A 70,996-nucleotide genomic window follows, 5' to 3' on the forward strand; every position below is an offset into this window, starting at 1 on the left:
AAATTAAGAATCATGCCAAATACAATTACTTCATATTTTTTTTATAATTAAGGTCTTGAAATGCTACAAGTCGTTGGAATCTTTGTAAACACACAAGGGGAATGCTTGTACAATTTAGCTTCTCGCTCTGTTGCTCGATGTTTAGCATCCCAAAACATAAAACATATTTTAGATATAATGCATAGTTAATTAGTGGGTCAATGCAAACCTAGACATATAGGTACCTAGCTAGGTACTTAACTTTCAATTTCCCAGGATTATAATAAAACAGATTGATAAAATACTTAAGAAATGATAATTGGTCCCAGCTAATCAAGTGAGAATGTCCTGCCGCTTTCAGATATATAGCTATATCTAGTAGGTTTAAGGATGTTGCATGGAATGTGCTACCTTACAGTACTTATCTTCCTATATTTGACACAGACGATGTTAAGTCAAGAATTAAAATAGTATTAGAAAAAAAAATATATATATATATATATATATATATATATATATTTGTTGATCACTTGATCACATCTAGCACTCAATATATAAGAAGATGCAGAATATAAAAGGCAAATGGTACGTCTATTATACTATTGTTGAAGAGAATTCAATTTCTTAATCTATATTTATATCCCAAAAACAAAAACTCATGACAAGGATAAGTATAACTATGACTGATGAAAACAGATCAAGAAATTGATTAACATTAATTAACAAGCTCTTACGCTAGCTTTGAGGGCCTAGTCCAATAAAAAGTTAAAAACTGAATTTTAGAGTTTGATAATCTACGTTCTTGGCTTGTAAATCTTAAGTTATAATTCAAATTATTAATCAAAATTTAGAGATTTTCCTATATTCTCCGGTGTTCTTGGCCGGTAAATTTCGGTTGGTCATCGTCTAGGGTTAGAGTTGTAACATGTCTATGTTCTACATCTATAAGCGCAACTAGTTGAGCACCTATTTCATCGCTACAAACAAAACCACTTGACAAGGTTTTTATTTTGGATTGGCGCCAGTACTTAAACATAGATCGAACACCAATAATAAATCTTCCACATCAACATTCGAATTCAACGGCATTTTCATTCTCACTCACTCTTTTACCTCCAGATTTTCTGTGCCAAATAAATATTTTAAACCATGTTTTGGTCTTCCAAATAGAAACAGATTTCTATTCTATATATTGGGGGTGCATGTGCATACCAACTGAAAGCATTTAATCTTATGCATGTTGTGTATTTACTTCATGCACGTTAGCATTTAGTGATAGCTGTTGGCGCAATTTTTGCTAAGATCGACACACATATTAGATTTATTGTAGTCATGTGCTGCTTCCACACTTAAAATATTGTACTTACTCGGATCCTTGCCCAGCTTCAAAGTTTGTTGCCAGAGATCACTGAATAATGGCATGTTTCACGGAAGTTTTACCAGTATTAAAGACTTTTTTTGTAACATTTAACTAAAATAGATAAGTGTTTTATAAGTTATAGATCAAGTATATATTTTAAAATGATGATGAGAGCACCGGGAGGAAATCTGTCGTCCCCATTTTATGTGTCCCTATTCTGTCTCTCTGTTAACTGAAAACCAACTCTGTCAATTTATTTATTTTTAGATAACTTTATATTGTTTTGCTTTTTAACAAAATAGAATTGTACCAAAAAAACAAATAGCAAGAGGAAAACCAGAGACCTGCAACTATTAAAGAAAAAGCTTCAAGCTTCAACCATGGATATCCAACGAGAAGCAGAAAAAGGTTAAGCCTCTCTTTGCTTTCCTCTTCGTAAGGCATCTTTCCTGTTCTTTAGTCCCCATCAATGTCTCTTTCGCATCGATCTTTCTAGTATTGTTTATCTCTGCAATCTCTTCAACACCCCAGAAACCCAAATCCTCTTTGATCGGGTTTTGATTGGCTTGGGTCTTCTTCTGAAATAGAGTGTGAGCATATGGATTTAAACCAATTTCGTCCCTGACTCTTATTTGTATTTGAATGGTAATTGATCGGGTAGATCTGGTGGCCGGATACCCATGGAAGATCAGCAGAGGAGAAATTGAAGTGGCTCCAATAAAACTCAAATTAATTAAGGACTGATATATTTCTGAGTACTGAAGGGAAGAGGATCCATATAGTTACAGCGATAGTTTATCATCCAGAAGAAACAAAGGGACCGACCCAGAAGAAACAAAGGATATCTACAAAATTAGCCGTCTTAAGACAGAAACAAATTATAGTTGAAAAATCTGTCAAGGCTTTGTCTGCGATCGGATCAAAATAAGTTTTGTGATTTAAGAAAATATTTTTTTTTATTTTTTATTTTGGTCTGAAGAAGAAAATAATATTTGATAAAAAATAAAATGACTAAAAAATAAAACTTAACGGTGTTAAGTCCCTGTTAGTAAAAAAAACAGGTGGCGATATATCATTCGCGTATATATTGGGATCTTGGGGACAGCAGTAATATAATTAATTTTATAGTTAATTTGATTAAAGTCCACTATATTGATTGTAGTCCGCATCAATTTTCTTGTTAATTGCGGTCCAATGACTCAGCTGCCACATCAGATTTATTTCCTTCTTCATCTTGCTGACTTGACTCTCATTAATTTTTCTTTTTTACATGACTAATATGCCATCATTGAATGTCTTTGTACATAAAAGTCAAGAATTAATTGGACTAAAATTAGCAATCTGATTAATAATTTAAAATCATATTTGATGTATATCTTTCTTAAATTATTCTTATTGATCCAGCATAAAATTATGGAATTGATATGACGTTGAATACCATATTTAATGTAAATTATTTCTAAAATTATTCTAATTTAAAACATGTCTTCTAGAAGTTAAGAATATTTCTAAAGCATTTTTTTTTATAATGTTTTTCTTCTTTAACACCAAAGCTTCTATGGTTATGGCTCTTATATGTAATGTCATGTTTTTTATGAACGTGGTTCTCCTTCTTTAATTAACATTAAGTTTTCTTAGGTCAATGTATTTTCTTGTTAGCCTTATACGATTGTGATCCTTTTGGTGTTCGATTTTCTTTTTCTTCCATCCATGGATGGTAGCTTTTCTTCTTCTTCTTCTTCTTTCTTCACAATAGCTTTCCTAGAAATGAACATATATATATATATATATATATATATATATATATATATTTTGTAGGTTGACAAAACATTATGCAATTTTTGTGGTAGATGTATTAAGAGCTCAAAAATATAGGTAGTTTTTCTCACTATATGTATCTCGACTATATATACCTACAATAGAAGAAAACTAATCCGTAAATTTATATCTCTTACTTAGGTACATATCTCAATTACAGTAATCGAAGAACATTAATCGTAAACATATATCTCTTACTTAGGTACGTATCACTTACTTATGATATACCTACAAGAGAAGAAAGTTAATCCATATATCTCTTACTTTGTATATATCTCGATTATTTATACCTACAATAGAAGAAATCTAATCCGTAAATTTATATCTCTTACTTAGGTACATATCTCGATTATAGTAATCAAAGAAAGTTAATCCGTAATCGTATATCTCTTACTTAGGTACGCATCTCTTACTTATGGTATACCTACACTAGAAGAAATCCTTAAATTTATATCTCTTACTTAGCTTTTATGTATCTTTTAGCTAGAATGTTTTGATGAACTTTTTTTTAATACCTTCCAGTTAGGTTGATTTCCCATCTTTATTTAAAAGCAATTAATTTGTTTCTATATTTAACTCAAAGGGTAAAATGGGCATGAAAATATAATGACAAAAGTCAATGGACCTAAATTGATAATAAAATTACCTATGGACTGCATCCATTATAACGGAATGAAATTGGACTTATATTCAAAACAAGTTGGAAGCTCAATTTTAACTTTCTGGCACTCAAGCAAAAATCCAAAATAAATGAAGGTACATTATCACCCGGTAGTAAGGCAGCCCAATTAAAGAGCTCCACATTATGTATAGACCGAGTAGATAACCTTTGCAATGTCCCCCTTACCTAATGCGGACTCATGAGCGGATCCAACATACGAATATAAGGAAATGAGGAGATAAGCATACATCAATGTTTAATATTTAACCTATAACATAGATCTTAACAAATCTAAAAGAGATCGAAGGTTTGCGGGATGAGGCGAGGTTACTGTCAGCTCCATGTTAGCTCCACGTGGTACGACTACTCCATTGAAGACTAAATTCTCATGCATGCCTTGATTGAGAGCAATATTGCAAACTTAATGTGCATATTTCTTTATACTAATTAAGTTTCTATTTGGATCGGAGCTGCTCACTTTATCCGCTTTAACATGACCCTAATGTTGAGAATATATGTTATCCCACATGGGAAAAATGGGACATTGTTTATGAGTTTATAAGGGTTTGAGCCACTCCATCCATTGTCAATTGGTTTTGGATGTGAACCCCAGATTACTTTATCATGGTATCAAAGCAGGTTACCCACGTGTGCATGCCTAACGGCCACACAGGCTCCACGTCACCCAAAGTTGTCCACGTGTATGACTTGAAAATTCGCCACACGTGTGAGGGCGTGTTGAGAATATATGTCATCCCACATGGAAAAAATGGGACATTACCTATGGGTTTATAAGGGTTTGGGCCACTCCATCCATTGCCAATTAGTTTTGGATGTGAATCCCAGATTACTTTATCACCTAATTAGGATTACGCATTATGATTTTGAGGCAACATGTTGATTAATAGTTAATGTGGTTTAGGCCGGGTACACGACTATATGTGTTATATATGATCAAACCCTATGGAACTTGTAGCGATACTAATTCCATGTAATGGACATAGGTATCAAACTTTGGTGCAGACAAATTGGTGGGAAGAGAGAAGAAGCAATGTGATTGAAAAAGGAAAAAGACACCGAACTAGCAAAAGATTCAATTAATACCAATTAAAGACGTACCTTGCAGCAGATCGAAGACTTAATGAGAGGAATGGGGGTATGGTATACTAAGGATTCGCTACAAAAAATGCAGAGACGCACGTTTGCATCAGACTGATCAAATTAAACCTAAGCAAGCAAGCCAAAGTGATCGATTCTCTTCTTTAAGTGGTAGTACCTGTGGGTCGACTTCAGTTGCTATAAATATGTGATGGCTTCTCTTTTCGAAGTTTCTGCAGAATTTTCTGTCTGTCTGCTCCCAAACTCTCATATGCAGTCGTCACACACGATCACATAGGCCGTGGTCCCTTTCCGATCGATCGATAATTGTGTGATGATCAGAGCGATGAAATAAATACGTCATGGAGCATTTGGTATGGATTGAGCTAGTGGGTTGATTTGTACGTATTGTTAGGTACAGAATAGGCATGGTATGTGTTTCTTATATAGGTACGTACAAGATTTGAACACATTCTTGCACCAAAGCTTGGTTTAGATGATGGCCTTCAAATATTTGAACACTCTTGCCCTTAATTGTGGTCAAAGAGGTTTTTGTTGAAAATGTATGTACCTAGATATATATTACTTTGTAAATGCTTCGGCTTGATCAGTTTGAACATAATAACGATAGAACAATTTTCTCACGACCATTTGCTGATTGAGAACTTCATTATCACTTATTACCAAATTAAATCTCAAAAGTTAAGATTAATACACTTAAATTGATCTTATTTAGCCTCAATTCTAAATAATAAATTTAAAGGTGAGTGACATTTTATTTTTTATCACACAACAAATTGTTTCACAATTCACCACTAAACTATTATCTCATAGTAGCGTTCATATTTCATTATTTAATGTAGAGCATTTAAATTAAAAATAGTTGACTTCATTTCTATACAAAATTAGAAACATTAGTATCATGTTCACCTACATATGTATTGGCAAGAGAAAGAAAGAATGAAGCAATTTGATTCTTGAAAAATCTAAAATTAATGTCTAAACTTTCACACTAGCTAGCAAGCATTCTAAGAAGAGATGTTAAATGTCAACGGCTCATTGGTGATGAAAAGGGGGAGTTGTTACATAGCCGTTATATGTAAGGTATGAGAATCTATCTCTCATGCAGTGTGAATTTGAGACTCATGAAAAGAGAAAACAAAAACATGGAGATGATCAAAAAATGATAGCTAGTTAGGTTACACTCGCACGTTCTTTATTAACTAATACAATTCCAAGACCATAAATTCTACGAGAAGTAGAAAGCAATGAGATCGAAGAGATCGAGTTCCAGCTAGAGCTAGCTGCAGATATATATAGATAGGTTAATTGGGGTCCGGGTGGAGATTATTGGAAAAGGAGGGATTTGAATAATCCACTATGTTTTGATCTTGATGAGTTGGGAGTCATGAGCTAGCTTTGCATGTCGGAATCGAACCGACATCACTTAGACCAAACCTTTATACCCCTTCTCTGCATAGCAAATTCTTTTTCTTAGGTCAAATCTCTACATCGGAAGTTGGAGACTCTACCATGCATATCATAGTCCACACACAATAACGCATAGATCTGCTGCTTTCATCATCTCCCCTCAAATCCCATGTGAAACTTTGCTGCATGTAAGTGTATTATGTATATGTCTGTTTTAGAACACCAAATTAATACTCCCATCTATCCTATCTATAGCGGTCATCTTCACCAATCTCTGTGTATATATATTCTTTTCATATCTCTTTCACATGCATTATATTATGAAAGAAGCTCAAAAATAATAATTTTATATATATTTCCAATAAATACCTTTCAAAAATTAATTGATCCAATAGATTAATATTATTATTCTCAATGAATGAGATCTCCAAATTCAAATTCTCACTTTATTGATATTTTAAAACTAAAAATACTGTTTTGGTTAGAAATTGTTCAACAACTAGAAAAATTGCTTTCAACTTTTTAATAATTTAGGTGAAATTTTGAATTCTGTTTCAAGACTATTAATATAGTACTAATAAACTTTTCCTTTGGCTTGTTTGGTGGAGACCTTTTCTAAAATGATCGTGTTCTATAATGTGATAGCATATAATGAGGTGAACAAGTGAATATTAAGCACCCAACTTCATTGTAAAAATATCAAGATCGAGGAGACTTTCACAGTTACGAAAATTATTCCTCAACCTCTAGGGAGTGCATCACACTAAAAATAAAAATTCCTCATTATGCATTGATGAAACATAACTGCCTTCTTGATTTTCAAAGTTTCTAAACAGACATAAATGATAAAGTTTCTAAATCCATAGGCAAGGTTCTATTTTTCCCATGTAGGATGTATATATTCTTAACACGCCCTCGCACGTGAGGAGAATTTTCAAGCCATACACGTGGACAATTTTGGGTGAAGTGGAGCCCGTGTGGCCGTGAAGCATGCACACGTGGGATAACCCGCTCTGATACCATGATAAAGTAATATGAGATTCACATCCAAAATCAATTGGCAATGGATGAGTGACCCAAATCCTTATAAATCCATAGGCAATGTCCAATTTTTCCCATGTAAGATGTATAAATTCTCAACAAGAAATAAAATAGCTCAATCCAATTCGATGCAACGAGTTTGGATCGATTAAGTTTATCGGTGAAGAAATAACATTTCTCTTTTTGCCTTTTTGCATGAAGTATGGAGAAAGAAACAAACGGCAGAGACGATCACAATGCATTTAATCGATCGTGTAGACCCAAGAGTGTGATCCCGCTAGGGCTAATAGGCTCTCACCCTCATGATCGATTTCTCTAGGAATTTCAAACTGAAATAAAGTAGTACTGTGTATTATTTCTTCTACCCTCTACATTTTCAACACCTGAGCCAAGAACTAGATCCAGAGGCAATTATCCATTGGTTCCTAAGTTACGGTCAACAAGCACTTAACTATTACGAAAGAGAAGATTAACTAAGATTAATTGCGTTGAAAAATGGGTCAACAAGCACTTACCTATTCAAGGAAATTATAGATAATTAAGAATTGGTCTATGACCGTAAGTTTGACATTGCAAACATGCATGCCACTCTTCAATAAATTAGTGATAATATTGTTCGAGATAAACTTATCTCGTGAATTACGTACATATGATCACCACCAGTTAAGAAGCATTTTCACACACGCACACGTACACATATACATACACAAATACACACACATACATATATATACAAACATGGCTATTTTAGTGAGGGATCTCATTTTTTTTGGCCATTTTAAGATATTACTCATTAGATACACTTTTCGATCACATGTTCACATCTTAACTGTTCAGTTTTTAGGTAGATATGAGTATATTACCTCTGTAAATTTTTAGTCAAATTGATAATCTTTAGGACATTCATAACTGCTATTTACAATTATAAACATGTACGATTTAGGTTGGACAGATTCGGTTATCCATTGATTTAATCTAGTTCGATATCTTAACGATCATTAATTTGGTTGAAAATTTGCAGAAGTGATATACACATTAGGACCTAAAAATTAAACAGTCGAGATGCCGAAATGCGATCGAAAAGTGGATCTAATATATATATATATATATCTCAATTACAATTGTATTTTGTGGTGAGTTTCATGCTAGGCTTATCGATCAACTAGTCATTGATTTAGTGAGTTGTTTCGTAGTGTGGAATTTCATGAAACTGATAAAGAGTACTAGTACTCTGATTAATTTAAACCACAAATTTATAATTTTAAGTACATTACTGATAAATGGGTCTGAGTTATGATTTAGTAATCTCTAAATCCATGAGTTCTCTTTCTCGCAGAGGTATGTTACACTTACATATGTACATGTAGCCAGTGTTAAAGATGAAGTATCCAAGTTAAAAGGCAGAAAGAAAGTTAGAAAACCAAAAATTATCTTTATACAGCTAATGACAAATAAGACGTGTTAATGTAAGTGTAACTAATTAAGGTTATAAATTTTCTGTACATGTATTCGAATGCTCTAATTAATGGAGTACAACTTGACATACAGAAAGACAATACTATTATACTTCATGCATACTGCCTTTTATCTTTTTCTAGGCATGTAAACCAGATAGACCAGCAAAACGATTGTTGAGGAAGTTCTCTGTACTACTGATCACTGATCGATCAGTCTACTGACCCATCAAGCTAGCTAGCTACATATCTAGGGCTAGCTACTAGCTATACATAAATATAAAACCAGGAAGAAGCTGCTTAATTAGCAGGATGAGAGCTAGCACAACAGTCATGTCAAAGCACTAGTATAACCCCCCACATCCTCCAGCTTTTTTCTTTAACTATCTGCCACTGCCATACTACTGTGTGAGTTGCGTGCAAACTTTTCAACCAAGCGTCATGTCGTTCATTTCACCTAAAGATATATGAGATTATCAAACTTCAGTTCGTTCTTAATTGACCTAGACGATCGGAGAAGATTCTTGATTTCGAAAAACAAGTAAATGCCCTCGAGTCAATCCAAAATTGCAATTACTATGCCCCTTCCTCTCTGCAACATATATTGACTTTGAAACACCACCACCGCCTCTCTCCCTACATTGCCCCTATTTATTCCTACGCAACAACCTCTTCCATCTTTCATTAGAATAATCCCAAACACAAACCCCTTCCTCACCACTTCATTAATACTCTCTGCAAATGAAATAGAGAAAGAAGGAGACAAACTGTTCAGAACAATCCTAACTTTGCTCTCTCTTTATCTCTCTACACCCACACCACACCCGGCCTTTGAGTTCTGGCTTTACATTTAGGGCTTGCTCTGCCAACTCTGATGAAGATTCTAATTAAGCACCCAACAGGTACCCTTTTCTTTGTTCCCTTTGCTTCTCCTCCGGGGGCTCTCTTAGCTCTGTTAGAGTACTTTTAAATTTTTGAGTATACAACAAGCATTAAAGCAAAAGTCTAAGAGGAAGGGATGGGCCGGAGAGTACTATTATACAGTACTAGTACTACTAACCTAGCTCTCGCTCTCCTTTTCCCTTTTATTTATTTTCATCTCCTTTCTTGTATATCTTTCTCACAGGCGATTCCTGTTGCGGGTTCTATCCTTTTTATTCATAGATATAATTAAATTAGCTAGTTTATACTAATATTAATTTCTCTCCAGTCTCTTCCTATTTTTATATTTTATCGGGGAGATGGGAAGGAGTAAGTACAATAAATTTATGAAATTTAAAATGAACTATACAGGAGTAGGTGATGAGACTTCCTATATAAGAAGTGATGTTAGATTGGCCTAGAAGATCCAGAGCCAGAAACAAAGCTAGTTGCAGCAAAAGGGTTTTAGTTTTGAGTTCTGCTCATCATCATCAATCATGGCTTCATCAAACAGACACTGGCCTAGCATGTTCAAATCCAAACCCACCCACCACCAATGGCAGCATGACGTCATCAATCCCTCTATCGTGCCAAACGGTTCATGCCACAGACCCCCATACACAACCACAACGGCTACAACATCATCAGGTTAACTCAATTTGCTTCTCAATTTAACCGTCGTCATTGACCACTCACAGTTTATTTTAGTATTTAATGAATGAATGAGTGCAACGGTGTACGCAGGGATCGAAGATCAAAGGACTCCGGAGCCAAAGCCGCGGTGGAACCCTCGGCCGGAGCAGATTCGGATTCTGGAAGCTATTTTCAACTCCGGGATGGTTAATCCTCCGAGGGACGAGATAAGGAAGATCAGAGCTCAGCTCCAAGAGTACGGTCAAGTCGGTGACGCCAATGTCTTCTACTGGTTCCAGAACAGAAAATCAAGGTCCAAACACAAGCTTCGCCTGCAGCACATTAACTCAAAGCAACAGCAACAATCCCATAAACAATCACTGACTGCTGCCCCTTCATCTTCTTCTTCATCTTCGGAAAGATCCTCTCCCAACAAACAGCAGCAGCAGTCAAACAAGGCCTTCTCTATGGGGTTCTCCTCACCACCACATGTTGTTACTACTCATGATGTTTCCAACATGAACTCACCGACCGCTTCGGTCAATCAGACATCCTTTTTCCATGCTCTTCCCAACCCTGAGGTCTTGCCTGAATCAGCCTACTTCTTTCCAGTGAACAACCCTTCTTCTACCAACGGGCCGGTAGCTAGTGCTAGTTTTAGTACCACGCAAGGGTTTTGCTTTTCCGAGCTCGCGAATGTGGTTCATGTGAATAATAGTCCCGATCTTCATGGGCCTTGTACTAGTCTTTTGCTTAGTGAGATTATGAACAACAATGGGATGGCCTCAAGGAAGAATGGTCAAGATCAAGAGATGAAGGGCATCAAGATGGACCAACTGCAACAACAGCTCAATTACAATGGCGCTGTCACCACTTCTCCAACAACTACTGGTGCCGTTAACGTTGCTGTTCCATCACCCATGACTCACATTCAAGGTAATTTGAGAAATTAGCTTACTTTCAAATTTCACTTTCTTCAATATACACTGATAATTAACACCTAGACTACATGATGAACTAAGTTCTAAATTTATAAATTAGTTGAATTTTGATTACTTTTTTAGTTTAGATCTGCACTCATATAAGCAACCTTTAAGCCTATATTACATCTGATGAAATAAGTTCTATTGAATGATTTGAATCTGATTATATCACCAACCAAGTTTGCACAATTAAAAAATCAAACGGGTCATTGCATCTGCGAAAAACATATAACAAAGGGGTCTATAATTGTACAATGAAGGATAAGAACCATGATCTTATGGATGTGAGTAATGATTTCAAATATGTCAAAGAGAGTTTCATTCATGAGGAATCCCCCAATAATTTTCAATCACTGTTATGAAATTAGTGAGGGACAGGTTGGTCATATTAGTAAGTATGATTTGATCATTATCATCATTGATCTGTTTGTTTATTTTTTTTTCTGAAAGGGTTTGGAACCCAGCCTATCATCATTGATCTGTTTAATTAGATGGACGTGTGCATGGGTTCGATTGATTGGTCAGACACTTCAGAGTTCAGACCTATAAGAAATTGATGATGATGAGAAGTGACTGTGTACTACTGTATGGATTATATATGCAGGTGTTGGTGAAGCTGGTGCTGCAATAATGGGAGCGGGAGGTGCGGCGAAATCCATGGTGTTCATAAACGACGTCGCATTCGAGGTGGCTGCGGGACCCTTCAACGTGCGTGAGGCTTTCGGAGACGACGCCGTCCTCATTCACTCTTCTGGTCACCCTGTTCTCACCAATGAGTGGGGAGTTACCGTTCACTCTCTTCACCACGGCGCATTTTATTACCTCGTGCGCATCTTCATTTAACCCTTCTTTTTTCTTTTTAGCTTTTCCTGGTGTGAACTGCATTGCTTTTGTTTACTTAATTATGCAGTCGTCTATTTATATGTTCTCATTGGACGTTGTTGTTTTTGCAGATTTAGGAGATGGATCTGTGGAAGCTGGCTAGCTAGGGTTTCTGAGTCGCATGTCTTGTTTCTGTCTTTGAATTTCTCAACAGCTTGCTAGGGTTCAACAATATTAATAGGGCATCAAGTGTATGGGTCAATCTTAGGCTAATTAGTTTCAAAAGTTTGTACTACTGGCATGGACTTCTTATTATATGCACTATTTGATGATCTTTTTCTTTTTGAAAGTGTTACGTATAGCTTTGGGATGTTCATGCATTAATAGATAGATATGAAACTAAATCGGAGCGATCCAGATAAGCTGATATCATCAACCTCATAGTTTCCTGCCGATTCTCGATTAACTTGCTTAGGCTTGAAGGTTCTGGCCATTCTAAAGGATTTCTTTTAACATCTTCAATTCCACCCAACGCATAGATCGAGCTGCCACGTTTATGCCACAAACAACTCTTCATTCGTAAGCTATACTCCCCTATAAGGTTGAAATATTTATGACCGTAGAGTACTAGATAAACAAACAATATATTGGCTGAAAATAAAACTGTGATCAGCTATATATCTATATATCCGCTGCATAAAATACTATCCTAGTTTGAACGACCATTCCTATGTGGTAGTAGAAGTTCCACCTCCAAGGATTGCATGTTAGGCAAGCCTCTATCTGCATAAACCAAGGCAAAACTGATAAAATGGACGGCAGCCTCATCACTCCTGGCGGTGAGATATATGGTTTAACACACTGGTATATTGTGGCAAAGTAAGCGAGTCCGACCAACCACTGTACACACTCACACAGCCTACACAGACATCACATATTTACCCCAATAGACACCAAGCTTTCCCAATAGGCACGGCGTTTAACCCAAGGCCAAGGGCTTAGAATTGTGTAATGCTCTATTCCTTACGAATCTCGACATAGGGCTAGAGCTATATCCCCAGCCCTCAAATGTATACTAGAGTGTTTCTCATATTCATGTTGCACCATATACTAAGTGTGATTCTTCTTTAATAGAAAGTGTACTATTGATGCCATTAAAACGTAGAAATAAAAATAAACCTTTGTTGCTCTTGCATGGTTACTGCAATTTGCCAAATGCCAAAGGTGTTATTTGGTTTATAAAAGTTCAGCATGAATTAGGGCTTTTTCAATCGATTGGATTGGACAATGGAGTACTAAACTACTAATGGACCCACACTCTCATATATATGGGATCTGATTTGATAGAGCAGGGTGTGTTTCAGGATTTGTGTATATAGACAGTTCAATTCAACTCGATCCCTAGCTAATATCTGAAACGGAAGGGCATTACACCCAACACTACGTTGCTTTTCACCATTGCAAAATCCATCAGTCACTGTAAATATAGTGCCAGGAGTGGTTAATGTTATATTGAGTGGTGCAGATTTTTTACGTGTAACCTGGTGCGAACAGTTACAGTGTCTATTTGATATGATTGACATCAATCAAACAAGACCTAACTAGCTAGCTATCTATTTGTAATTTTGTATTGTCTCCAATCCGATCGAAAGTCCTTCTGATATTTGCATGTAATATACCACATACAGTTAAGCATGGTCCAGAGATGACAAAGAATTGAGGTGCTTTCTGAATCCCCTTGTATCCAGGGTCGACTACTCTGGATATTGGTCGATGATTTGATTGGGGTACTATAGCTCGACCTGTCTCGTTTGCATTGGTTCATCTCCTTCAATGAATGCCCCCACGAGGGGATTAGGTGAAGAGTTGATCAAAGACTACTCATGGGATTCTTCTCTTTTAGGAATGCTGATTTGAGAGCCTCATGTATATGTTCATTGGATAATTGAGATGAACTAGCTAGGTTTATCCAGTATGTCTTAGAGAACGTAGGAAACGTTTCTTCAGCCAAGTTGAACCACATCTATGTTAAATGACTACGAATCGTTGGAGTAATCTTTATTGGACAGGCATTATAGAGCAGGCTGTGGGCTTTCATCCTTGATCGACTTGCGGTTGGCATCGGTGAATTTGTATGCAAAATCCGACCACAGAACGGTGCAAGGGACAACATGGGCGAGGGACATGTCACTTTGATTTTGGGCTTTTTTTTGGCTCCCCCATGTCTTCACCTATCAAAATTGCATCCTAACACTTTGTTATTATGATTTTATTTCTTGAATTAAAGGCTATGGTCGACGTGATGAATGATCGATGTATAAGCCATCATGGCTTTCCTATTCTTTCATTAATGCCTCAATGAACTTTATAATCTTTTACCTTAAGAAAATATTTTAACTATTTGCTTATATAGAAAGAGATAGCATCAACAGTTTCAAATTATCAAAATTCAAACTTCATTATGATAAATTAGAAAAGATTCAAACTTTCTTCTCAAAAAAAAAAAAAAAACGAATTTCATTTGAAACCGTATAAAAATCAAATCCCTACTAAAAATCAATCACTTAGTCACTGTCACACTAATTTCTAGAAGAATATGGCTGTTATTTATCTAGCAGCTGTTATTTGAATGTTTCTTTATTTGTGATTTAAAAAGGTAAAAAGGGTTAAGAAGTTGTTTGGGACCCGTCTCCTTAATCACAACAACATTTTTTGGCCAACTAAAGGGGGGAAAAAAAAAAAAAAAACCCCCACATTTCCATATCTTGCTTGCTGTCTTCAACCTCCATTTTGCTATTTCTCTCTCAGAATCTAACAAAACCCATTCTCCATTTACACCCCATTTCAAAACCCACATGCCCAAACTAGTTGATTTCAAAACCCATTAACCCAAACACCACCAAAGTTCGAAGTTTGTTGCAGAAAAACAGTGAAAGGCAGAGTCTTTTTGAAAACGCATTATAGGAATTGCCCAAGGAAATGGGAGCGTACAGAGCTGATGATGATTACGATTACTTGTTCAAGGTGGTGTTGATCGGCGACTCTGGGGTTGGCAAATCGAACCTCTTGTCCAGGTTCACCAGGAATGAGTTCAGCCTTGAATCAAAGTCCACCATTGGGGTTGAGTTTGCCACCAGAAGCATTAGGGTCGATGATAAGGTGGTTAAGGCCCAGATTTGGGACACTGCTGGTCAAGAAAGGTTTGGATCCACATTCTTTGATTCTTTGAAAATTTGAGTTCTTTTGGATCTTGGAAAATTGCATTTTGGTTTGTTCTGGGTTCTGTTTACATGGGTATTGTACAGATTTGGTTATGTTTATATGGATCGGAAAAGAATTGAACTTTATGGTATTGCTTGTTTGATTGATATTTGTGACCCTCTGTTAAATTGCAAATGAAATTTTGAATGTTCTAGGAATGAGGATGGTTTTTGAGCTAGCTGAACTGAATAGTTGTAGCATTCATACTCTGATATATAAAACATTTTCAGAATATATCATGGTGTTAGTTATCTTGTTGAACTTCTGAATTACAGACTAGTTGGTGGACTTTGGATATGTATCGTTGTACTGAAATGATATACAGATTCTGATGTTTCTAGATCTTCCTTTTGTTTGTTTAAAGTTAGGTACATTATGGAGCGGACATTGCTCTGCAATGCTGATATTTTGACAAGTATTTTATCTTTCTTGCTGAGCCCTTTTTACTTTGATATATGCATAAGGTAGATTTAGGATGTGGTCCAGTTTAATGACCTTGCAACTACTACATTTGTTTTGTTCTAATTACGTTTTGAAGTTGACATGTCTGTAGTATTGTAGCTAAACCAGGTCGGGCTAATAAGGCCACCAGGTTGTCTGACTCTGACATTTGCAAATTGCAACATAGTGTAACTTTACCCTTTTCTGCAAGTACTGAAACTTCTTAGCTAGGGGAAAAACACAGCACATTTGATTGATAACATCCATCCCCTGTTTCTTCCGGTCTATTTTAGCTCTATTTGTGCATTGCTATAGAGTGATGCATGCTATATGAAGTAGAGACAGGTTCATGAGGATGAGAAAATCTATTCTACAAATCCATTTAAATAAGTTTGTTAACTTCCCATCTTGAACAAATTCTAGCAACAGTTGTAATAAACCAGAGTGCATCTGTCCAAAAAGCCCCGGAAATGTTCAAATGACATGAAATTATGCAAAATTGAATGGAAAGGAGAAGTCTCAAAATAATGTAGCAACATGAACTTGTGGGTGAATATAAATCTCATTTTCCATTTTTTCTTCTTTTGCTGTAGGTATCGTGCAATCACAAGTGCATATTATCGAGGTGCAGTCGGTGCATTACTAGTCTATGATGTTACTCGTCATGTTACATTTGAAAATGTGGAAAGATGGTTGAAGGAGCTTCGGGACCATACAGATGCCAACATTGTGATCATGTTGGTGGGAAACAAGGGAGATCTGCGTCACCTGCGAGCCGTTTCCACTGAGGATGCCCAGGCTTTTGCTGAACGAGAGAATACCTTTTTCATGGAAACATCTGCCCTTGAGTCCATGAATGTTGACAATGCTTTCACAGAAGTGCTGAGCCAAATCTACCGTGTTGTAAGCAGGAAGGCCCTAGACATTGGGGATGATCCAGCAGCCTTGCCCAAGGGACAGACGATCAATGTTGGTGGCAAGGATGATGTATCAGCTGTGAAGAAAGTTGGATGTTGCTCCACTTAATCATGGAGGAAATGGTTCAAAGTACCTCCCAGACTTTCATCCCTGAGGTCATGTCTATACAGAAGTTGACCCGACTCCATGACATTGCTTTGTCAAGAGGATAGATTTTGAGTCTGAACATTATGTTTGGATACTTGAGGTTACTTGAAAACTTGTCTTGTCTATGTTAGCCAACATGTAGGATTTTAAGAATCTGTTCTTGTTCTTTCCTTTGATTCAATTTGAATTGTTTGCTTCCCCTTGTGTATTACAACACTATCATTTCTTAGTTGAGTTTTATAAAATTTGGTTGGTTTGAGCTAAACTTGAGCATTCGAGGAACATGAAAATGAGCTTTCCGCTAGTAACACGAACATGAAAATGAGCTTTCCCTTTTCTCAATCTCTGGGAAAAGGGTGCTAGTCTCATACGCCACTCGCTTCCTTTTATCAATTGTATATACGCTACAATTGTACATTCGTATGAGAGTTTGCATACTTCTAATTAGTTCTAATACAGAGGGAGAAACAGTTTTGCAAAGTATCATAGCATTTGAATCCCAAAGCATCCTACTTTTCTTGAGATGCACTTCTTCCTTTGGTTACTTTTTCACTTTTGAGCAACCATGGTGATTCTCCTTGTTTTCTTGCTGACCTTTCTTTTACATTTGTTGCACCATTTGGTTTTTCCCTCTTCTTCATCAGAGGACTCAAATCTCCTCTCACTCTCACCCACTCAGTATTGCTTCTTTCAACTTGCGCACAATATACAGTGACAGAAAATCGATCATGCCCAACAATTATTTGGCTTAGAAAGAAAGATCATAACTTTGAAGAGAGAAAGTTAAACAGACAACAAGTGTGCCCTTATATATCGCTGGAACTTGTATCAAATGATTCAACCAAAATTATACAATCACAGCCATAAGATCTATGAAAATTTTTCAGGATTCTAAAGTGACATTGATAGATAAACACTGTTGTTTACACTGCAAGGCTCTGTACAAAAAGCTCATTCCTCTTTTCTTTGTGAACAGCAAGATCAGTCTTGACAACCCGTACAGCTTGCCCTCCCTACGGTCTTGGCATCTGGCCTCGTTGGCAGACCATGAATCAGTAACTTAACAAGATGTATATTCAACCTTAAGATGCATTTGTAGCAGAACTCATTCAAGTGTCATGTTTACATGTAGTTTACGAATTCGTTCCGATAATTGCTACTCAGAAACTAAAATTGTGCACACAAATTGACTAGTTCAAAACAATGTCCCCGTTTAACGAGCATAATAGAGTGTTCTTGAGCTTGATTACAAAACTCACCACTAAACACCATCATTTTTACCCATTTTCACAAAAAAACAGCATAATTTACACAAAAACCCAGAAATTATAAAACCTTAATTGAACTTAAAATTGACAGAAGAGCACAACTTACCTAGAACAGTAAAACACTCATGCGCGGCGAGGCTCATCGGTATTTTCGGCCGGAGGCGGCGGAGGAGGAGGATCGTGGTGGGTGCCGAAAGAGGGGAGAGGATTGCCGCCCTTGATGAACCAGCCGAGGGCAAAGAAGGAAGCTCCGGCGAGAATGGCGGTGCCCCAAGCGTGGGAGTACATTCTGCTGTACTGCCGGATGGCGTATTTCCATTGCTCCCGGAGAGTAGCCGGGTCCGGGTTTGTTGGGTCGGGCGGGTTCGGGAAGTGGACCTTTTCGCCCGAGAAGAATTTTTTCGTCTCGGTTCCAGCCTTGGCTGAAGACGGTGGAGGAACGTTTTCCGGCGGGGGATTTGGGTCTGCCATTTTTGGGTTTTTTTTGTTTTGCCGAATAATGGTTGGCGATATATATACGACTCGATTCATTTGCCACATGTTCTAGTCTACTTAAGACATATGGCTCTACCTGAGGGTTTTCCCGTTTGGGTTTTAAATCGAAAAAAATTTCGTCCAAAATTTTTCCAAATTCTGAAACATTACATTCGTGAAAAAGTATAGCTAACAGTTAAAAAAATATGCATGTTTCGAAAAACAATACAAAGAGCAATTTTATGGTGGGAAGAGAGGAATAATCTCATCTTCAATCAGTTTCGTCCTTTCCCAACCGTGATTGTCCACGCTGCAACAGCTTGTGGTGACAGCTACAAAAGCTTCAATCATGTCTTCTAAAAAAGATCTTCCTCCTCTTCTGCCCTCATTCACTGTAGGGGTGGGTTGGGTTGGGTTGGGTTGGGTTCGATACTGGACCTTCAAACCCAATACCACCTGCCATACCGGACATTCTTGGTACACAAAATAAGCTACCATTATCGGCCACAGAAGTCGGTATACCAACTTCTAGGTATACCGAGATAGTCGGTTAGTTGGGCCCCCTACCGAGTTTAAGATTGGACCAGATTTCAGCTACGGCCCAGCTATATAAAATTTTAAAAGCCCAAACCTGTCAGCAAATGAAAAACTGCAATAATCATATGAATTTAAAGGCCCAACCATAAGCAAATGAAAAATAAACAAAAAACTCTCATACATCAACTTCAATTCATCCCATCATCACTTCATAGTTCATACAAATTTTAATTCAATAATTCATAGTACACACTTCACACAAATGATACAATAACTAAGTGCAATAGTTGAAAACAAAGTGTTCAAGGACTCAAAGTTCATCTCATCATCACTTCATATTTGCTTGCTGCCTTGCTGTGCTCCCTCAAAGACTCAGTTTTTGCAAATTCAGTTTAGTTGAAAAAGAATAAGAATGCTGGCAGTTCTGCAACTTCAGTCAATGAACAAGAGAGCTCATGATGTAGGCTGCTAGGCATCAGTTTGTGTAGAGCTGGTATTGGTCATTGTTGCCTCCACTCCTTGATTAAAAGCATTTTTTGCAAAATAACAAAGATGAGGTTAAAAACAATATCATGATTCATAAAATAAATAATCAGAAAATATGAGTAGCTTACCCATCTCAAGTTCCTCCAAAGTGTGGTACATTTCAAGGCCATCTTCAGTGGAATCTTTGTAGAAGTTTGGGGGGTCAGATTTCAACCAATCTGAAGTGCAAACAAGGGCTTCCACCATTTTTGGTGTCAATGAAGCTCTAAAAGGATAAGAGATGACTTAAAATGATAACAAATTGGACCAAAAATTGTAATAAGAGATGACTTAAACCATAAAAAGCTTTACTGTAAACTGCTGCTTCTGAAAGAAAGCTTTTGATAATGCAATAGAATATTTTAACAATACAAGTAACAACAAAACCAAGATTCTGGATTAGAAACTCCAAATAGAGCATGTTAGACCAAACAAGAAAAGCAACATATTAAGGTAGGGATTTGTTTTTAAAATGCTCTGGTACATGTAAATGAGTCTTGTGTGGTTAACTCATTTTCTAATTCATCTGTATTTCCATTTAAAATGCTCTGCAATTCTTACTTAGATAAAAGCTCTTACAAAGGGAACAACACATAGTCATGAAAATTCAAATAGAGAATTATGCATATATCGAATTATACCTTCAATTGAATTGAGTTTGCTTAAAATTCAAACTTTGCCTTCTTCTCCCTCAAACATCAAACTTAGTCCTCGGTCCTCTTGTTCCTCCAAACACAAAAGGAAAATCATGAAAGGAAATTGGTAAATCTCAAGATAATATACATATCCAAGGTCGAATCACTAAAATTGGGCAAATCGAACCTCAACTCAACAATCCAAAGCTTCTAATCACTAAAATTGAAAGCAATCGAAGGTCGTACTCACCAGCAGCACTGCAACAATGGTTCTCTACTTCGATTGATGTGAATCAAATGGATTTGATGTTAAATGAAATCGAATGGGTCGAAAGATTCGATTGATCTTCAAAGAGTTTGAGAGGCTCAGAGCCTCGCTCGGGTTAGAGAGAGAGAGAGAGACTGAGGGAGTGACCGAGAGAGGGACTGAGGGATTAGGGTTTGGAAAGTTTTAATCTAACGGTTGTTAGTTAATATGAAATAAAACTGAAAAAAATCAACGGCTATGATTGATAATATAAGAAATATTTAAAATAAATAAATATTATATTAAATATGTGGTACGGTACGGTATACCGTATTTATGTAAGATTCAAAACCAGTATCGTACTAGTGATGTCATCTCGGTTCTGTTATACCGTACCACAACTTTGGTTACCGACAAACTTGGTTCGGGACGGACTCGGTTGGCTGGTTTGTCTCGGCTGAATTTGCCAGCCCTAATTCACTGGACTCCTTCCCCTGAGTTTTTCTCAAAATTCAACTTTGACGGGTCAATTATAAACAACAAAGAGGCTATTGCTGGATTTGTCTTCAGAGAAAATAATGGTTCCGGAAGATTGGTCATTCCAACATTATTATGGTAGTGCAATTAAAGATGACTTACTGCTTTAAAGAACCGGCCATTACTCTAAATTCTTGTTGAGGGAGAAGCAAAACTAATAACTCCATCAACAAAGTTTGTGACCCCCATGGCGTATTCATGCTCTAATTAAACACATTCAAGCTATTGCAACTTTACGAGGAACTTCAACAACATTTCTTTCAAGCATATCCATTGTAAAGCGAACATCTTGGCTGATGCTATGACGTCTCTTGGCCATGCAAATCACAAATCCCCGTATTTGGAGGACTATGCTTCCCCTTCAGGCCTTATACACCTTCAATCTATCAATATAGTGGTGGAGTAGTCAGATCTCGAAGAAGAAAAAAAATGGAAGAGTGATTTATGAGTTATACAAGTAAATTCTTGGTATTTTCGGAAATCCAAAATGTATTTTCAGGAAGCTTTTCTTATTAAAAACAGCTAAGCAGGCCCCATGCCAGGACTATCAACCACTACTTTTGTAAATGGTAAATTTCTTATGTTATATTCTCCAATATATCAATCTATTTCATACAGAAGTAACTGTTCGAAAATCTTCCAAGAAATGGAAAAGAAAAATCATTCTTTACTCGATCACCAAATGGGATGATGGGAGTGTAATTTTAGTTATAAAGCAGCATAGAGCACATGGTTCTTGTAACAGCAGCACAAACTTGTTCTGCAGGTCACTTTTGAGATGATCATTTGCGGGATTCAGCCTTCTTCTGTTCTTTAGCTGTAATAAATGGAGTTCAACAATTAAGAATTTTGAAAATCCAGAAGAGAAAGGGACCCAAGAAAAGGAAGAACGAAATAAGCTGGTAGTGGTGATATTGGAACATTACCATTTTTTTCTTCTTCTCGCTTTTTAGCAGCTTCCTCCCTTTGTTGTCGTATAAGCGCCAAACGCTCTGCATAACCAAGAGAAGATCAATGAAAAGTGAGTTACATTTAAATCTAGCAAGTTTATGGCATTGTCCAAGGTACTAATCTAACACAACTCTTGTGCAGTGAAAAAGGAAAGAGGTAACAAAAGTCACGAGTGTTATTATTTAAAGAGTTGATAACAAAAACTTGGGGAAAAACAATCCTTAATAAATAGACAATACAATTAGAAACCAATGACAATTACCTAAATCTTTCCTTGCTTGTTCAGTTTTCCCCTGTTCTTGCAACTTCATATATCTCTCACGGGCTCTTTGCTTCTCTAGTTCTTCCCTGCAAGCAAATAGCCAAAAATTGAGGATGTATTGAACTGATTTATAATCCCCAATAGGAATCCCAACTCAAAGGTTTCCCCTTTTCATAAATAACATAAAATCACTTCGCTATGTCATGTGTATGCCCCCTATCAGAAACAAAATGAAAACAGAACCAAGAGACCTTTCACGCCGTGAGAGTTCAGTTGGTTTTCCAATCTGTAGAGAAAAAAGAACACAAAACAAACATTACTCTTTCAAAATTCAGTATCGTATTTAACAAGACTTCTATAAAATTCACCACAGAAACACTGTTAAGAAAAACACGAAAAACTTACATCGATGTCTTTAGCTTTCAAGGTCTTTGGCTTTACCAAATTAGGGTTTTCAATCTCGATTATACCTTGAACGCCTTTCTTCTTCTGCAAACATTATTGGATAACATGAAACTAAAGACTCAAACAATATAAAACAAGAAGAAATTCCTTCTACATAGAAGAAAAATATTATTTTACTAACTTCATCTTGTCCATCAGATTCTTCATCAGACCCGTCTTCGAAGGATACAAAATCCTCTTCCGGTTCTTCCTCATGTTCAGCTTCTCGCTAATAGAACATTAAGTAAAAGATTACTTAAACCTAAAAATTGATATTTGCATCACGGTGACCACAAAAACAGTGTGACAGAGGGTTACCTTTGAAAAAGAACGGGGACGGGTGGAGGTACCGGCAACTGCAAATATATATAAACAACAAATGCAACACAAAAAAGAGTTAGAATGCTTAGTTTGACCGGAGCAGTGGGAATCATCTTACTCTGGAAGTAAGAGATATGTATCATGATTTTCGAAAATAAACTGGAAATTGTAATATAAATATAAGGGCATCTAGTTTCATATTTATTTCCCTTCCCTCTCTCTTTTACACATATGAAAAGGAATCATTAATTTGTTTTGGCAAAGAAACAGAATTAGACCATTTAGTAAGACACAAAGGCAGTGTCATGCCTAGCCTTCGCTCCTATCCATCTCAAGAACAATAGAAATACTGAAATATGGGAATCTTGCAATCACCTCTTTACAACTTTTACTTTTACTTTTCCTTTGTTGCTCATGCCACACGTGATAAGTTAAAATGAAAAGTACAACAGTGCTGTTTAATACTGGCAATTTATCTATACTTTTAAAACTACATCCCCAAATCAATCAAAACTTACAGGGAGTTCATATTAAGAAGCAACACTCATTGGTACAATCTAGAAATCTCATCTAGAGCCGAGTAAATATCCCCAAAACAATGAAAACCAACAATGAAATTCCGGAATGTCGACTAGTGTTTAAGTTTCCATTACATGGGATCATATTGAGAAAGTAAAAATAAAACTATAATTCTTTCCTGGATTATTTAGCCAATACTTAAAAATAAATATGAGCTGTCAGCTGCTTGAACTTGCAATTGACATCAAACATAGCTAAAATCTTAAGACAAGAAAAGGGTGACCTTGCAATGACTTGTTAAATTCTGGTCTTTCATAATCAATAATCATTCCTCAAGTTCCAACCCAAATCCGAATAGTAATACACCATTACTAGAACTGAAATCATTATTCATGTTCTGACAACAAAATAAACACGAATCAAGCTGTTTTCTTTGGAATGAAACAAAGGAGAGAAACGAGGGCTTACGAAGATCTTCGCGACTGGAGAACTGGCGCTGACCAGTGGGCTTGTTCTTGTACTTTCCTCTGCCCATCGTTTCCAAACAAATTTAAGGCAGCGAAATTCCGCTTCAGAGACTATCGATTTCTCTAGGAAAGTCTTTCCTGCAAGAAACGTTTCAGAAGTTTTGCTTGATTATGGCTTTTATGGCGCCTACGGTTTGATTAGGATTTCCCAAACCCTAGTCGTCTTAGGACAAGGAGTGGTAGCAGGCGTGGCGGGGAGGGAAATCTTGGTTTGGTTTGGGCCTATTGATCAATGGACTTTGAAGCCCATATAAGGGAGTGACTAATGGGTCCCCAATTCTTAGCCCACTTATGGTTAACAAGGGACCAATTGTTCAAAATAGAGATCGTTGTTAATTCCTCCTTATAACATATTTTTTTAGAGAAGTTTTGTGTTGATCATGAAGTGGATGACAACTACCGTGACATCATTTAGCCAATATATTGCTTCACTTTTATCCTAACTCGTGAATCATGATTCCATAATGTTCATTTCATTTATCTAATTGTATGTAGATACATTACATGTGTGATATTTCTATATTCTAATGTAAAGAAAAAGAGTGCGTCAATATGTGATGAATATTATTTGTATTATGATACAAGAGAGTGCATATATACAATGTGTTTTAGTACAAAAATAGTTGCTGAAGTAAATTTAACATATAACAAAATTCTCATGGGAGTGATGTTAATTATTACTTTGCAACAAGCTTCATCTTTTTCTAGACTCCCGGTCCATCCGACACCCGAGGAGAGAAAAACAGAGCGTTTTAGGGTTGGGGTTTTCAAAACGTTTGTTACTGCTTGTCCGGCGGTCCTTCTGTGCCAGCGACGGCGCCATGCCTCGTCAGCATGAGATAGGAGCAGCCGGACGGGCCTCTGGTTCTTTTTCTCTCTGCTATGAAAAGCTTGGCTGTTTGGGCATGGTTTTCTTCCATTCTCTGGTGGCGGCGCTGCTGGTATTGCGAGCCGGCCCGCGCAGATCTGGTGTGGGCTAGGGGATGGCTTCGGGGCGACGTGATCTGGTTGGGGCTGTCCTTCGTTGCCGTGGTGGTTCTGTCTGGTGGAGCGTCGGTGATCGACATGATGGTGGTGGGATACATTGGAGATGGTGGAGGTGGATGACTCTTGGCTTATGGAGGATGCGCAGAGGTGAAGGTGGTGTTAGGATGTTGATTGACGAGATCTGTGGCAATCTCATCTGGGTTCATGATGATGTATGGAGCTTGGTTAGTCACCGACGGTGGGTTGGATATCAGGTGGTTAAATCGATTAGGGCAGTGGTTGTGCAGTGGGTGGGGGGCCGTTACTGGGCGGGTGGAAGTGGCGGTGCCTGAGCGGTTGGTCAATCATGATAGTTTCTTTCAGTTTTTTATTAGGGTTTTAGTTTCAGGTTTTTGGTTAGGTCAAATAAAACGTCCCTACTCAATTGAGCTAGGGTTTGGAGGGTTTGGTTATGTTGTGGAGCCATCTATATGGTGTTACTCCTGGGAACAATATGTTACAATTTCGATGCTGTTTGGTTATCAACGGAAAGGTGGATTTCCCTTGCACATGGTCTGGTGGTTTATGGACACGGTGTGGAAGAGGGTGGAGTGGTTCGTCTGGATGTTGGTGACGAGGTCGTATTGTGACACTCGGGATTGGTTATCGTTCTTTGTAGCCTGGGGTGATAGGCGTAAAAATTGGTTAGGGGTTGGACCTTTTCGGTTCATGGATGTTACTATTAGTGACGGACCCATAACTAGGGATCTTGGTAGGAATATGTGTCGTGGTGTTGATACCACAACCGGTTATTCCAATGCTTTGTAATTTTTTTGGTTATTAATGGATTCTATTTCTTCTCAAAAAAAAAAAAAAAAAGCTTCATCTTTTTCTGTTGCTAATAATGCTCTTCAGCCTAAAATGCTTGAACACATTATATGATGAGAGACCCTAAAATTATAATATAGGATTCAAATAATAAAACTTAATTATAGCGCTAAAACAGTTCGGAAAACTAATCATCCTAGCAGTTTATGGAGCTCGTGTACAAAATCATCAATGTATGAGTTCTCAAGCCCTTTGCTGGAGAAGAACTCCCTCCACTTAGCATGGTTGGCCCTCACCTCCTTCCCAACCTCACTGTCCTCATCAATCACAGCTTTCACAGCTTTGCAAACCCCGGCCTTGCTAAACAAGCCATCTTCATCCCCTTTCTCAACCTCAACTCCCACTTTCAGATCGCCACTCATCATTCTCGCATTGATGAACTGATCTCCCACATTTGGCAGAAGGACCAATTGACACTCATTCACTAGCGCCTCGGATAAAGACCCCGAGCCACAATGAGTCACAAAGCAACCCACAGATGGGTGTTTAAGTATCAAAGGCTGCTGAACCCAACCCCCATAAACAACCCCTTTTCCTTTAACCCTCTCCAAAAACCCTTGTGGCAATGCTGATTCAATTGATTCAACTCCGGTTGGTGGCTTCAGCGCAGCGAAGAAAGGCAAACCAGTAAGCTCAAAACCCAACAACAGATCTTGCAATTGTTCTTTTTTCAAAATGCATTCACTTCCAAAAGCACAGAAAATCAGGGTTCTTGGTTCGAACCCTCCAAGCCATTTTGCCCATTTCTCTTCCAACTGCGAACTTGGAGGCTCTGGCACCACTGGACCAGCAAGAATCACCGGCTTCCTCAGTTGGGTTTCAAGATAATCACAAAATGGACCCTCCAATTCTCTACAAGTTTTAAATGCAATGGCATCACAATCACCAAAATTGATCTGTTGGCGTTTGAGAAATGTAATCCCACGGCCATATTCCTGGTTTGCACCATATACTAGTCCTCGAGCTTCGTGGGCTCGTAGCTTGATCGAAGACGAAGGAAATGAAGTTGGAGCCTCCCTGTATTCAAATTCCGTCAGCATTTTATCCGTCAATTTTCTCTCAGGGCTTATCAGGTATCCCACAGTTGCAGGACTAATTGTGCAGTAATGCACAGACTTAATGTTCTTACCTAGTTGACGCAGGAATTCAGGCAACCAGTAACTGAAATCGAAGAACACGAAATTAGGGTTGAGTTCGCATAGGGATTGTTCAATTTGGGGTCGAGTTAGGTCCATGGCGGTGACAAGATGGGGGTGCAAATGGAAAGTAATATCGGCTGTGGTTTCGGTGCCGGGAGGGAGTCCATCAACATGAGGAACATTGATGGGGATGAACGAAATGAGATCTGGATGGAGATTGAATTGCAACATCTTGGGTTGTGTTTTGATGGGAATAAAGAAGGAGATTTTGTGGCCTCTCTCTGCAAGTTTGTTGGAGATGTGGAGAAAAGAGGTCAAATGTCCCATAGCAAACCAGGGATACATAGCAATATGCAAAGTTTGGTCACTCATATTTGCAGTGCTAAATTATTTTAGCTAATGATAAAATTGGCTGTGAACTTCATACTTTTCAAGCTTGTTAACCGTTGCAATAACAATCGCGTCCTTGAAGTTTGCTAGGACGCTAGGTTTGACGGGTTCTAGATATTGCTGAAAGCAAGCTCTCGGCAAAGTTGTTATGTTCTAAATTTTGACACTAGTTTCTTCCATTATTTATCCACAATTTCCAATGGCTATATCTTAACATATTTTTCTTACTTCGATTTTCATGTTCACGTATGGAACATGTTATTTTTGTATTAGTGTCACTCAAAGAATGTGTGTCATTGTGCCATGCCAAGTATATGAGGATTCTGTGTAGTTTATACAAAGTTGGAAATACTACTATAATTACTGCAAAGAACTGTAGACATGATTAGATTGGTAAGACAACTACCATTATTCATAAAATATTTGATAAATCGGTGAGAATTAAAAAATAAAAAAACATTTTTAAGGTAGCAATGTTCATTAGAAAAGTCATTTTTTGTTATAAAATGAGATAACTTGCTTGCTAGAAAGTAAAGTATGAAGAGAGAATAATGGATTGGGAGGGGGGGGGGAAGAGGTGTGTCTTCTCATTCTCATTAGTTCCCTTTAAATAGGGGTAGAGTTACTTGATGATCACACTAACTTGGTGATCACTCATATATATGGTGACTTGATGATCACTCCCAAGGTTACTTGGTGACCACTCTTATGGTTTCTTGGTGGATCAATCTCAAGTTTCCTCAATTTACATAATGGACTCTAACTAATGAGTATTACATGTTGGCCTAAAATAATTACGTGGACAGCCACATAATTGTAGTATTTACAACACTCCCCCTTGGATGTCCACCAATTAATTTTGGTGTTGGACGCGCTTTTTGTTACCTCTTTAAAACCTTACCAGGTAACAAAAACCCAGTGGGAAAAAATAACCCTGGTCGAAGGAAAAAGAGTACAACACGCATATGTCCTATTGAGAATGATTTTGGGTGCTCCCCCTGATTGGAATCTCCCCCTCATGGTTGCAAGTAGGGCTGGGCTCGGTGCGGTTCGGGTCGGTTTGGGCCTGAAACCGCAACCACACCGCATTATTCGGTAGACCCATTTTACGAACCGCAACCGCTTTAAAATTATTTGGACTGCATTTTTGGTTGCACCGTTTTATCGGTCCGGTGCGGTGTGGTTTGCACCCAAACCGCATACTAAAACATGCAACCAAAACCTGGAAATTTGAAAACATGCAGACTTGAAAAAAATAGAAAAATCAACTAAAAGTACTTGAAACTGAAACTTCTACTTTCAGCAGACCAAATTCCCAACAACTAATCAATCAAATCTGAAATAAACATACAGACCAACTAATCAACCAAATCTGGAAAAAAAAAACATAAGCAACCACTAGAAGAAAGTCAAGAAACAATTCAAACATACATACCAAGTACTACCAACTACAGAACTACAAATACAATGATTACAATCGGTCTGAATAGATTCAAATTACACTAATACAAAGCATTTGTTAAAGTTCAAATTAACCAAATGCAGAAAGTCAGAAACTGAGAATGGGAGTTCATAATGGTGCCAAATTACAGACCAAAATAAAATGGTAGTCCAACAAGCAAACAAATGCCAAAGTGCCAAACTCAGCGCTGCCGAGTGCGGAGTGCTGACTTCAAGCTTCCTCCAAGCAATCCAGCTCTTTCACTTCATTCCTCAATGTCACTAACAGCAGATTCCCCTCCATCTGTCCATCAAATTCCCAACAAGTGCAAAACAGAAAAACAAATAAACCCATACAAATCAGAAAGCTATCTTACAAATCCAAAGAAACTATAGATTCATATCCTCACAAATGATCGCAGAATTAACAATGCAAAACACAGCTATTTTACAAAACAGGAAGTTCAAAAAAAAAAAAATTAAAACGGTGAAACCCTTACCAATTTCCATCTTTTCCAACTCCTCATACATCTGCATCTCATCTTTGGTGGTTCCTTATACACATCAAATCCCGCTCTCCTTAGCCAATCACTCAAGCAAACTAATCCCTCAACCATCTTAGGGGTAAGGGAAGCTCTAAAAGGGTCCACCACCCTTTTTCCAAGGCTGAATGCAGCTTCGGACGCCACGGTTGAAGCAGGTACAACGAACACATCTTTGGCGATTTGGGACAGAATGGGATATCTTTGAGCATTCTCCTTCCACCAAGCCAAAATTTCAAACTTGGGGTTCGAAAGGTCTTCTGAAGCTTCCAATAGATAGTTGACCAGCTCATTCTTGATCACCACAACGTCCTTCTCTTGCCGCAAAAGCTTAAATTGAAGCAGATTTGTTGCATGACTATCCTCATCAACTTGCTGTTGCATATCCTCATCAACTAGAGTCTATGAAGTGAGCGGTCAACACCATGTAGTTAATGTTTTGGATACTTGTCCAAGTATCCGTTGTGAGTGAAACCATTTGCTGACTAGAAGCTAAAAACCCCCTAATTCTCTCCCTCTCAGCCTCGTAAAGCTTCCAAATGTCTCTAGCTATTGTTCTCCTAGAAGGTGGCTTAAATTGAGGCTGAGTCACCTTCATGAATTCTCTAAACCCTTCATTCTCAACAAAAGAAAATGGCAGTTCATCACGAACCATCATTTTCGCACAAGCTAGCTTAGAAGTTGTCTTATCATAAGCAACAACAATTAATTTACCTCCAGATTCTTCCGAATCAAATGTCAAGTACTTCTGCCTCTTATTCGGGGCATAAATTGGCGATTTCCTGCACTGGAACATCACGTGATGACTCATTGCTGTTGTGCCATTTCTTCTGGAGTCGCTTACATAGGTTTGGGGGCAGTACTTACACTTTGAACGCCCTGGCTTCATGAAACTCCCATCTGGATTCTTGCATTTCTCGAAATGCTGCCACACAATTGAGCTATTCTTCCTCTTGCTTGTTCCGTCTTGTTCTTCACTTTGTGGGGGAAGCGGTGGACGTTGTGGTACTGGAGCATCACTTTGAACAACTGCAGCACTCAGACTCGGTGCGGGGGTCGTCCCGATGTTTGAGTCTACAGTTCTAACTGGTGTAGATGTCGGAGTTGAGGAAATCCCTTCCATTATCTGCAAGTAGCCATGAAAAACAATGAAACTCAATCAACTCTGCAGCAAATCCAAAACAAGAAATGCATCAAAGTCGCAGTCTTCTTTAAAGTTTAAAGTTTAAACATAATTTCAAAACATGAACAGAGAACACAAGAACAGACTAACAGAGAACACAAACTAGTCGCATCAAAGTCGCATTTCTTTAAACTACTCTGATAGTCTCATCGTTGAACTATCACACAAACTAGTCACATCTTTAAACTACTCTCATAGTCTCATCAAAGTATCAACTGGTTTTGAACACAAGAACTGGAAAAAGAAAAAAATCGAGAGAGACAAAGAAGTGAGTGAACTGACTTATCGTTGAACTATCACACAAACTAGTCACATCTTTAAACTACTCTCATAGTCTCATCAAAGTATCAACTGGTTTTGAACACAAGAACTGGAAAAAGAAAAAAATAGAGAGAGACAGAGAAGTGAGAGAACTGAGAAGAGAAGGGAACTCGATCCTTACCGGCGATGGGGTTCTAGCCATGAGAGAAGCTGAGAAGGGACACGCGAGAGAGGCGGTGGCGGCGGTGGTAGTCGTGTGAGAGATGAGGGAGAGATCGAGAGATCAGAGATGAGGGAAAAATGAAGGAAACGGCCGAGATACTCTCGAAGCTAGGGTTAGTTGATATATCATATATATATATATATATATATATATATATATATATATATATATATATATATATATATAAATAAAAATTCGGTCCGGTTCGGTTCAATGCGGGCTGTTCGAAGCCATGAACCGAACCCGCACCGCAGTTAAGCGGTTCGGTGCAGTTCTCTTCCAAAAAGACGTCGTTTTGCTCACAATTCGGTTACCGAACCGGAAAAACCGGTTCGGTTCGTTCGGTTACTGATTTTTCACCAGTTTATGCCCAGTCCTAGTTGCAAGCTTCAATGATATTGTTGATAAAGCACATTGATATTATACACCATCTACCAAATGTGTAGACTTTGACTTGATATGGATGATGAGCGTTTTCTCCTTGAACTTCAGCCTTAGAAGATGCAAAACCTTCATGCATGGCGGTTTTGATGTTTCTCACTGAAGGGTGACTTTTATGCTATGTATAAGTGCTTATCACTTATTTTTGTACCTGTAAGATTAGAGCAATGCTGGAGGAAACTAGGCTATATTTAAAGCCTTTTACCACATAAAACCTATTAGTAATAAATCCATATGCTCTTGATTGTGAGAAACAATCATAACATGCATATTGATAAATTTTCAAATTTACCTTTGTGAATACGATGAAGCATAAACGGATTTATATGGCTTAACAAGCCATTCACACAAATGTGTGAAAATAAGTTAGTAGACTCTTCAGGAGCTCTAACTACACCCATAACCTTTTCCATGTTGCAATAAATTTCGAGTTCGAAAGCTTTCGTTTATTGAAGTACTCAATAAGGCAACTTAGGGCACATTTTGCAGTGATTGAATTGAGTACTTACTATGAGCATGAGACTCTTTAACACTTACTATGAGCATGAGGCTCTTTAACACCATAATTGAGATTATGGCTCTATGATTTCTTTATGGACTACTTTTTGGGCAATCTAAGTCCTTCAGAGATTAGCATTAATAAATATGCTTTATGACACTATAACTTTAGAGATAGTGATACGCCTTTAATTAAATCCATGAGTAATCGCTTTTGGCGATACACTTCAAGCATTCCTCAGCTTGGATGGATTTTTACACAAAAAGCGTTAGGGTATATGAAACCTCCATAACACCAACTTGCCATAATAGCTATATATGGCATTGTACTGATACAAAGATAATTGTATATATAAAAGGAGATTATATTGATAATCATAACCCTTATCTCAATTGAGAAACTTTGTGCCATAACTAGCGATGTAATTTCTCATTATCTCAAACACCGATCTTTAACCTTCCAGGTTAAGAAAATATTTGGTTTGGTGTTTGAACTTGTGATGATCTGGATTTTCGTTATTTAATTTTGGTAATTAATGATGGACCAGTTGTACGAATTATTATTATTGTGCTTTATTCGTAAGTCGTATGTGAAGTGGAATGATTTTCGTACGTATAATTATTTGAATTTCACAGTTTAGGGGTCGTGTGAAGTTTGACTTTTTATACTTTGGGGTTCTCGGAAAACTTCCTTCACAAAAGTTGTAGAGCGCGTCGATACGAGTTCGTGGACATACGGAACGAGTCAATCGGAGTTCGTATGAGAAAGTTATGGCTTTTGGAAAAAGTTTCCGTTTTAGTATAAATACGGAATTTCCATGAGGATTCGAGCGTCCGATCGACTTGTGGTTTGGACATATCGATCGTGGAAGTATTCCGGAGATTTTGGGAGGTCTCGGATGTGGCTTCGCCTCAATTGGCGCCACTTTGGGGATTTTAGTTCAAAACAGGGGTTTCGGACTTAAATCAAATGTGAATCGTTACTAAGTTGAAACCGTATGTGGTTAGGTAATTGACGAAGTATTATTGGACGGTTATTTTGTGGTTGTCTACTTTGTTCTATATTGAAGACGCAGCGGGAGTTTCGAGGTGAGTAATCTCACAACGTTCATTTACGAACGGAGTTACCATTATTGTTTTGGCGTTATTTATTTAACTGCAAACTATAGTTGGTATTAGTAGGCATTCCTGAGTGAATGACTACGTATATATATGTTTACGTAAAATATATATATTTTTGTGAATGATGTGTGATGGAATAATATGCATGATTGTGTTCATATTATTGTTGAAGGCAACTTTTCGGGAAACAATATTGTGGAAAAAGATGTTTTCTATTGTTTGAAAAGTATTGAGTTTGATGTTACATTTTTGAGTCAAGCGTGAATTATTTTAAATGTATTGGTCCTTGTACCAAAAGTCACAGATGGTGAGCAGGGATGGGGAAATCCGAAATTAGATTATGTAACGTTTGATTTTAAGACCAGACGGGGTCTGAAGATCATATGTCACAGATGGTGACAGGTCGCAGATGGTGACCTTAACGTTTGATTCTAAGACCAGACGGGGTCTGAAAATCATATGTCACAGATGGTGACAGGTCGCAGATGGTGACCAAGGCAGGAAATCGGTAATCACGTCTTTGGCAGGATGAGTGGTTACGATTTCAGTTAGAGCTCTAGTCTGTCTGCCATTATAGTATGGGGTTAACGGTCGAGGTTGCTGGAGACTCATAAGTATGTAGTTTAAAAGAGAGTCTCGAGAGTATTCTTTCTTTTATTGTCTAGATGAGACTTGATTTGCTTATTGATGGTTAAGTTAGCAAATAATACTTTGTCACAGCGGTGACTTATGCTGTCCCTTCGGTGGAAAGGACATTGAATGTCAGAAGGAATTATGGTTGCATTGTTTCCTTAAGTTGATTTGTGTGAGTTGTTGATTGATGTTCATGAGTTACTCATACGAGCTTTCACAAGCTTACCGGGTTTGTTGTGTGGCAACCCGGTGCACTATTCAATGGTGTAGGGGTTAATCCTGCAGGTCAGGGTAATCGTGGCTGAAGCTGAGGTAGCTTGTTGGTAGCAGAACGGGTAGGAAGCAAATTTTGTTGGCTTTGCCATTGTTATGACTTCCGTTATGTAGTAAGCTTTGAGGAGCATTTACGTTTTATTTTGTGATGACAATTTAATTCGTAAGCTTATGTAATATACGACTCTGTGGAGCGGGTCAATATTGGAATTGTGGGTTCAGAGCATCAATATGTACTTGGTTTAAAGGGAAGATGTTTTCATGTATTTTGTATTGATGGCTGAACGATCACGCATGTATAATTATGAGATTATATATCGATTTTTATTTGTGTTAAAAATCAGGGGCGTGACAGAACTATAGGTTCAACTATTTCACGTTCATCATTATACAGGAAATGCCCTTTTCCAGTTTGGCCAATAATCATGTCGAATTTTGTATGAGAACGTGATTCAATGTCATCATAGCCCTTGATAATTTTGATAGCTACCATAGATAATATCAATCATCGATGATCATCAATTTTGTGATCGATCCCACTATTCTCATATGCATGCATTACCTATCCATATAGCTTATTAATATTGGATACCCATGCCTCTTCTGGGACTTTCATCCTTGCTCGATAGACTTGTATCTCTTACAGGACGGTCATATCGCATGGATGAACTTGTTTAGAGAATGTGGATCGTTTATTCATAACCTTATCTAGAGTGTTAGAGCGATATAGGGCTTTATGACCTCTACTTCACAGTAGATAAAACTTTGAAACCTATAGATATGTCACACTTCAGGCGATTGACATATTTGATGAGATGTCCAACCATGACATCATTTATAATAGCTTTTGCAAGCTTTATTTGTGCAGCCTTGTTAGGAGCGCTAACATTTTAGTATGACAGTCTCATAAGGAGAATCATGTCATTTGGACCAACACGTTTTCCATAATTCGAGTGTGGTCTAGACTGCTTGTACAATCTTTTCATGCTTTAGGAAATTTTTATCCCAACTATGAGGATTGTATTTAGCACATGATTTTGTCACTTGTAAACCAATTCACTTCAGAAGTAGTGATTAATAAATCCTTTGTACTTTAGGTACGAGGCTCAATTTGAGACATGATGAATTTGCTGATTCATGCTCAGGCGTGAATGATAAATTTTCTCAACATGAATTACCCGTCATACTTCAGGTACAAGGCCCAATATGAGACAGATCCACGCCGTTCATCAAAGACACTCTTTTCTTTTCTCCCCCTAACGGCAGGAATATTGTCTCATTGAAGTGACAAATCATATGTGCAATACTGCTGCTTGACAAAATTCCGCATGAGCAAATTTTGCAATCACTATTGTTTAACACAACAATATTTGAACTCAACAATGAATCTCATTGGAGCTTGTTGGTAATCTTACACAACATGAATGACCAATTTGGTCATGCCAAATTAATGTATTTGGCTTGGTGAACTTCTGGTTCATAACCATATATGCCTCGTATTGTTGTGTAATATGATACAAATGAGAGAGCGGATGTTTTTTCTAATATATACCACGCACTTTAAGTACTGAAGGTACCAAACACAAAGATATCTCCCATTTTGGTAACATAAATGCGGGCTCTTCTAGAGCTATCCACCAAGATCTATAGGATATGTGATAGATTACCTTTACCTTGGTAAAGATAAATATTGAGAGCTACTTATGATCTTTAGGGATCATGCGCATCATTGCAGCACATATATTTCCTTCTTTTTTTCGCCAAATTTACTTAGAAGGAAACGATGCATTGGGATCCATAAATGTTAGAACTCTAGGTTCTTAACAAGGCGACATCTTTGAATTTCATGTCACAATATTTCACTCGAAACAATTGTGCTCTTTGTGACCCTTTAATTGTACTCAAAGCTTCTGGGTTGAGTTTAAATAACTTTTGGAACTTTAGGTTCCAAAAGGAGCATGAACTTTATTTAGAGGATCCACATTAACATTGCTGAAGAACTGCAAGCTCTCATATAATCAAGGATCAAGAAACTTCAAGTTTCGATCTCTTTTTGGCGATACCTTTGAGAAACTTCAAGTTCTCATGTGATTAAAGATAAAGAAACTTCAGGTTCTAATATCTAATTCAATCACAAAATTCACAATACCATGTTTTAATATTATTATGGTGGAAGTCCTAGCCAAATAAAGGAGGACTCGTAATATAGCATGGTGGAATATCAAGCATGTTGAAAGCATCTCAGTGCTTACTTTGGTCACTTCTCTTCCAAAGTGGCTTGATAAAAATCTACCATAGTATGGAGTGCAAAACATGCATATGCCCAATGCTTAATTCCATCTCACATGTAGAAAGCATTCCCATGATTTTTGGGCACCACTTATATGGTCTTTTCATTTGCCACTATTTCACTTCTTGTGGTTATGATTGGGCCATGTCAAAATTGGCTTTATGATACAACCCATACAAGATGGCAAGCTCTTCCAACATATGTCTCTTTTGGAGGTGCATAATGCAACTATACTCCACTAGATGAACTCTTCCGGAGTCATCGATCAATAAGATCTACAAGACCTGAGATTATTGTTATTACCAGAGCTTTAAAGACGATGAACACGATCACATTATGTTGTTGACACAACTTTTTCATAAATGGGATGTGTTAGGATTTAGAACTTCAGGTTCTTGTACAATCTCATGTTGAAAACAACTTACTCGCAAGTTTAGGTTCGAGGGTGACACATACTAGAATTTTTTTTTCATTCTAGATCTACTCGAAACTTCAGGTTCGAGTCTACACAATTAGAAGCTTCAGGTTCTAAGAGTGGAGTGAACTTCAGGTTCCCATGTAATTATAAGAAGAGAGACTGTACGCCCATTTTCATGTAATACCAAGTTGAGGAACTTCTAGTCCTCTTATAATTGGGAAACATTTTCCATCAATTCGAGTTTTACTAATTAGAACTGCATGTTCTAAAATATGGTATTTTACATGTGACCATCTTGTAATAGCATCAATCATGACCATAAAATACCGAAATAGTCTACAAGACGGTTGGATAGGCCCACAAATGTCCCCTTGAACTCTTTGTAGAAATGATGGGGAATTTGGATTAACCTTTGCAAAAGATGGCCTCATGATCAACTTTCCTTGTGAGCATGCTTTATAAGATTATTGCTTGGCAAAATAATATTTTTATTCAACAATGGGTGTCCATTGGAATTTGCTATGATCCTACGCATCATGCATGGTGGATCTGGGGTGACCCAAACGGTCATGCCAAAGCATAAATGTATGTTGATCAGTGAACTGCTGGTTCACGACATGGTATACCTCAATTGATTTAATGGTTGTATAATACAAACCAAATGAGAGGGCAACAAATCTTTCCAATATACGCCTTTGGCTGTAAGTATTGGACGTAATGCAAAGATATTCAACATTATTCTCATTTATGGTCTCTATGTGGTACCCATTCAAGCGTATATCTTTAAAACTCAACATATTCGTTCTATATCTGGAGGAGTATAATGCCTCTTGAATGGATAATTGAGTACCACTTGGTAACTGAATATGAGCTCTTCTAGAGCCTTCAATTAGGTCTGCAAGACCTGAAATGGATGTCACTTTTGCTCTCGTCAAACTTGAATTGGAGAAATATTTTTGATCTCGAAGGATCGTGTGCGTGGTCGCACTGTTACAAGACATATGCCTTCTCCATCTTTCTTTAGTTGAGAGCATCCATTTTCCATATTCATGCTTGAATATGCCATGTATGTACTCAAAGCTTCAGGTTCGAGACTTTATTATTATAACTTCTTGGTTCTAACTTTTGGTGGTTTGAACTTCGGGTCAAACACTTAGTACTCGAAACTTCGGGTTCGAGACAAACCAACTGGAACTTCGTGTTCCAAATTTTGGTGGTTTGAACTTGGGGTTCAAACTCATAGCACTCAAAACTTCGGGTTCGAGATAGACCAATTAGGAAATTCTGGTTGCTTATAATGAATAAGGATATAAATGATTAAATGTAGCATAAACAAACACAAGGATGGTAATAAGTCAAGATGATAAAGAATGTGTACTTACCTCATTGATATGTGTGTCTAGCAAGATGCCTAGAACAACTTGAATATTGATGCCCACTCACACAATGAATGTTGTAGATGCAATTGCATTTCAAATTGTGCATATCCTCGTGGTTGACATAATAAATATTGGAGAATACCATATGAACAAAGAACAAGCAAGTTAAACTCTATATCAAGAGTATTACCCAGAATGAAGTTGCACCATATGACTCTTGAATCTTCGGGAGTTTATACGAGAGACTATCGTGCTGATAACGTGTTATAAAATGAGATAACTTGCTTGCTAGAAAGTAAAGTATGAAGAGCGAATAATGGATCGGGGGGAAAGAGGTGTGTCTTCTCATTCTCATTAGTTCCCTTTAAATAGGGGTAGAATTACTTGATGATCACACTAACTTGGTGATCACTCATATGGTGACTTGATGATCACTCATAAGATGACTTGGTGATCACTCCCAATGTTACTTCGTGACCACTCTTATGGTTTCTTGGTGGATCAATCTCAAGTTTCCTCAATTTACATAATGGACTCTAACTAATGAGTATTACATGTTGTCCCAAAATAATTACGTGGAGAGATTTTTTTTTTTTAATCTTTTATTGTGAAATGTCTATTTTGCCCTTCCTGTGGGCCCTCATGTTGGGACCAACTCAGCTTGTGACGTCATATTTGAAGTCAAATTTGAAATTTGGACGTCGGTGATGAAAATTAAAAGTGCAAGGACCATCATGATTAAAAAAAAAAATCAGGGACCAAATTGATGTTTGCCCCAAAGTTAGAGGGGGCAAACTGAATTTAGTCCTTATAATTTTCTTTGATTATAAATGCATGAATGTTCTTTGATCATCAAGAAAACAAAAAAAAAAGTTGACTTTAATCATGATTTCAAATCATTAGATATGATCGATATCTAATAAAGTCGTTAGTTATGGGCACCAGCTTTAATAAAATAAAGTTTGGATCAATAATTTGTGATATTTTATTGTTATATATATATATATATTTTTTTTTTTGAATCAACGAGTAAACTTTTATAGAAGGAACCTCAAGTGAGGTGGTTACAATCGTAAGTGATTACATCAGTAATACACTCTGGAGTTTGATCCAGCCAAACTATATGGTGTGTGGCTTCAAAGCCTATTCCAGCTAGTCTATGGGCAACCCTATTGCAGGAACGAGGGGCATAGCACAACTGTACGTGAGGAATTGTAGCCATAGTAGATTGGATATCATCGATGAGGCCTCCATTTGCAAGAAGAGTATGATCCACACATGAGGCCTCCGTAATGGCCTCTGTACAGTCACTCTCTATCACCACCTGTTGTAATTGCAGAGAATTAATAAGATCAAGCCCTGCACGGATGGCATACAACTCACCTTTAAGTGTTATATAAGATCCACGAGGATCTTCTTTATAATTTTCATAATTGCATGAATGTCCTTTGATCATCAAGAAAACAAAAAAAAGTTGACGACATTGTACCGAGTCATTTGCATTATTGTTTTTTTTCCTTTTAGGTCAGAGACACGTACAGACGTACTGCAACAAAGGTCCAACAATTAGAGCAAATGCACCGCATCAGGCAATTGGCAAAGGCAAAAGGAGAGGTTTTGCCTCCTAATTATGCACTATTCATTGATTTTGCCTTTGCCTTTCATTATTTTGGTGCACCCCTATAAGGCAAGACTTTCATCTGTTGCAGAGTACATTCTTTTCTTCTCAGTTTTGCCCTTGCTTCTGCTTCTCTTTCTTCTTCCCCTTCTTCTCTGTTTCTGTCTTCTTCTTTGTAGCAAAGGTCAAAAGTTGATAGGATATCTCAAGATCAACCTGGTACTCTTTGTATTTGAAGATGAAAACACTCCGTTTATTGAAACACAACTGCGGCTTATATACCAGCCTTTTACATGGAATGGAAATAAACAAACTCCACGTTGAACATTATCCTAAACGTGGTTCAGAGGTCTAAGACCAATTCAAACACTAACAGCACTAACAACTTACCCTAATAACTAGGGCAAACATTATTAACAAATTAACTACTAAACAATAAATGCAAGCTAGTAAACCCTAATGCTTCACATATCCTCCCTTAAACTGAATTGCAGAAGATTGCAATCAGTTTACTCCAGCTTCGAGCACATGCCCAGCTTATCTCGTAGCTTCAAGAACGATACCAATTTGAGTGGCTTTGTCATGATATCTGAGACCTGTTCTTGTGTATTGCAGTGCACCAATTCGACAATTCCCTCCTTTGTTAAGTCACTCAAAAAATGAAATCTCACATCTATATGCTTACTCCTACCATGCATGACTGGATTTTTCGAAAGTTTTATAGCTGAACTGTTGTCACAATAAATCGTAGTACACTTACTTTGAGCATGCCCAATCTTCTCGAGTATTCTTCTCAGCCATACCCCTTGACACGCACAATATGCAGCTGCAATAAACTCAGCTTCTGTGGTTGATAGGGTCACAACTGGTTGCTTCTTTGATGACCATGAAACTGCTCCAGTTCCAAGCATAAAGACGTACCCTGAAGTACTCTTTCTATCATCGATGTCCCCCGCATAATCGCTATCCGCAAACCCTACCAGCTTCTCTTCTCCACCTCTTCTATAAGCAATCCCCAACTCAGCTGTACCCTTCAAATACCTGAGGATTTTCTTCGCAGCTTGCGTGTGAAGTTCAGTGGGTCTCTCCATATATCTGCTAATCAAACTAATTGAGAACATCAAGTCTGGCCTCATAGCTGTTAAATACATCAAACTCCCAATTATTTTCTTGAACATTGTAGCATCTACAGCAGCTCATTTCCCACTCTTTGACAGCCTAAACCCTGGAACAATTGGGTTCTTCACTGAGTTACTATCAGCCATTCCAAAACGTGCCAACACCTCATATGCATACTTCCTTTGATTAATAAAGATTCCCTGCTCATTCTATATAACTTCCACCCCAAGAAAATACTTCATCTTGCCAAGATCAGTCATGGCAAACTCTTTCATCATTGATTGCTTAAACTTCACAAACATATCCTCATTGTTACCAGTAAAGATCAAATCATCTACATAAAGACTTACAATGAGAATGTTACCTCCAACTTCAGTCTTCACAAACAATGTGTGCTCACAATGGCATTTTTCGAACCCTTCCTTGATGAAATATCCTTCAATTCTGCTATACCAAGCTCGGGGAGCTTGCTTAAGCCCATACAATGCTCTTTTCAGCCTGTAAACTTTGTGTTCTGCTCCTTTTCTCTCAAATCCTTGCGGTTGATCAACAAACACATCCTCATTTAATTCCCCATGCAGAAATGCACTTTTTACGTCCATTTGATATACACACCATCCCTTTTGAGCTGCTAGAGCAAGAATAACTCTGATAGTGTCCCATCTAGCCACAGGAGCGAACACCTCATGGTAATCAATTCCATGTTGCTGGGAGTAACCTTTTACCACAAGACGAGCTTTGAATTTGTCGACCTCACCCTTCTCGTTAAGCTTTGTTTTAAAAACCCATTTCACGCCAATTTTCTTTGCTCCTTCTGGTAAGGTTATCAGCTCCCAAGTCTCATTCTCTTCGATGGCTTTGATCTCCAATTTCATGGCCTCTCTCCACTTCGAGCTTCTCACAGCCTCCTCAAACGTCACAGGATCTTCAAGAGCAGTAAACATAACTAAATTTTGCTCCACATCTTCTTCTGATAAGCCTTCACCGGATACATAGTCTTGCCACCAATCCGGCACTCTTCTATTCCTCCCTGCAACTGGACTCACAGAACCTTCTTCGTTTGATCACTGGATGAAGAGTTTATGGCTCCTCCTTCTCCTGCTTCCCCATTTTCAACATTCACACCTTCTTCTATCACTTGATCTTCCTCATTCTCCTTATCTTCCTCATCACCCCACTCCAATATATCATCTTTGATCTCACCATCACTTTTGTTCCAATCCCATAACTCCTATTCTGCAAACACCACATCCCTACTAATTACTATCTTTTTCGAAATAGGATTGTAAAGTCTGTAGGCCTTCGACTCTTCACTTACACCCAACAAGACACATCTCACACTCTTATCATCCAATTTCGACCTTCTAGCATCTGGAACATGAACATATGCAATGGACCCGAAAACCCTAAAGTAGTCAACAGAAGGTTTGTTGCCACTCCAGGCTTCTTCAGGCGTTACCTCCTTCACAACTAGAGTTGGGCTCCGATTCAACACATGTATCGCCCAATTAACAGCTTCCGGCCAAAAGACTTTAGGAATTTTCTTTTCAGATAACATACAACGTACCATGTTCATGACTGTGCGGTTCTTCCTCTCTGCCACACCGTTTTGCTGAGGTGTGTAAGCCGCTGTAAGCTGCCTAGCAATGCCATGCTCACTGCAAAACTGATTGAACTCCGTTGAGGTGAACTCACCTCCTCTATCGGTGCGTAAACAGTGAATATGATTTCCACTTTCCCTTTCAACTATAGCCCGGTACTTCTTGAATACGCCAAAAGCCTCAGACTTCTCTGTTAAGAAATAGGTCCAGGTCTTTCTACTATAATCATCAATGAAATTTATCAAGTACCTTTTGTTGCTATGTGATTTAGGCTTGATGGGACCACAAATATTAGCGTGAACAAGCTGAAGACGCTGTGAAGCTCTCCACAGACTTTTCTTAGGAATGACTTCTCGATGTTGCTTTCCCATCATGCAGTCGGAACACACTTTGGATGGAGCTGTGAGTTTTGGTAGTCCCTGCACCATTTCCTTGTTAGACAAGGTTTCTAGGCCCTTGAAACCTAGATGCCCAAATCTGCGATGCCATAGCAACATGTTGTCCTCAGTCACAGTTTGGAAATATGCCTTTGGTTGAGACACCACCGTAGCCAACACAACAAACATTCGATTTGAGGACATTCTGGACTGCATGATTAGCCCCCTACTCGGATGGTAGATGTTGCACATCCCATTGTTGATCAAGATGGCAAGGCCTCTTTCTTGTAGTTGACCCACACTCAAAAGATTATTCTTTAACTCAGGCACAAAATAAACTGAAGTGATTACCTGAGTTAAGCCATTTACTTGTAGTCTGATGCTTCCTTTTCCCATCACCGTCATCCTTGAGTTATCTCCAAGTCTCACAGATTGCCTGAACCCTTTGTCAAATTCCGAGAACCATTCCTTTGTACCACACATGTGGTTACTGCATCCTGAGTCTAAGAACCACACATCCTCCCTGCTTGAGTTGTTCATCTTGACATAAGACATTAACAACATCTCCTCACCCTCATCCAACTCTGCATAGTTTGCACCGTTCTCCCAACTAGGGCATTCGTATTGAAAATGCCCTAGTTTGTGACATTTAAAACACTCAACAAGATCTTTAGAGAAAGGTTGTCTACCTCTCCCTCGACCCCTTCCTCTGAAACCTCCCCGGGTTCTGCCTCTGCCTTCAAATCTGTACTCTCCTCTACCTCCAAACCTTCCTTCATTGGTAATCTTTAACACCTGTTCCTCCTCTTGCTGCCCTTGCATTCTTTGTTCATGGACCAACAAGCTGCTTTGAAGTTCATCAATACTCATGATAGCAAGATCATTTGACTCCTTAATCGAACAAACCACATAATTGAATTTGGAGGTCATGGATCTTAGGATCTTCTCCACGATCACATTCTGCTCCATTCTTTCTCCATGGATCTTCATTTTATTTGCTATCATTAAAGTCCTAGCAAAATAATCATCCACCTTCTCTCCTTCCTTCATGCCAAGGATTTCAAACTCCCTTCTCAAGGCTTGTAGTTGAGCTCGTTTCACTTTGGTGGAACCCTGGTACTTTTGCCTCATTGAGTCCCAGATTGCTTTGGCCGTTTCCTTGTTCAGGATCGTCTCCATGATTGTCCTGTGGAAAAGATAATTCTTTACCTTCAAATCTTTTAGCTTGGCCTCTTCAATAGCCTTGCGTTGAGCCTCTGTAAGTTCAACTTCTCTTGCAATCGCCGGAATTCCACATTCCACCAAATTCCAGTATTCTTTCGACCTTAAGAAGTTCTCCATCAACATAGACCAATGGTCATAGTGACCATCGAATCTAGGTATGGCAGGTTGGACGAAATTATTATCCGTTGCCATCACAAACTCACTCCTTACTTGTTATGTTTCTCTCACACTCAAACTCTATCTTCTTATGAAACCCGTAGTTTCCCTCCTTACAATTGTCTCTCACACTCCTGATCAGGCCCCGTGAAGGGCTCTGATACCACTGATAGGATATCTCAAGATCAACCTGGTACTCTTTGTATTTGAAGATGAAAACACTTCGTTTATTGAAACACAACTGCGGCTTATATACCAGCCTTTTATATGGAATGGAAATAAACAAACTCCACGTTGAACATTATCCTAAACGTGGTTCAGAGGTCTAAGACCAATTCAAACACTAACAGCACTAACAACTTACCCTAATAACTAGGGCAAACATTATTAACAAATTAACTACCAAACAATAAATGCAAGCTAGTAAACCCTAATGCTTCACAAAAGTGGGAAGAGAAAAAGCTGGCAGATAAAATAAAGTGTTTCATATGCTTTAATTACGTAGGTCCCACTGAATTGGTCGACCAGATCGAGAGGCAAAAGATGCCGGTGTGCTTGGTCGATCAGCTTTTAATCGGGCAATAACTCATGCGGTGCATTTGATTCTGGGCTAATTAAGAGGCAATGCCAGTTGCGATGCATTTGCTCTTAGAGAAACGAAAGCCCACAGAGGTAAAAGACTTCCGAAGGCATGACAAGTAGCCCCTTTGTACCAGACGTGTTCTTTTGTTTTGGGGGGTTTGGGGTAATTTTACTAGTTTGTACCCGTCACTACTAGACGTGTTTTATAATTTATATTGGGGTAATTTCACTAATTCGTTCTCAAAAACAGTATTGAAATCGAAGAACACGACATTTAGCCTGGGTTGGCCAAGAGATTTTTGATATGGGATCAAGTTAGGTCCATGGCGATGACGAGATGGGGTTCAAATGGGATATTTTATTTACTAAGTTATCACATTATCGTTTAAGAAAATCATCTAAACAATACATTTTTACTTTGTGTTGGGATTTGTTATAGATAGTTTCTTTTTACAGGTGATTCTTTAAATCAATTGATAATTTGGCGTAAAAAAAATAATTTTTTATTCGAAATGACTCTTTTTTCGCATTGAGTAGTTGATTATAAGTTTATAACCTTATTCTCGCTAAAATACGGGCCATCAGTGCCAACATAAATTCGATTATGTGTATCGGAGTTGGATTTCCCAGTTACCGAAGGGTTGTGCCCTCTCCATTGTGTTACCAACTAATATTCTCATATTCATTCTTGAGAAAGACGGCCTTTCATATCCGAATGCTGCTATGATCACCACACATAATAACCGGTAGATTGTGAGGATCGACACTGCGTCTCATTTCTACTGGTTATTTAGGTAGTTTGCTTCTATCTATGGCAGTTAGTATTCTTAACCAGTGGAAGTTGACAATAAGAAAATAAAATTACAAAGCAGATCCTCTTGGAATCTTATACAAAACATTAATATATATCAATCATCCAAATAATTTATCCTAGATCATGTTGCGATCATCATAGGAGGTCATGCAACTTCTGCACAAAACCATCAATATATGAGCTCTCAAGCCCTTTACTGGAGATAAACTCTCTCCACTTGGCATGGTTGGTGCTCACCTCCTTTCCAACCTGACTGTCCTCATCCATCACAGCTCTCACAGCTTTGCAAACACCTTCCTTGGTGAACAATCCATCTTCATCCCCTTTCTCAACTTCAACTCCAACTTTCAAATCACCGCTCATCATTCTCGCGTTGATTACCTGATCAATAATATTTGGCAAAAACACCAATTGGCACTCATTCAGCAACGCCTCGTTTAAAGACCCTGGACCGCAGTGAGTCACAAAGCAACCTATAGATGGGTGCTTCAGTATTAAAGGCTGCTGAACCCAACCCCCATAAACAACCCCTTTTCCTTTAACACGCTCTTCAAAGCCTTCTGGCACTGCCGATTCAATTGATTCAACTCCGGTTGGCGGTTTCAGGGCAGCGAAGAATGGCAAACCAGTAAGCTCAAAACCCAATAATAGTTGTTGCAGTTGTTGCTTTGTGAGAATATATTCAGTTCCAAGAGCACAGAATATCACGGTTCTGGGTTTGAACCCTCCAAGCCATGTTGCCCATTTCTCTTCCAACTGTGAACTCGGGGGATCTGGCATCACTGGCCCTGCAAGAATCACTGGCTTGTTCATTTGGAGTTCAATATAGTTACAAAATGGCCCTGCGAATTCTCTGCAAGTTTGGAAACAAATTGCATCACAATCGCTTAAAGTGGTCAATAGGCGTTTGCTGAATGTTACCTCCCTGCCATAGTCCATGTTCATCATGGCTTCAAAAGCTCGAGCTTCGTGAGTTCGTAATGAGAATGAACGATCAGCTTCATCCGATTGATTTTTTCTAGGCAGGCCTAGACTTCGCAAGCCGTACCACATAGCTGCAGGAGTAATTACCCAGTAACATACTGACTTAATGTTATTGTCTAGTTCACGCAACAATGCAGGCAACCAGTAACTAAAATCGAAGAACACAAAATCAGGCTTGAGTTTGAGGAGAGATTGTTCGATTTGGGGTCGAGTGAGGTCCATGGCGGTAGCAAGAAGAGAGCCCAAAGAGAGAGGAATGTCAGCTGTGGTTTCAGTCCCCGGAGGAAGGCCATCGACATGAGGGACATTGATAGGAATGAAGGTAATGAGATGAGGGTGGAGATTATAGTGCTGCAACTTGGATTGAGTTTTGAGAGGTAAAAACAAAGAGATCTTGTGGCCTCTTTCTGCGAGTTTGTTGGAGATGTGGAGGAATGGAGTCAGATGACCCATAGCAAACCATGGATACATAGCAATATGCAAGGTTTGATCGTCACTCATATTTGGACTAGGCACTACTGAACAAAACTTGACTGAATCAAGATATGAAGTACTCAACTCACACCCATAATAATATACCCTAGAGGAGATGATCTCTGTGGTTATGGTGTGTCGGCAGAAAAAAATACCCACTACCACTTGCAAGATTGCATTATTGGGGTAGCCCACATCGTACAACATTTAAAATGAGTTGTTGGGGATTGACTAATTGGCAAATTTGGGATCAACGAACAAGTTCGTTTGTCAAAAGAAAAATTACCGAAGACAATGATTGTTGTCATTTTAACCTAAAATATTTAGCAGGAATTTCTTTTTCCACTTATTTCATCATAGCAGGAATAAAGGTAATGAGATGAGGGTAGAGATTATAATGCTGCAACTTGGATTGAGTTTTGAGAGGTAAAATTAAAGAAGGAGATGTTGTGTCCTCTTTCTGCGAGTTTGTTGGAGATGTGGAGGAATGCAGTCAAATGACCCATAGCAAACCATGGATACATAGCAATATGATTATGCAAGGTTTGGTCGTCACTCATATTTGGACGACGCACTACTGTACAAAATTTGACTGAAGCAAGAAATGAACTACTACTGAACAAAATTCGTCTGAAGCAAAGAAATGAAGCACTTAGCTGTATTATTTTTAATTGGGGCTGAGACCAGTTACCCATTTTTAACCTAATATTTGCCCAATCACTCCACCTTTAACTGTTTGTGCCCACTTACCCAATTCTACTGTGTCATGACTCATCTAGGCTCCGGATGAAATTTTTATTACGGTAGTGCCACTACACTAAAACCGCACGACTCGTCAGTTACCCATCTCTATCAAGCGTCAATCTGGGTCAAATCTCTTCCTCCCTCCGTAACCGATTCGTTTTCTCTCTCTGCCTCACTCCCTCTTTCACTATCTCTCCCTCTCTCTCTCTCTCTCTCACCTGGATTCTGACCGTTCTACGGCGACGACGCTTCAAGGTCCGGCAATTTTTTTCCCTTCTTCGGCTTCGAAGATATCGAAACAGGTAAAAACTCAATTTCCGACTCCGTTTTCCAGTTTTTTCATGTTTTCTGAAGAACCTATTACAAAATCTTACGTTTAAAGTAATTTGAAGTTTCATTTTGGTTACATTTCTGTGAAATTTCTCGAGCGACTTTGCAAGTTCCAGAATCGGTGAAAATATAGGGTGTCTGGTATCCTCACTGAGAAAATCTGATACGAATGTTGCTTGTCGATTCATTTAGAGAAAATGAGGTGTTATTGAACGCCTATTCTGGGGTCATAACCATAAAAGTCGTAACATTAGTGCCCCCCAGTAGACGTTGTATTGGGGGCCAACGATGACTGCTTTATTTATTGACGGACTGAAACTGATATTCCACAGTAAATGTAGTGTTAAACTGCAGTAGTCGATAAATGAAACAAAATTGTGTGGTTTGTGTCAGTCTACTGGGGGGCAGTAGAGATATTATTGACCATCATAATGTTGGTTTTTAGACATTAACTGTTGCTTTGAGTGTGAATAAATTCTATAAACAGCGAAATATAGGAACCGGTGTAATGTTTGATGGAAAGTGTGAGGTTTGTGTCAGTCTAGTGGGGGGCAGTAGACAGATATTGGGGTGCAGTATGTGAATACTTGAATCTGGAGCAATTTCTGATGGTTTAGTGGGGGGCAGTAGACTCATTACTTCCCCCCAATTCTGTCTTCCTCAGAAGACAGTCATCATCTCTTGTTGATTCTAAAACAAATATTGTGTTTCTTTGTGATGATGTGCAATACACTGTGAATACTTGAATCTGTTGCAATTTCTGATGGTTTAGTGGGGGGCAATTTCTTTGTGATAAGATATAACATATTTAGAAATGTAGATTTTGTATCCGAAGAGTAGGGATTGTAAAGTTCTCGTACTAGCCTTATCTTGAAACTATGGTGAAATGAACTGCATTATTGGGCTGACTTCAATTAGAAGCATGCACCTTACACAAAATGATCCAAAGTAGACATGTTACTACCTCCCAGTAATTTGTTGTTTGTAGGTCAGAATACTATTGGGCCCCACTAATATCCCCAGTAGATGTATTGAAGTCACTCAGTTGGCTTTTAAATTTGTTGGCAACATTTGAACAGGGTTTCAAATGTGTAGATGTCATTTAAAAGATGACATTACTGGGGGGCAGGAATTTGTTTATTGCCCCCCCCCCCCCAGAAACCTACTGTAAGCACTAAAAACAGCTAAACCTGTTGGAAAATTGACTTAAACTATCTAAAAGCAACTGCAAAGAAGCCAAACGTATAATTCTGTATTCCGAAAAGAATAATGCTTGTTTGAGCCTGAATATACAAGGAGTCCTTGAATTGATGTGTTTACTGGGGGGCACTAATATGTTTACTGGCCCCCAGAAACCACCTGTAAGCATTAAACCTGTTGGAAAATTTAAATTCAGCTGTGTAAAAAATCTTTTAATCATCCCAACTGTAAGAATCTGACATATTAAAAGAAAAATGATTATTAGTGCCTGAATATACACAATTACTGGCCCCCCATAAACCAATTACTGCCCCCCAGTAGACAAATTCAAAACGTAACGACTCTTTACAGAAACATATACTACTACTGAACGAGAGGTTCAGTGCAGCTCAACTTGTTATGAGTGCCCATTTTGCCACAACGACCACAACGAATCAGCTTCTTTTCAGCCTCTCCAACCGACTTGAACCGCTTCACCCTAGGCCTCCCGGGGGGCCTCTTCGAAAGGGGAGGTAATATACATTCAGAAGCAGATTCTGAAGAAGACATATCAACATTGGTTATCGGACAGATAGGAAAACTGTAGCTCTTCTTGAACATATCAACCTGAAAGTACTTATCAATATAATCATATACATTTACAGAAGCAGCCTGTAATGCAGCAAGGCCGTGAGGACAAGGAAAACAATTAATCTGCCATTTCACACATGAACATGAATGATCGGAGATGTTGACTACATATGAAAAGTCAGATCGAACCTCATAAACTCCAGGGCTAGAATAATGGACACTGAAACGACGAGATTTCTCCATTTGCTCCTTCAATCTTTCCTCCATTTTGGGAGTTAGTTCTGTGGTCCAACGTTCTGCCTCTTCCCTCCTCTTACCGGCCATCTCCATTTGTTTAATTCTTGTCTGGTCCAGCATACAATAGACTGGCATCAAACGCTCAATTGCAATCCAAGAGTTAAATGATTCAGCAATCCCATTAGCCATAATTCCATATCGGCAACTAGTATAAAATGCACGGCACCAATTTTCCACAGGCAATTCAGCAAGAAAAGGGTCAATAATATCGGCACCACCAACTGCTCTAAGCAACCGCAAATTGAAACGGTATTCCTTCTCAGTAGAGGAATATGCAACCTTAAAAAACTTCTGCTTAACATCTTCAATCAATTTTGAATTACCTTTACCCCTATATTTACCGGCAAGGTTCGCCACCAAGTGCTTGTAACAAAACAGATGAGGATTACCAGCAAATACCTTATCGAAAGCACTCAACAATCCAACACCCCGATCACTAATAAATGTGATAACTCTTCCTTGAGGTTCAAGCAGACTCTTCAAATGCTTGAAAAAGAATGTCCAGTTTGCATCTGTCTCAGAATCACAAAAACATATGGCTAGAGGGTAGAAACCTGCATAAACCAGATCACTGGAAAATCAGTCTACTGGGGGCCAATAATGTTGATATTGAACGGCAGGAACCTATCACAGCGTCGCACAGCAATGTAAAAATGATATCTATCACAATGAAAGAAACTAGAACAAGAAATATTAAGCACACAGATGAAACTATAACAAAAGCCAATATTACTGGGGGCCAATAATAAATGTAGGGGGGGCAATAAACAATACAGTTACCTTGATTCCCATTCCTTCCAGTTGCAGACAGAATCTGCCCCTTGTAAATGCTCTTACCAAACGTTCCATCAACATACAACACAGGCAAACAGAATTGAAACCCTTCTACACAACCTCCATAAGCTACGAAAAGCCTCTGAAAACGATTCGTCGATGGTTCAACTTCCAACACAAAAGAAGAGCCGGGATTACTCTGCAAAACAGCTTCCTTATACCAAGATAACTTGCTAAACGTGTCTGCATCGGAACCATAAATCGCTTCCTTAGCCCGATGCTTTGCTTTCAAGGCAACCTTGTAGGAAATATCAAACCCATAAGTTGATTTGAACTTGCTCATAATTTCCCTTGGAGTCAATGAAAGATTATAGCTAACATCAGCAGCAATGCAAGTCTTGACAACCTTGGATCCCAAAAGCTTGTGCTTTTGAGTCCTCACTACACCCTTGCAAGTGTGAACATTATTCAACTCTGTTATGTAAAGGCAACCATTGGCAGATGATGAAAAAGCACGAAGATGCCAATCACATCCTTCGGTTCCAACATTTGCACAGACTGCATGAATACGGTCCAAATCATTTCTCAGCAAAACAAACTCGAAACCAACTGCAATTGCATACTTCCTGAGCTTCTCACGGAGCTCAGCGGCACCATGAAACTTATCCCCGACATGATGAATATAAGAACTCCACTCATCAGACAAATACGTCTTGTGAACTTCAGTCCTGAATGCATCACCCAAATAATCATCTTCATCAATCACTTCCGACCCACTATCCACAGAACAAGTTCTCCTACAACCTCCCCCAATCTTTAAAACTGAAATATCGACACACTCTAACCTATGTATTCTAGCAGAGCAAAACAGCATCTGGAAATCACGATCGTTACGAAGAAAACAAACTTCACAACCTGGAACTGAATACTGAAGCTCAATAATATCACTTGGCAAAAACTGGAATGTACGGAAAATGTCTTCATACAACTCAGAGTAGCTCATGCATTGATTCAAAGGAATCATATAACCTTTGCCAGAGTAAAGGCACCTAGCAACCAGAGGATCAACCATAGACCTGCGAAGAAAACACAACCGAACGAATCTATTATTAAACCTACATCACATGTTACTGCCCCCCATTAAATTGAGATGTGCCCCCCAATGATTTAATCAAAACTACCACAACGAAATAGCAGAAGTACCAAATTACTTTTAAAATAATGAAAAGGATACCTAGACAACAATTACAGCGATTTAATATCACATCAAAACATTACTGCCCCCCAATACACATACTACTGGTCCCCAATAATGTAGTCAAAACAGCAAAAACAATTTCGAAAATGTAATAAATTGAAATGAATTCAAATAAAAGATCAGCAGGCAACAATTATAGATACTAAAATATCATTGAACACACATTACTGCCCCCCAGTAAAAATATTACTGCCTCCCAAAAATTTAATCAGAGCTACCAGATCACCTCGGAAACAGCTCAAACCCTCATCCAATCATGAATTCACCAATAAAAACACGAAATTAATACAGAAAATCAAAACTAACACAATGCACTCAAAAACACCTGGAAATTCATAACAAAACTGCAACAACAATTCAAAACCAAAACAAACATAACACGAATCTCTGATTCAGAAAATTCAGTTCGAAAATAACACAACAATTCGTACACAAGAAGATCTGTTAGTTAAACAGATTAAATCGAGCTAAAACTCAAACAGATTAGATAGAGCTAAAGAAAAAAAAAACAAACCGCAGTGGAGGAACACACAGAGCATCTCGACCTCGCTCCATTTGAAAATAGCAGCAGATATTCTCTCTCTAGGCTTCGCAAATCCTCTACCACCAGCTCTAAATACAAATCGCCGGAGAGCTTCCCACACTGAAATCGCCGGAGAGCTACGCACGCCGGAACCAGGGAGCTTCTCTCTCCAGAATTTGAAATCGCACGGCTCCTCTCTCTCTCTCTCCCTCTCTAAAATGATACAGCTCCACTATCAAAAACCACGGAGCTTCTCTCTCTACAATCCCGGCCGATTCTCTCTCTCTCTCTAAACTCGGAGAGCTTCGCTCCCTAAATCACGTTTCTGTTACAATTTGAAAGCGTTTCAGTTATAGAGGGGCAAAAGGGTCAGCAAATTTGGATAAAACAGGCACGTGAGGAAAAGATTGGGTAATTGGGGTTTAAAAATGAAAACTGTTGATTAAGTGGGGAATCTCTTAGACTGTTTGGGTAAATGGGGTTAAATGACCCAAAAATTGGGTAAATGATCATTTTCCCTATTTATAAAGTTTAAAGGAGATATGATCTGTTTGTTAATGGTATCTCGGTCAGATTAAAAAATCCCACCAACTCCTCATAGAATAACTTGTAAAACATGATGTTGGATCAACAATTATTGTACCGAATACAACAATTATTAATACATAGCAATATGCAAGGTTTGGTCACTCATATTAGGACTTTACTGCACTAGTTACTTCTGTCGCCTGGGCATCTCCAACAGACTAGTTAAATTCAAATTTTAGCTATATATAACTATTTTTAAAGAAAAATTCAACTCCAACAGACTAGCTATTGCTAAGTTAAATTTAGCTTTAGCTAAATTGGCTAGCTATATTTAGCTAGAGAATCATGCATAGTTAAACCAAAAGTTATATTCCTCTCTCCTCTTTTGTCCACATGTCAATTTATGATTGGATAAAATATAGTATATTATTTATAAATAGCTACTACTGCTGGAGCAACATTGTTAAATCAATAACTATATTTCACAATTTTAGCTATATTTAACTACAAAATAATTCCTACTGTTGGAGATGCTCTTATATTATATAAAGTTCAGAGGAGATATGATCCTTGTGGTGATGGTATCTGGGCCATGGGAATCCCACTACCTCCGCTTACAAGTTAACAATAGGTATGGGCTGGCTCAGTTTGAGGCTCAAACTGCACTCGAAACGCAATTTACGATTGGCCCATATTTGAAACCGTTATTGAAATTATTTGAGCTGGACAGATTATTTCTGTTGCACCGATATTATGTTTGGTCCGGGCTGGTTTCGATTTTTAGACCGATTTAATTGTTTTATCCATAAATGGCCTAAAATGTCAAGCTCAATTACCAAACGTCTTATTTCTCAAATCTAAACATTCAAGTGTTCAACAAGGCAGAAACCACTCAAACTAGCTCAAAAGCAAGTGTTCTAAACATTCCAAATTTCCAACAAGCTAATTAAAACTAGACATAAGTAGCAAACCATAACGACTCAATTATTACAAACATTCTAGTTCTAATTAACACAAACTAACTTCATAAATTTTGTTCAAAGTTCAAACTGAAACTTCAATGCAAACTAACACTAAAGTGAGCCTGCAACAGCAAACTAACAGTAAAGTTCCGTGACTTCCATCAAACAAACAGCAAAACTAAGCAAAGAAAAGTATAATAATCATACAGGCCCAAATTGTAAATGAAATGGAAAAAAATGAAAGAAAAAAAAATGCCAAGCAAGTTCACATCTTCAATTCTTCATATCAGAACACCTTCAAGTCTTCAGTCTTCACTTGCCTGCTTCAGCCACAACTTACTGCTCTCTCCTCAGAATCAGATGCTTGCGTAACCACAGATTCTAACACAATAGAAAATTAAAATAGAATGTCAAAATCTCAAAATAATTAAAAGTTTGAAACTGAAACAATTATACATGAAACTGAAATAGAGAAGTATGAAAGTTTACCAGATTCCAGTTTTTCTAATTCATTGTACAGCTCCAACTCATCTAGTAGGCTCTTTATAACATTAAAGCCTGCAGCACTTAACCAGTCACTCATGCACACCAAGACTTCAACCATTCTCAGAGTGAGTGATGATCTAAAAGGGCCAACTACCTTATGCTGAGGCTGAATGGAAATTCACCACCAACTGTTGAAGCAAGCACACCGAAGACATCTTTGGTAATTTGTGAAAGAATGGAGTATCTTGGATCATTCTTCTCCACCAATCTAGAATTATAAACTTAGGATTGGAAGGGTCTTCTGAAACCTCCAATATATACTTCTCCACCTCATTGTCTTATCTCGACGACATTTTATCTTGCCTCAGCAACTTGAATCGATGCAAATTCATTGCATGACTATACTCATCACCCAGATCAGTACTTCCAAACTCAATCCTTGGCATAGTGACATTCATTGAAGCATGTGCAGCCACTGGATCTGAACTTGCATACTGAGTGTACTTCTGCATGAAGATGTTCTTCACTTCTTCAATCATCACTTCAACCAGTGCCTTGTCTTTTTGCAACTTAGGAAGAAGAACTCATGTTACGCCCCGTACCTAGATTTACTGGTTTACTGATCATTTGGACGATAAACGATTGAAATCTTTACTTTTACTTTTATTTCAAACATTTAGGGGGAATTCTAAAGTTGACTTTTTCATTGATTTATATTTCGACGAAACTTCATTCATGAAAAATCTAGGTCACGTTAAGCCGAGTCCGTGGACATGCGGTGGCTAAAATAGGAGCTTGTATGAGTAAATTAAGTGCGGTCTACGGAAGTTGAATTAGTTCATCAGAGTTTTCGAAGACTTTTATAAGGGCAATTTCGATATTTTTCCATTGTAAGTATATGAGGGGGAACCCTGGCAGTTTGGAACACCTCCTCTTCTCTTTGTCAGGTCCTACACACTTAGAGAGGCGTGACCCGGTTCCGACCCAACCCGAATCAAAACACGGCGGATTCTCCGTTGTCTGGCCACCACTGATCGTGCCACCGGTTGGAAAATGTTTGGCTATTCTCCCTTTGGCAATCCATAGCACTCTCTAGCTCCAATTTGTGACATACAGTGAGTGTCGAAGCCGAAAAGTCAGTTCGAACCCGCGCGACTTGACCCGGCCAGAATTCCCTCCTCCGGCTACCTCAGAACGCGAAATCACTTGGGATTTGAAGTCCTTAGGCCAGTAGTCAAAAACCCTATAGTCTCTGCGCCGACTTGTAGTGTGTAGGGAGACTGATCGATTTGAAGTGTTGGTACCCCGAAACTTTTGAGGTAATTTCCGCCATTGTTGTTCAAAATTAGACTTTGTTGTAGTTAAGAATGTTGTTCTGGTTGTTGTGATGTATATTTTGGCATAAGTCTCGGCCCCCTATTTGGGTTGGAATGCCCCCATGCGCCGTCTCTTACAGCCTTCTGTTTTGGCTCGTTTTATAGAACTTTGTGATGTGAACATGTAGAGGTCGTTTTGTAGTACTTATTTTCTTTTATTTATTTTTATCATTATTTTTACATCAAAAACAAAATGAAATAATGTTTTCTTATATTAGGTTTTTTTTTTTTTACCAAGAGATTTTATTAATTCTAAAGTTACAATGACACATATAGTTAAGCAAACATCAATATCACTCACTAATACAATAAAACTCACCTATTTAATAAGTCTAAACACTACAACATATGTCACACTATGCAAGGTTTAGTCACTCATTTTGTATTACTACTGAACAAAATTTGACTGAATTAAAAATGAAGCGCTTACCTGTAATTACTTGTAGCACACTCATTATAAAGCTCAGAGGAGATATTATCTTTATGGTGACCAAACCTATTAATTGGAGTAGCGCACGTAATAAATCAATTACTGGCTAATAATTGACTAGATAAAGTATGAGAAAAATCATAAATAGTACCTAAACTATACCTGAATCTTATCGGTACGTGGTACATGAATTTTATTTTTTGTCACAACCAGCACCTGAACTTTTCAGGTTCTTTTGTAATGTTACCTAAAGCCACATTCTGTCACTATTCCAGCCAAAAACGGCATGTTTATCAAGGTTAAATATGACATTTTACTAGTCGTTGAGGGTATTGTTGACATTTTCTACTCATGACCTAAAAGAAATCCTTAAGGAGGAAAAATTGGAATCCTTTTCGTTATTTCCCTCTCGTTTTGTTCTCCACCAGTGTATCCTCAAACCCCACCTTTGGGTACCCAAAGCAACTATTCATTGATTTCATTACTTTTTGTCTTCAAAAAGCTGAAATTGATTATTGAATTAAAGATATTGAATGGTTGATGCCCACGTATTGGAGACACTTTAGAGTTTCTAGAGATGTTCCAAAATATGGTAAGCGAATTGATTAGGTGCATTTTTATGTATGTAATCATTACTTAAACACCGAAATTAAGTTAATCCTCAAGTCAATTATTATGTAATTAATTCATTTTTATTTATTTTGTATGAAATAAACGGAGTTGCAAAAATCGAGATAAAATGGTGCAAAGTTAGACTAAATGGGAGTTTTCGACAAAATGACGAAAAGTCAAACACGAGTCAATTTCATCCAAAAGGAGCTAAACTTGATCCGAGACAAAAATGAAAACTGCAGCAGATTCAATTAAACTAATTAACATTAGTTTAATTAAAGAATGATAGCAGCTTAACAATTCAACCAAATTTAGTGGGGTGTATTCATTTAAGAGTCTATAAGATTTTTTTGTATTTTGAAAGTCTATGGGTATTCAATTGGGATTTTAAATAATCCTTTAAAATCTTGATGTATTCAATTAAGATTTAGAATTATCCATTCAAATCTGCAGATATTCAAAAGTATATGGATTTTTAAGGATTTCATTAAATGCTGGATTTTGGAGGATTTTATAGTGCTTTTTATACATATCAAAACTCAAAAACAATCCAACCACTTCCCAAGATATTTTGATGGATTCTTTCCCACTCAAAAAATGAAGAAGTTATTCACAAAAAAAAAAAAAAAAAAGCAGCTCTCAATAGGTGACACTCATCCATTTTGTCTTAGACCTATCTTCCCACTATCATCCTCTGCCTCTGCCTCTGCTTTCATCTAATTTTTTTTTTTTAATCTTTCTAGCTAATTAAGCTCACTTTCAATGGTATTGTTAAGATGATACATACACACATGTTTCTTTTGTAAATTAGATATGAAATAAATTATGTCATTAGTTTATTACTTTATTTTTTGTGTAACATTTTGGCTGATTATTTTTCTCTTATTATTCATATATCATTATACACAACATAAAGAATGGTACATTGCCACACACACACACACACTATTTTGTCATTGATATAACATTATAGTTGGATCCATACATCCATTGCTTTTAAAGAAAAAAAAAATTAACCTACCAAAAATATCATAAGGACTTGTAAAATCAAAACAAATACCAGTAAATCAATCCATTAGAATCAATCAGAGTCCATATAGAATTTAAACAATCCGTGGATTAAGTAAATCCATGGATTATAAAAATTCAAACAAAATCTTTTAAAATCTGAATTGAATACACCCCCCTTAGTTTAATTAAAGAAGACGGAGCTTCAAGACTACAAGTATGGCTTAATTAAGCCATTAGCCCATCATCTTAATTAAGCCTCCATCAATTAAACCCACGTGCAATCAGCAGCCCAATCTAATTATGTTCTACCATTGACTACATGACAGCCCAATCCCCTCCTTCCTCTTATGAAGACCACGACCCATTATAAGAACTAGCAAATTGACCCGCGCAATGTCGCGGGTTTGTTTTTTTTTTTCTAAGTCTCATATATAATAGATGAATACTCACAATCTAAAAAACATCGGCACTACTTAGAATAAAATTTATTTTGTTGTTAATTATAGATTAGCAACAAATGAGATACAAAAACACTAAATTGAAAGGATATGGCATGATTGTAATTTCAGTCAAAAATCGGGGGTAAAACCGTCTTTTCGTGTGAACAATGGTAATGGCAAACAATAAATCACAAAAAACAAAGGGCAAAACTGTCTTTTTACGCCCTTATGAACAGTGCCACGGGCTTTAGTATATTTAGAATGAGAGCTCTCACCCTATTGTAGGGGAAACACAGCGCCGCACACCACCCCATTTATCATTCATTCCCATTTCTCTCACCCATCACCTCACACTCTCTCCTCTTCCCTTCTTCATTTTTAATTTCATCTTTCGGGATTGGACACTCAAGGCTTCAAGGGAATCATCATCAAAAGCACACATCCATTTTTGGGTAGTTGGGTGAAGAAATTACTTGATTCATATTAACCCATAGCTAGAAGTGACCAATCTAACTCTCCTATCTCTTCCTTATTATCTCTTTCATAATTTTTCTATGATTTTGGTGATGTATTTGATAATGGGTTGTGAGTAATTCAATTTTGGGGGCTAGGGTTGTGAAGCCCTAACTCATCTTGTATAAATATTTATGCTTTAATGAAATAAATGCAATTTTTCTTGTGTATGCTTTAAATCCGAATTTATTGGTCCTTAGAAGCATGTTTCTAGGCTTTGTCACCCTTTAAAATTATGTTGTGGGCAATTATGATGATTAGATTGATAAATTAACAACTTATTAGTCTATGGCATCTAGGATTGAAGTGTGATGACCAATAGCTAGCTTAGTTGTAGCTAAGCTTGCTTGGGTCTCTATTAGCTCTCTAGGTCTCTAATTTTGGATATTGTGGCCTTAACCGGCGTAGTGCCTAAGTTAGAGAGTTGATTGTGGCCCTAACCAACATAGTCAATACACCGAAAAGATAATTGGTCTAGTAGCCTTAACCGGTACTAGATACGAGACTTAACACATATAGGAAATGCATGCATTTGTGAAATTGGCATCGATATTTGCAAGATAGTTAGTGTGAATCACCTGACACTCCCATGTTCCCATTAATTTGAAATCTGGATTTAATTTCTTGCTTGATAATTAGTTGTTTGCTTTTATTTTAGTTTGCATTTAATTTAGTTAATTCTCAATTCAAAAATCCCAAACAAAATTCTACTTTTCATTCTGCATAACTCATTTGGGCTACAAGTTAGTGGGTTTGATTAGGCTTAGTGTGAGCCAAGCCGAGCGTTGCCGAGGCTTGGTGCCTTGTGAATATTTTACTTTATTTTATTTTAGGATTAAATACTTGTTACTCCTCAAACTTTTCCCTGAAAAACAGTTTAGTCCCTTGCCTTCTAAATTAAACTGGATAGTCCTTATTCTCTCCAATTCTCACACAAAAGGTCCATAACAGATCTAAAATGACTATTATACCCTCACTTTCTCTTTTTTATATTTTTAAAATTATTTTCTCTCTTTTTCTATTTTTCTCTCTCTTTTCATTTCTTATTTTTCTGCTTCTCTCTCTCAGCTTTCTCTCTCTCCCCACCCCAAGCAACAAGCCGATCAAAATCTGAGCCTTCTTTCAGTCAAATTCATCATCTGGGTATTAATCTTCGCCTTCTTTTCAGCCAAAATTGCTATCTAGATATTCAATTTTCTCGATCAAGAATTGGGATTTTCAAAAAGGGCTATAAATCCATCTATGGCTACCAATTCGTGTTCTCTCTTCCGGTTAGGTGAGATCGGCGACCAGCATGCTGCCACCGTCTCAATCGACTCACACATTCGACTGAGACAGATGATCGAAACCAGAACAGCAATGGGAGCTTCGAGTTCGAAACAAGAAGATCAAATCGAAGCGGGCAGCGACGATGAAGAGAATGCGATCGAAGTGGATTTCAAATTCGAAAATTGACAAGGGAAGAAAGTGGATAATCTGGAAACGTTTTGGTTCAGTGGTGGAAGAAAGTGGAATAGTGATTTGAGTGATGGAGTAGTAATTTGAGCAGCGGCAGCGAGCCTACTGTGGCCAAGGACCTCGTCGTCAGGTAAGCCCAACAAAATATATACCTGCAACAACTACCAATTCTAAGCAGAAATAGCCGGAATTTCACTTCAAAATCAAGAAATCGGATGGTTACTGTTCATCGCCACTGTTCATCATCAACAAGGTTGGAAATATGTTTAACACTTCACAAAGAACCAAAATCACAAGGATTTCCGGCCGGAGACCGCCAGAAATCGAAAACCCAGTCGAAAATTTCCAAACCCCGATCAGTATTCCTCCAAAAATTTACTCAAATCAAGGCTACCCAACGCAAATTGCTTACCTGAGATGAAAGAAGAGGAAGAGAGGAAGCTTGCCGACCGGTGAGACGACCTGGGGTGGCTTCAAGTTGACCTGATCGTACGCCTCACCTGTGATCGGAATCGAGAGAGGAGCTTGCTTAGTGTGATTGATGCAAACCAAAATTAAAAAGCAGAGAAGATTGATTGATTGATTACCTACGAAGGTGTTCATGTCGAGGAATCCCTAATTGTGTTGTTTAATTTTGGATGGTGATGAAATGGTGGCCGGAGATGGTGTTCTCCGGTGGTTGCAGAGGAAGAGAAGAAGAAGAGAGGTCGAGGGAGAGAGAGAGACTGTGCGGCCAGGAGAGAGGGAGGGAGAGAGAAAATATAAAAAAAGGGGGAGAAAAATTAAAAAAAATTGAGAAAAAATTAAAAATAATAATAAAAATAGAAAATTAGGGGCATAATAGTCATTTCGGATCATTTTGGACTTGTTATATGAGAATTTGAGAGAATAAGGACTATTCAGTTTAATTTAAAAGTCGAGGGACCAAACTGTTTTTCAGGGAAAAGTATGAGGAGTAACAAGTATTTAATCCTTTATTTTATTTTTATTTTCCATTGTATGCTTTTAAGTTATTCTAGTGTCAATTACCTCGGTTAGGTCCAACGCCTAATCCCCTTGGTACGATAAACTAAGGTCTAAATATTTCCATTACTTACTTCCCTTACTTGACAATGATACGTGCGCCTGCGTAAAATATGTATCAAGTCACGAATCTTTGAATTACAGCTTCTTTTTGAAGTCTGTTTTTTATTTCTTGGTTTCATTCACACATATGCTCATGGATGTTGTATGTGTATGTTATTAAAATTAGCTATGGAAATGAAATGAAACAATGTAATGTAGTGGAGCAAGTTCAGTTATAAGCACAAAGAAGTGATGGAATGGCTGGAGGATTTTAATTATTCATTTTTTTTTTCTTTTGGTGATCATCATAGTACTGATCTTTTTGTAATAGACTTGTCTTTTGTTTGGTGATTTCAAGGACTGCGATCATAGTGATGATCTCTTTGGTAATAGGGTTGCCTTGAACTTGTTTTTTGTTTTTTGTTTACAATGATAATAGACCTTTAATTATTGTTGTATTAGAGATGATTTGTTCAATGTCCATTTTATGAAAGTATAAATAAGATATTGTTTCTATTGTTATTAATGAATTAAGCATTGTTAAGTATGTTTGTGTTAAACAACTGTAAGTGGCCTAGTGGTTCTTACCTAGTTGGGTGTGCTCCCCAACCCAGGTTCGAACCCCGAAGCTGTCAAAGTGGCTAAGCACTCTGCTGCAATGCACAGTTGAAACATTTCACATGCGCCAAAGGGGTTTATCTTAGGCCTAGGAAGCCTTTGGTTTCCCCTTGATAAAGTCAAAAAAAAAAAAAATGTTTGTGTTGCAATTATCAGTATTGATTTGGATTTGGCTTTAAATTAAAGAAATAGAGGGGATATTAGTAAGATTTTCCTCCAATTGCCTATTTTTGGAGGGAATTGTCACGAGAGTGATATATGAGAGCGTCATTTCTCCTAATAAATGAGACATATGCACCTCACATTCCGTTTTTGGCCAGAATAGTAACTTAATGTGGCTTTAGGTATCATTACAAAAGGTTGGTTTCAGTTCTGCGAACCAAATGAATTTTGGAAAGGATTAGCTCCTAGATTACAGGGAAGACTTTTAGGGTTTGGAAATCACAAAGAAAAGCTTGTTGCTTGTCCGGTGGCGCCCCCGCGTCGACTGTGGGTTCCGGCCTCATTGACGAGTGGCGGGTGTTGCAGGACGGGATCGTGGGGGCTCGGGGCTCCGTATCTGGATTCTGTTTCGTCCTTCCGGGTCGTGTACGACGTTTCTTTCTTCTCGGGAGGCAGCGCAGGGGTGCAGGATGGGTGACTGGTATTCGACACAGGCTTGGAGCAGGTGGCTTGAGGCCAGATCGTGGTGATGGTATGCCATGGATTGTATGGCGCTGGCTATCTCTCTGAGATGGGTCGATAGGCGGATCAAGCTGACGAACAAGGCCGGGCGGCAAGGCAAGGCGAGTTTCGTACCAGATCTCGGTGTGGACTCGTCGGGATCTGGGATTAATTATGTCACGCCCCGAATTTTGAATAATCAATTCAAATCCGAAACATGATTAACATCAATACAAATAACGTCCTGAATTTTTTTCTCACAAACAACCACACTTCACACCTCTCAATATTACAAAAACCAATCTTCAATTTACTTATTACATCACACTCTCACAACTTAATTTACAATACTCAAAAGAGCATAATAAACCTCACAATATAAATCCAGATTTACCCAATGCAATTTCTCTAAGCAGCTCGATCACCTTCCCGATTCACCTGACCTGTAGGATTACCCGCTACACCGTTTGAATAGTGTACCGGGATTGCAACAATACAAACCCGGTAAGCTTTTTGCAAAGCTCGTATGAGTAAATGAAAGGATTGCACGATTTAAAGTAACACAATCAACTCAAGCACATTTTAATTTTGTTTTGCATAAGAATTGAAGTGTACAACATCACTTCAAGCATCAATCAACTCACATCTCATCATGACTACTCAATAATAAACAACTTCTTACTCAATATATACTCACAGGCTTATGATTTATTTATATAAATCATCCCATGCAGTATATTATACTTACAGGCTTATGATTAAATATATTAATCACCCCATTCAGTATATCATACTTACAGGCTTATGATTAATTATATTAATCACCCCATTCAGTATGTCATGTCATACCCAAGGGCATATGATAACTCGTTTATCCCCCAAGCAGTATGACGGCAGACAGACTAGAGCTCTAACTGTATCGTAAAGTGTCACCTGGGCCAAGGTTCACCTTACGAATGACTGCTTTTCTCAATTCACTCGACTCCTCATTTAATTCATCTCAACGACTCAACTATCGCACTTTACTCAATTACCCATTATCATAGACAACACAACATCTAAGATAAATCACATATTCCAAAGGTAATGCTCAAAATATAACTCAGTAAATCACACCATCCAATATATATTCCACGTAAATATATATATACGTAGTCACCCACACAAGAGTGACCACTAATACCAACTATAGTTCACATGCAATAAAATCTAGAAATTCATTTTTATAGTTTAAATACATTTTACTTACCTATGGACCGTAGTCGATCAAGTCCATATAATTTAAAACAAATATTTATTTTCATAAAACAATTTCCACAATTTCTCAATTAAATAAAATCACCGAATTTCGGTTCGTGAATGAACCATGTGCGATTTACTCACCTCGATATTCCCGCTGCGTCTTCAATTCAACACAATACACACCGAAATCGCTCACCCAAGGAAGACCGTCAATTACCTAATCACACATGACCTTAACTTAGCCAATAACTCAAAAACATATTCAAACGACAATCCAACGGTCGGATCGAAATTAAATGATGATCCAACGGTCGGATCCTCACGGATCGCCCTTAGGATCACCCTCCAAAAATCATCACGAAGATCCAACGGTCGGATCTTCCTGAATCGTCCTTACTAACATCTTCACAAATTTATACGAAAATCCAACGGACGGATTCTCACGAATCGCCTCCCTAATCACTGTTTTGCATTTATACGAAGATCCAACGGTCGGATCTTCGCCCATGACCACACAAAGCCACTGGGACAGTCATAAGATCATCATATCAAAACTACAAGTCCATCTGACGGTCCTAACTTCACAGATCACAAATCTAACGATCGAAATCGATCTAAACTTAAAAATTCATAACTTAATCATACGATATCCAAAAATTGCGTATAATATATCGAAATGATCGTATTGAAATATAGAATCTGAAAATGTACAGAAATCATATTTTTGACCCCCGGAGGTGGCCGGAAAGGGTGGCCGGAAAGGGTGGCCGGAAAGGGCCGCCGGAGTTAGTGGCAGAGCCGCCGCCGACCACCACCAATGGTGTCGGGGCCGGGCTGCTCTTCTTCCTCTCATCATGCTTAACAACTTTCATAACTACCATGTAAGCTGAAAATGACCGGAAGTGGTTGAAATTACCTAAAACAGTCGAGGTGGCCGGAATTTTTCCAAAAACCGGCGAGAATTTGCAGAAGCCGGCGAAGCTCCGATCAACGTAAAAATGTCCTCCTTTCGCTTCGATTCCTTCAGGAGACTTGTTTAGAACTTAAAGACGAACTCACTGGTTCAAGAATCACTCAAAACGAAGCTCTACAGCTCAAGATATCTTGATCGAAAGCGTCGGTGGCCGGAAAATTTCCAGAATCCGGCGAGCTTGAATTCCGACGTAAAAACTTCAATTTCTCGCTTCGATCCCTTCTGAAGAGTTGTTCAGAACTTCAAGGCGAGCTCACTGGTTCAAGAATCACTCAAAACGACGTCCTGTAGCTCAAGATATTTGGATCGATAGCTCCGGTTTCGTTCTTGATTGGGTTTGACTTGCAGCCACTGCTTCGGGCCACGCCGCCGTGTGAGGCTGCTTCTGGGAGCTTCAGGAAGTTGAGGCGAGCTCGAGGATGAAGTTTGGTGAGGATTGATGGCCTGTAGCTCGAGTTATCACAATTGGAAAGAAATCGGGGCTGGACGTACCCGGTCTCTTCGCCGCCGTTTCCGACTGTGCCGTGACCCAAAACCGCTGCAGGTAGCTTCGCAAGGCTGAGATGATGCCACTGGAGGTTGTCCGGCGTTGAATGATGGCCTGTGGAGGAGAAGAGAGCTTGGAGAAATTTTTGCTTTGTTTCGGTATCTTTCGGACGAGAGAGAGTGAGAGAGAGGTCGATAGAGAAATGAAAAAAAGAAACAGAATGATGGCTCTCCGACAAGAGGAGGACCGTTACAGCTAAAGGGAGGGGTGAGAAAACTAAAGGAAGGGTGAAATGTTTGTCTTTGATTCTTTCACGAGATGGTATTATTCCTCTATCGAGGTTCGTATTATTCCTCCGACGAGTTTCGTACAATTCCTCTAACGAGGTTATTACAATGGGTTCGGCCTACAACAGTTGAGGTCGGCGTGGCTTGCTGTGTGGACTGCGTCTTTCCGGCGTTGCGAGTTCGACAGGGCAGTGTTTTGGAGGTGGATTGCCGGCGAGCCACTTGAGGAGAAGGAAGACGGTTGGTGGGGCTGTTTCATGCTTTTATTTTTGTTTTTGTTTAAAGTTATGTTTTTGTTTAGGTTTTCTTGGTCATTAGTTTGTCCCTACTTCGTTGAGCTAGGGTTGGGTCAATTTGAGGTGCCATGGATGTGGTGTCATTTCTGGGGACGAATTGGTTTACTTTCGGTGTTATCTTATGGTCAGTGTGTTGACGAGCGATCCTTGCACGTAGTCTGGTATCTGTGGGACACGGTGTGGAAGAGGGCGTTGGTTTTTCTGGCGATTGTCCATGAGGTGGTATCAAGATACTCGGGATTCCTTGTAGCCCGAGAGGTTGGACATTATAGGTGGTTAGGGGTTGGGCCCTTTTGGCTCATGGAGGTCATTCATGATGAAAGGACCCGTAACTGGTTTAGGTTTTAGGGAGGAGAGTGGGGAATTCATGTCCACCACCGGTCATTCCAGTATGATGTAATTTGGATTATTATCAATAAATGTTTCTTATTCTAAAAAAAAAAGGTATCATTACAAAAGAATCCAAATAGTTCCGGTACTGGTTGTGACAAAATATAAAATTCAGGTACCATCAATAAGATTAAAATATAGTTCAGATACTATTTGTGATTTTTACCCATAAAATATCGTTGACTTGTTTTTTTTTATTATATATATATATATATATATTTTAATTCAAAGTACTGCTGACTAGTCGGCAAATATGGGATAAACGGAATAAGTTTATTTTGCTAAAATATATTTCAAAAATGGACGTTGTCTTTTGTGTTAGGCATATTTTGCAGGAATTCTGAGCGCATGGTGTTCACTAGACAAAGCTTTGGGAAGCGTACTTACCTGTCAATTTCAGCTTTGATTGAGTCACTCTAAAACATGGTGCTCGACTTTTTGTGTGTTGATGGTGGGGCGTGTTGACAATAGACTGAACTTGGAATCTAGATTTGAGGGCAAGAACGCTGAAGTTGAGGAATTTAAACCAAAGTGAAAGTTAACATAACAAAATAATCTCACCACCACAATTAAGTTAAAAAGGTAAATATCATCTCCTGTGTACTGCACACAAGACACAACGTTAGCTGGAAACCTTGTCATATACTCATACTATGCTGCTAATTAAAATCTATTGTCTTTAATTGGATCGGACTTTTTCATGAATTGTGCGGAGTTATACTAGAAATGTCTACACGCGCAATATGTGTGAGAGTCAGTACTTTGACACAGTTTTTTTTTCTATGATTTTATTTTAAAACATTGTTTTACATTTTTCTTTTTTTTTCTCGTTTTTGTCCCTAATGTATCAAAATGTAATTCATGATATTATAATTTTGAGGGTTACAAAGGTAAAAGAAAAAAATCAGTTATGTTATCAACACCACTTTTCTTAAATAAAACTAGTCTTGAGGGCAGCCGCATCAGCCCTTTATTCAAAAAAAGAAAAAAAAAACTAGTATTTCTCTACCCATACTCTGCATGTGCAAGTTATTATTATTTTTTTCAGAAAAAAGATCGGAGTTAGTTATTGTAGAGAAAAGATAATGGAGAGAGAAAAGTGGGTTGTGGATACTTTTTATTATTTATTTTTTTAATAAAAATATATTTTGTAAATGTCTTAATTATCCTTCTGATTTAATTAATTCTCAAAGTTTATAAATCTTTTAGGGTCATTTATGTCAAAATTCTAGATTTTGGCTAACAAACCCTCTTCTCTTAATAATAGTATAGATAGATATAGATACAAATAATTATCAAAATAATTTACCCAAGATCATTCTCACCTAAAAAAGAAAATAAAAATAAAAAAAATTCCAGAAATTTGCAATGACACAAAATGACCCTGTTTCAATCATCCTAGCAGTTCATGCAGCTTCTGCACAAAACCATCAATGTATGAGCTCTCAAGCCCTTTATTGGAGAAGAACTCCCTCCACTTAGCATGGTTGGTCCTCACCTCCTTTCCCACCTCACTGTCTCCATCCATCACTGCTTTCACAGCTTTGCAGACACCTTCCTTGGTGAACAATCCATCTTCATCTCCTTTTTCAACTTCAACTCCCACCTTCAGATCACCACTCATGATTCTCGCGTTGATAACATGATCTCCCACATGTGGGAGAAGCACCAATTGGCACTCATTCACTAACGCCTCATTTAAAGACCCCGAACCGCAGTGAGTCACAAAGCAACCCACAGATGGGTGATTCAGTATCAAAGGCTGCTGAACCCAACCCCCGTGAACCACCCCTTTTCCTTTTAGACGCATTTCAAAGCCTTCTGGCAGTGCCGATTCAATTGATTCAACTCCGGTTGGCGGTTTCAGGGCAGCGAAGAATGGCAAACCAGTAAGCTCAAAACCCAATAATAGTTGTTGCAGTTGCTGCTTTGTGAGAATGTATTCAGATCCAAGAGCACAGAAAATCACGGTTCTTGGTTCGAACCCTCCAAGCCATTTTGCCCATTTCTCTTCCAGCCGTGAACTTGGGAGATCTGGCACCACTGGGCCTGCAAGAATGACCGGCTTGTTCATTTGGATTTCAAAATAGTTACAAAATGGCCCTGCGAATTCTCTGCAAGTTTTGAAACAAATTGCATCACAATCGCTGAAAGAGGTCAATATGCGTTTGCCAAATCTCAATCCGCTGCCAAATTCCTTGTTTGCCATGGCATCATAAGCTCGAGCTTCGTGAGTTCGTAACTTGATTGAGAATGAACTACTGAAACACAGCAAAGGCCGTGCAGCATCAGCCTCATCCAATGGTATCTTTCTCGGCAGGCCTAGGCTTAGCAGGTACCACACACTTGCAGGATTAATTACCCAGTAACCTACTGACTTAATGTTATTGCCTAGTTGACGCAACAATGCAGGCAACCAGTGACTAAAATCGAAGAACACAAAATCAGGCTTGAGTTTGAGGAGAGATTGTTCGATTTGGGGTCGAGTGAGGTCCATGGCGGTAGCGAGAAGGGAGCCCAAAGAGAGAGGAATGTCGGCTGTGGTTTCAGCACCCACAGGAAGGCCATCCACATGAGGGACATTGAGGGGAATAAAGGTAATGAGATGAGGGTGGAGATTATAGTGCTGCAACTTGGATTGAGTTTTGAGAGGTAAAAAGAAGGAGATCTTGTGGCCTCTCTCTGCTAGTTTGTTCGAGATGTGAAGATATGCAGTCAAATGCCCCATAGCAAACCATGGATACATAGCAATATGCAAGGTTTGATCGTCACTCATATTTGGACTACGCACTACTGAACAAAACTTTACTGAAGCAAGATATGAAGTACTAAACTCACACCCATAATATAGCCTAGCGGAGATGATCTCTGTGGTTGTGGTTATGGTTATGGACTTGTGGTTGTGGTTGTGGTTGTGGTTATGGTTAGGACTTGTGGTGTGTCGGCCTAAAAAATCCCACTACCACTTACAAGATGCACATCAATTATTGGAGTAGCCCACGTCGTACAACATGTAAAACGAGTTGTTGGGGGCAAATTTGGGATCAACGAACAGGTTTGTCTGTCAAAATAAATTACCGAAGACAATGGATGTTGTCTTTTGGGTTAATATTTTTAGCAGGAATTTTGGGAAGCACGAGATTTAGAGGAAAAATACATGCAATCTTAATAGAATGATCTCCTTTTATGGTTAATTGTTAAAAATTAAACTTTGATAGAGTAACGAAATTGGGAAAACCTGCTAGTTCCATGTCAATCTGCTTTGATTCTGATTTGCTAGCAAAAGATTATGGGCCCTGCTTGGTCTTCTCTGGGTTCGGGTCTCAATCTTAGTCATCTTTATATCAAGTACTTCTATAAATTGCGACGACTATTTAAAGAGTACGTCTTAGTTTGATTTTCATCTAAATGAGTTTGGATCATGCTTTCAGATAATCAGATATGACAGCAGCTAAACTTGCTAGCTAGTTACGGGCACCTACTTCAACAAATGTGTTTGGATCAACAATATTTGATCAATTAGTTTTATTCGGTCAGATATTATATAAGTTCCCACGAAATTCTTTGTAATTTTGCTTTTGGTCATAACTGAAAGATGTGTAGCCCAACAATTACAAGAAACGAGAGTCCAGAAAGGTAGACTTTGGAAGGCATGACAAACATCCCCTTTTACCAGACGTGTTCTTTTTATTTTGGGAGGTTGGGGTTATTTGTACCAGTCATGCACTACCTGACGTACATGTTCTACCTTCTTCGTTCTCAAAAACAGTTACTGATATCGAAGAACACGAAATTCAGGCTGAGTTCCGATCAGGGACGTAGCCATGTACAAGGCTACTTGAGTTGCAGCCCAACTCAAATTTTTCCCACTAATGTATATATACCATGAAATGGATGACACTTATATGACTTTCTCACAGACCAGTTGGTTAAAGCTTAGGTTTAACACTACTCAGGTCATTGGACGAATAGAATAGGTTCTTTTTCTTTTTAAAATGTGTACCACATAGGTATTAAAAATAAACTCAATCATTTTTTAAAATTTATATGTTTTTCGCAGAAAAAAAAAAAAAAAAAAAAAAAAAAGCTTATTGTTCTAGCCCATCTGAACTTGACATCCTGAATCCATCCATGGCTAAAATTAGCCTAACTCATTTTCAACTCCTGACTACGTCCCTAGTTCCGATGGCCATTTCTTAACATATTTTTCTTA

General features: G+C 38.2%; 9 protein-coding genes across 10 annotated transcripts; 2 read left to right on the forward strand and 7 right to left on the reverse strand.

Annotated features, from left to right (window-relative positions):
* The first annotated feature begins 9,544 nt into the window (after positions 1–9,544).
* Positions 9,545–12,511, forward strand: LOC133729536 (WUSCHEL-related homeobox 9). Its single transcript, XM_062157070.1, has 5 exons — positions 9,545–9,744; positions 10,136–10,411; positions 10,508–11,332; positions 11,984–12,204; positions 12,333–12,511. The coding sequence occupies exons 2-5, from the start codon at positions 10,261–10,263 to the stop codon at positions 12,336–12,338; spliced, it is 1,203 nt and encodes a 400-aa protein (XP_062013054.1). The 5' UTR covers positions 9,545–9,744; positions 10,136–10,260; the 3' UTR covers positions 12,339–12,511.
* A 2,399-nt stretch (positions 12,512–14,910) lies between these two features.
* LOC133729537 (ras-related protein RABA1f) lies at positions 14,911–17,190 on the forward strand. The gene is made up of 2 exons (XM_062157071.1): positions 14,911–15,401; positions 16,497–17,190. Exons 1-2 carry the CDS (start codon positions 15,181–15,183, stop codon positions 16,927–16,929), a joined length of 654 nt encoding a protein of 217 aa, XP_062013055.1. The 5' UTR covers positions 14,911–15,180; the 3' UTR covers positions 16,930–17,190.
* A 556-nt stretch (positions 17,191–17,746) lies between these two features.
* On the reverse strand, positions 17,747–18,794 carry LOC133729538 (uncharacterized). The gene is made up of 2 exons (XM_062157072.1): positions 18,343–18,794; positions 17,747–17,996 (listed from the first exon to the last, which is right to left on the reverse strand). The coding sequence occupies exon 1, from the start codon at positions 18,774–18,776 to the stop codon at positions 18,360–18,362; it is 417 nt and encodes a 138-aa protein (XP_062013056.1). The 5' UTR covers positions 18,777–18,794; the 3' UTR covers positions 17,747–17,996; positions 18,343–18,359.
* Positions 18,795–21,691: 2,897 nt separating this feature from the next.
* LOC133727948 (uncharacterized) lies at positions 21,692–24,350 on the reverse strand. Its single transcript, XM_062155365.1, has 8 exons — positions 24,157–24,350; positions 23,167–23,204; positions 22,991–23,077; positions 22,810–22,893; positions 22,656–22,690; positions 22,405–22,490; positions 22,118–22,183; positions 21,692–22,008 (listed from the first exon to the last, which is right to left on the reverse strand). Exons 1-8 carry the CDS (start codon positions 24,221–24,223, stop codon positions 21,974–21,976), a joined length of 498 nt encoding a protein of 165 aa, XP_062011349.1. The 5' UTR covers positions 24,224–24,350; the 3' UTR covers positions 21,692–21,973.
* A 1,850-nt stretch (positions 24,351–26,200) lies between these two features.
* Positions 26,201–27,580, reverse strand: LOC133728480 (cyanidin 3-O-galactoside 2''-O-xylosyltransferase FGGT1-like). The gene has a single exon (XM_062155887.1). It carries the CDS (start codon positions 27,578–27,580, stop codon positions 26,201–26,203), a length of 1,380 nt encoding a protein of 459 aa, XP_062011871.1.
* Positions 27,581–40,428: 12,848 nt separating this feature from the next.
* LOC133731352 (secreted RxLR effector protein 161-like) lies at positions 40,429–41,055 on the reverse strand. The gene has a single exon (XM_062158744.1). The coding sequence runs from the start codon at positions 41,053–41,055 to the stop codon at positions 40,429–40,431; it is 627 nt and encodes a 208-aa protein (XP_062014728.1).
* Positions 41,056–45,819: 4,764 nt separating this feature from the next.
* Positions 45,820–47,373, reverse strand: LOC133729540 (cyanidin 3-O-galactoside 2''-O-xylosyltransferase FGGT1-like). Its single transcript, XM_062157073.1, has one exon. It carries the CDS (start codon positions 47,275–47,277, stop codon positions 45,928–45,930), a length of 1,350 nt encoding a protein of 449 aa, XP_062013057.1. The 5' UTR covers positions 47,278–47,373; the 3' UTR covers positions 45,820–45,927.
* Positions 47,374–49,601: 2,228 nt separating this feature from the next.
* On the reverse strand, positions 49,602–53,440 carry LOC133733752 (uncharacterized). 2 transcript variants are annotated; one of them, XM_062161390.1, is made up of 4 exons: positions 52,938–53,440; positions 51,172–52,241; positions 50,284–50,945; positions 49,872–50,060 (listed from the first exon to the last, which is right to left on the reverse strand). In XM_062161390.1, exons 1-4 carry the CDS (start codon positions 52,976–52,978, stop codon positions 49,998–50,000), a joined length of 1,836 nt encoding a protein of 611 aa, XP_062017374.1. In that variant the 5' UTR covers positions 52,979–53,440; the 3' UTR covers positions 49,872–49,997. The 2 variants fall into 2 exon arrangements, with proteins under 2 accessions (XP_062017373.1, XP_062017374.1); XM_062161389.1 differs by having other exon boundaries at positions 49,602–50,945.
* Positions 53,441–68,023: 14,583 nt separating this feature from the next.
* On the reverse strand, positions 68,024–69,711 carry LOC133733261 (cyanidin 3-O-galactoside 2''-O-xylosyltransferase FGGT1-like). The gene has a single exon (XM_062160906.1). It carries the CDS (start codon positions 69,557–69,559, stop codon positions 68,177–68,179), a length of 1,383 nt encoding a protein of 460 aa, XP_062016890.1. The 5' UTR covers positions 69,560–69,711; the 3' UTR covers positions 68,024–68,176.
* Between the last annotated feature and the right edge of the window lie 1,285 nt (positions 69,712–70,996).

This window comes from Rosa rugosa, chromosome 2, assembly GCF_958449725.1.
Source record: "Rosa rugosa chromosome 2, drRosRugo1.1, whole genome shotgun sequence".
Classification (NCBI taxonomy): domain Eukaryota; kingdom Viridiplantae; phylum Streptophyta; class Magnoliopsida; order Rosales; family Rosaceae; genus Rosa; species Rosa rugosa.

Excerpts from the sequence above, each read along its gene's own strand:
- LOC133729536 (XM_062157070.1), top strand. The coding sequence starts at position 10,261 with ATGGCTTCATCAAACAGACACTGGCCTAGCATGTTCAAATCCAAACCC. Across the intron at positions 10,412-10,507 it reads AACGGCTACAACATCATCAG|GGATCGAAGATCAAAGGACT; the intron begins GTTAACTCAATT and ends CGGTGTACGCAG. Across the intron at positions 11,333-11,983 it reads ACCCATGACTCACATTCAAG|GTGTTGGTGAAGCTGGTGCT; the intron begins GTAATTTGAGAA and ends TTATATATGCAG.
- LOC133731352 (XM_062158744.1), bottom strand. The coding sequence starts at position 41,055 with ATGAGGCCAGACTTGATGTTCTCAATTAGTTTGATTAGCAGATATATG.
- LOC133729540 (XM_062157073.1), bottom strand. The coding sequence starts at position 47,277 with ATGAGTGACGATCAAACCTTGCATATTGCTATGTATCCATGGTTTGCT.
- LOC133729537 (XM_062157071.1), top strand. The coding sequence starts at position 15,181 with ATGGGAGCGTACAGAGCTGATGATGATTACGATTACTTGTTCAAGGTG. Across the intron at positions 15,402-16,496 it reads GACACTGCTGGTCAAGAAAG|GTATCGTGCAATCACAAGTG; the intron begins GTTTGGATCCAC and ends CTTTTGCTGTAG.
- LOC133729538 (XM_062157072.1), bottom strand. The coding sequence starts at position 18,776 with ATGTGGCAAATGAATCGAGTCGTATATATATCGCCAACCATTATTCGG.
- LOC133728480 (XM_062155887.1), bottom strand. The coding sequence starts at position 27,580 with ATGAGTGACCAAACTTTGCATATTGCTATGTATCCCTGGTTTGCTATG.
- LOC133733752 (XM_062161389.1), bottom strand. The coding sequence starts at position 52,978 with ATGGAGCGAGGTCGAGATGCTCTGTGTGTTCCTCCACTGCG. Across the intron at positions 52,242-52,937 it reads CTGTGTGTTCCTCCACTGCG|GTCTATGGTTGATCCTCTGG; the intron begins GTTTGTTTTTTT and ends TTTTCTTCGCAG. Across the intron at positions 50,946-51,171 it reads TGGAAGGAATGGGAATCAAG|GTTTCTACCCTCTAGCCATA; the intron begins GTAACTGTATTG and ends TGGTTTATGCAG.
- LOC133727948 (XM_062155365.1), bottom strand. The coding sequence starts at position 24,223 with ATGGGCAGAGGAAAGTACAAGAACAAGCCCACTGGTCAGCGCCAGTTC. Across the intron at positions 23,205-24,156 it reads CTCCAGTCGCGAAGATCTTC|TTGCCGGTACCTCCACCCGT; the intron begins GTAAGCCCTCGT and ends ATATATTTGCAG. Across the intron at positions 23,078-23,166 it reads GTCCCCGTTCTTTTTCAAAG|CGAGAAGCTGAACATGAGGA; the intron begins GTAACCCTCTGT and ends ATGTTCTATTAG.
- LOC133733261 (XM_062160906.1), bottom strand. The coding sequence starts at position 69,559 with ATGAGTGACGATCAAACCTTGCATATTGCTATGTATCCATGGTTTGCT.